The sequence below is a fragment of the Dryas octopetala genome, chromosome 3, assembly GCF_963921425.1.
Source record: "Dryas octopetala chromosome 3, drDryOcto1.1, whole genome shotgun sequence".
NCBI classification, from domain to species: Eukaryota; Viridiplantae; Streptophyta; class Magnoliopsida; order Rosales; family Rosaceae; genus Dryas; species Dryas octopetala.
This window is the reverse complement of record NC_141368.1, coordinates 18,807,837-18,866,402: the sequence shown is the minus strand read 5'-3', so window position 1 is coordinate 18,866,402 and position 58,566 is coordinate 18,807,837. Positions and strand designations below refer to the sequence as shown.

Here is a 58,566-nt window from a genome sequence, read left to right as displayed (position 1 = left end):
ATCGTTGGTTACTGACTGTTTTGGTTTCGATAGTTGTTAGTCGACTTTGGTTGGTTATCGTTGCTCAGGGTTGTGAGATGGTGGTGGCTGTCACAAGTCGCTACCATTCCTCCAAAGCCAAAATCAGCTCCACCAGCTTCAACTTTGGTCGTGTCTCCACCGAAGCTAGCTATGACAACTCCATCTTCGGCAGCTCCAGTCAGCTCTCCGGCCATTAAAAACATGTGCACTGCCCCACAAAAAAACATCTTTGCCCATTAAATACCAAATTGGTATGAGACCAAACAATTAAAAACTAAAAAAGCAAAAGACCCTTTATCAAATACCCCACACAACTTCATCTTTCTCACGAAGAATGCATCAGTTCGGTAGAGAACCGCTCCCGGCGGTTCGGTTTCCTATCACTTTGGTTTTTCGGTTTTTTTCGATTAATCGATTCATTTTCCTAACCCTATATACATATATATGTGTGTGTGTGTGTGTGTGTACTCCATAATTTTGTTTCCACATTATTTCATCTCTTACGGTTGTGCATTTCTTTTACAATTTGTTGTAGTATTAATTTCCTTCTTCACAAATTGTCTATTTTTCGCATGAAAAATGAGCAAAAATAGACCACATTTTTTCGCAGAATAAGAGGTAGTCCTATGTCATGCTTAATTATGTTCAAATTTCTAGAATCTGATCATTGGTGTGGATTAATTGACATTGAAAAATATTTTGGGTTCAAGCACTCAAAAAGTATGTTGAGCTCACCGGTGACAACACGGGCGAACACACATTCGAGGCTCTCAAGTCCAAGTGGCACCAAGTAAAGAAGCTAGCAAGTCACATATTATCATGCTTGTCTTAAATAAGTCGACAACCGTAGGCAAAGTAGGGTCTCCAAAGCCGACTGAGTAAGATTATTAATGTTTTAATATTATTAATTTTTTAGTATTACCATTATAATTTATAATGTTGTAGAGTTTTATTATTATCAATTTATAACTTTATCATTTGTAACATTTCTTATTGTTTTAATATTATCAATTAATATTTATTTGGTTTTAACATTTGTAGGTCCGAGATGCAATGATGTTTTTCAAAGAAAAAGAGAAATTGTTATTTAAGTTGAATCATGGTTATGAGGTTTTAAAAAATTTTCTTTTTGTGGATGTCATCGATTCGCAACTTATCGGACTCACAGACCTCGAGTTTTAGACACAACAATCACAACCAATGAGGACATTGAGCTTGATTGCAACGCTAATCCAGTTGAAGCTTCTCCTTCCCAAAATACATTCAAAAGGCCTATTGAAAAAAAAAATAAAAAAATCCAAACAAACACACAAGAAGATGACCCAAGATGACATCACCAAACAACGCTCGAATGATGCGTTAGAGACAATGTCCCAACAAGCGGCGAGGTTGGTGGAAATACGTGAAGAGTGTACAATAGGATTGCAAACTCTGAAAACATGAAAAAAATACAAATGGATCTCTCACCTAGATGAATTATCAAAGCCAATTTTTATAATAAAAAAAACGTGAGATTGCGGCCCAATACCCTTCGAGATCATCCTGACCAAACACATCGGGTTTGAACTCAAACGCCTATTATCCTAGGATGTTCGCAAGACATCCGTAGAAATGATTATGTTTATTTTAATATTAGATTAGCTTTAACGATAAAATTTATTTTATATTTGTGATTTGTGTTGTAATTCATTGATTATGTATATGTGTTTTATTTTATTGTACTCTTTAATTAATTAAAAGTAACTATTAATTATATACAAATATTATATTAAGAAAACTATTATATATACAAACCATGAAAAATATTATATGCAAATGTTGTATACAAACTATTATATGTAAATATTAATATTAATATCATAAACAAACACATAATTAATGCATACAAACCATAACATGAAAGCACATGGTTGAAAGTACATAGCTAACGTTTTGGTTTTTTGGCCTTACTTCCAAGTCCCTTGCCAGTGAATGCCATTTGCATCAATTCTTCTAGCTAGTTTTTTGGATAGCAAAGATTTCATACAATGAATTCATTTAACTTATCATGCATAGAATCTTATAGGTGTACAACTTATCATGCAATATTCCCAACGGGTAATGTATGCTTACTTTGTCCAATGGAAACAATGCTAGCTTGTTTTATTCAATGGAAACAAGACTAGCCAAACCTTATTTGCTCATTATATAAACGAACTCTTCATCACACTCTTCGTTCATCACCATACTTTCTTCATTACCATTATCCTTTCAACACCTTATCTTCACCAGCAACCCCCCGAGAATGAATCCTAACATTGTTCGAGATTAGGATAAAGATGAGTCACTTATAATAAATTTTGTTGCAGTGTATGCCAACCATGAGATACAAAGTGAGACGAATGCCCAGCCCCGTTGCGTTTCGGTTCTAGGTCGATAGTACATTTATCGCCGAGGTCCACAGGGCACTGAGGATCTTTAGTTGGATTACTTTCGCCCTAATCCAACCTACACGCGTGACATGTTTTGAAGGCGCTATAGAATGTACCCATCATTGTTTAATCGCATATAAGACGGAGTGAGTTCGTACGATGATTTCTTTGTTCAAAGGCGCAATGCCACCAGGCACAACGGGTTATCTAAGGAGCAAAAGGCGAGTGCAACCATGAATCAACTCACTTATGGCGTACCCTCTAATTATCTGGATGATAAATTCAGGATGGGCACATCCACTGCATTAATGTGCTTGAGGAAATTCTGTGAAGCTATCATGGCCGTCTTTAGAGGATGCTACCTTTATGAACTAATTGCTATTAATTATGAAAGGCTACTATGAAAAGGGAAAAAGCATGGCTTTCCAGGTATGATAAAGAGTAATTGATTACATGTATTGGGTTTGGAAGAACTGTCCGACTGGTATGCATGAACGCTTTAGGGGCTATTACCCTAAACCCACTATCATTTTGGAGGTTGTGACTTCGTATGACCTATGGCTATGTCATGCTTTTCTTGGTATGCCCAGGGTCAACAATGACCTGAACGTGTTTGATGCTTCTCCTGTCTTTAAGAAATTGTACGTAGGGCGAGCCTCGAGTGTTAACTTCCTCATCATTGGGAAACAATATGAGATGGTGTACTATCTGGCATATGGAATCTATCCAAAGTGGGCAACCTTTGTTCAAGGCTTTAAGCAACCGGCTAACCACAAGCATATATTTTCGACAATGCAAGCAGGTTATCGAAAAGATTTTGAACGCGCATTTGGGGTTTTTGCAAGCCTGTTTTGCTATAGTTGCACAACATGTCTGATGGTGGAACCCACACGTTATGAGAACCATCATAAAGGTATGCATCATCATGCACAATATAATCATTGAAAACAAGCATGAGTCTAATTCGGATGAGGATGTGGAAGAAGATGCATTTACAGTTGTCCGCCATGTTGTCCAACTTTATGATAGAATGCCAACGTCAAGAGAGTAGGAGCCCAGTATCCCGTCTCTACCAGAAGTCAATCATAATAAAACAATAAGTAGTGCATACATGAGACGTTACAAGAATGTGAGAGATGATGAAAGACATTTCATGCGATGAAAGACATTTCATGCTTTGAAATGATATTGTTGAGCATCTGTGGGATCGAAAAGGGACTGGAAGTTGTAGATTTGCGCACTGTGTTTGGCTCAATGTGCTGTATTATTTTTCATTATATGTTGCAATACTATGTTTTTAATTATATGTTATACCATGTACGGTTTTTAAATTTTAGTTGTAATGAGCCATTTTTTATTATATTAATATGATTTTGTTTAATAAGGTTATTTTATACTTTATAATATAAAATAGAGAAATTTAATTTGGGTATTAATTTAAATTATTAAAAAAATATTCAATGTTGGACTCATTTGAAAGATCTCATTGAAATCATTTCAATGATAAAATTTTTAAATAAATGAATTTATAAATTTTAATTTGTAAGATAATATATGAAAATGTTAAAAAACATATAACTATTGACTTGAATCATTACACTAAAAGAGTTTCATGTCAAGTCAATAATTGACAAAATTGGAAAATGGGGGTCAATAAGCTTGTATTGAATTACCAATTGACACCCACCATTGCACATGCTCTTAATGTCTAGTTACTTCACAGTCTTTTTTTTTTTTTTTTGTTGTTATTTTGGTTGTTGAACGAATGGGCTTGTAGGTGGAATGGGCTTCTAGTAGATGGTTTAGGCTTTCTACAAAGGCTAAACTATCAATTTGGGCTTTATAATTAAAAACAATTGGGAAATTAAACTAAATGACTCACCCTTACCTTATAATTATTTTTATAACCCATTTTTAAAAACTTACATTCATAACCCTTTTTTAACTTGAAAAATCTAAAATATCCTTTATATAAATACACACAAATTTGCAAATTAACCTCATTTGATTGACTTACAGGCCCTGTTTGGGATTGCAGTGGAAAACCCAAAAGCTACTGTGGATAACAATTCTCAATCACCTACAGCAGTTTTGGTGTTTGGTAAAAAAATTAAAAACTTTTTTTTCCCACAATTCTTAACTCCCCACGACAAAAACAGAAAGTAAGTTTTTAGGTGCTTTTGAAAGCTGCAGTGAATCACAGTAACAATAAATATTTTATTTTACCCATAATATCCTCATTGATTTCTATATTTTTAATTTTTTAATTTTAAATTAAAAAATATGTTCATTGTAAGTTATATTTTATATTGTGATAATTAATTATGATATTTTATTTGCATGATTAAAATTATAATATACCTAAAAAAATAATAGACATACTTATTTAATAAGGTTGTTCTTAGAAAAATTAATGCTAATAAAAATTTGTAGCCAAAAATTTTAAAAACAAGTAAAACACATTTTATTTTTACCAAACAAATAAGTGAAAGACACTTTTAGCATCATGTCTATTTTAGTAATTATACATAGTCACAACACTTTTACATTAATATTTACCAAACACTTTGATACTATTTTTTGCACTCACAACACTTTTGAAAATATACTTTACCAAACACTCGGCTGCTTTACTTTACAGCTGACTTTACTTCACAGCTATTTTTTCACACAGCAATACCAAACTGGCCCTTACTCTCTCTCCCTCTATTTCAATCCAACAAACTCATTCAACAAACCCAGCTGCAGCAAAGCAAAGCTCAATGGCGCAAAGAAGAGGGAGAGTGGCGTAAGAGGAGAGGGAGGAAGTGAGGGAGCAAAGGAGCAGAATGAGGCAGCAGCTCCGACGAGCTCGTAGCCATGTGGAATTTCCATAAACTTCATAAGAAAAATTGTACCAAAAATGAGAAACAAAACAGTATGATATACAAAAGTTATATAATATAAAAATAAAACCAAATCTCGAAGAAGCAATCAATTAATGAATGAATCAATTGACTCAAAAGAGGAGTTGTTTTTTTTTTCGACCATATAATCGACGTCGACCAGAATAAATTGTGGATCATAGGGTTGATGTTGATTTTATCAACCATAAGGATTTTTTCTTAAACAATGGTGAAAAATATTTATTTAAAAAAAATAAGAGCTTTATTTTGGAAAAAAAAAAGTTATAATTTTTTTTTGCAAATAAAAAATATGAAAAGGACTAAATTCTAATTCATAAAAATAATTTTGGTGTGAAGGTAAGTCATTTAGTTGAATTTCCCAAAACAATTAACTTTCATGACAATTGAAGTTCATGAATTAATAAATAAAAAATTAGTTAGGGTGTTTTTGAAAAACAAAACTTAGTTAGGGTGTTTTTGTCCGGTAAAATGTTAAATACACACGTGAGTTTCAATGACAAAAAAGTTTTAATTCCTTTGGTCGAAAACGAACAACAGCCGAACAGGGGCGGAGGAGACTGGAGAGGGACGAAGAAGAAAGTAGAGCGACAAAGAAAGAAAGAGAGAGAGACAGAGAGAGAGCACGCGCACCTGTTCTGAGATCTGAACCCTAGGATCTACGGTAAGCCTTGCTATTTCTCCTTCCTCCGGATTTTTGATTGCTGGAGTTTTCACTTTTGTGAAATTCCTTTTTTCTTTTAAATAAAACAAATTTCCCAATCAATTATTCAACCCCTGTTTTCAATTTTGTGAAATTTCTAAAAGGTGGTTTCGAATGGAATGGAGTCGTCTCCATTCTTTGTTGAGATTCAAAGCTTTGTTTTTGTGGTCAATTACGATTACGTGATTGTTTTCATTAATATGATTTCAAGTTTTTCGTTTTTATTGTTCAAGTCCGTGTTTTCTTATTTTGAAGTTTTGGTTTTTAGGGTTTTGAGTTGGTTCATTGAGAGTTTAGTTTTGCTTTTAGGTGATTTAGATTTTCAATTAGGATTTCGATGAAGCCTGTGTAAATGGGTCAGTTATTTTCGTTATGGAACATTTTGATTATTCAAGATTTAGTTGTTCATTGTATACATATATAAGCTGATGATGTCTTCTGTCAAAGGGTGTTGTGTGTTGAGAGAATTGGGACTTTGTGGAAACGATTTTGGTTATTCCGGTTTGTGACTTGTGAAAGGGAGGCCAACAGGGTCAAAGTCACGGGAATTGTCGGTTCTTGGTTCATCATGGGCATAACTGTGTGTGTCTGTTTGTGCATTATATTACAGGAAAAGGGTATTCAATTGTGAACGATACCGTCACCAAGAGCTTTGTCGGGTTTTGCTTGCTTGCAAGAAAGAAATGGATCCCGGTCGCTATGGTCTTCAGCAAGGATGGGATAATAACAGCGTAATTGTGGTTTCCTCCTTAATAAATCACCTATATGGGATGAATCATGATAAATACAAGAATTTATTAGGGCCCAATCTGAGTGTCCATTTTTTTGGGAGAAAAATGAGAGAAAGCCGTGGGGCAATGAGGATATGGACTGACTGGATTTGCCTAACCTCATATCATCATTGATCTGTTGCTGACATTACCTTATTCTCTTGAATCCACAGGCTCTGGAGGGGTATGGCGCTGTCCATGAGCCAAACTATCGGTGAGTGTTACTGACTGTTGCTTTACATCATCACTACGGTAAATTAGAGCTCATGGGTAAAATTGGCCATTGAAATTTGTATGTATTGCATTAAGATTTTCTTTTTAGTTATACCGCTATGTATTTTATACATGATTGTATAATGATATCTATCATTGATACAGTCTGAATGTTTTCTTTTATTTTCTGATATATCTTTTTTATTTGTGTGCATTGTATTATATTTTATCTTTTCCTTTCGTCCCATTATTATTTTTTTTTGGCAGGGTCAGTGGTTCATTTGATGAGAGGAGGTTTATAGATGAAAGATACTCAAGGGACAACGTCTATCCAAGAAATGCTTTTCACCGTGATGTTTTGGATAGGGATAACTATCCACCACCACCTCATGCTGTTGGTATATGGCCTCAATCAAGAAGGAGAAGTTATGAGGAAGAATTTCCCATTGATAGGGAACCTAGGCGACATGAGAAACAATACATTGATTCATATCATGAGATGGATAATTTTCGTGATCAAGAGATTGATACATTTCAGGAACTTGATAAATTTAGGGATGGCTATCGCAGTGTTGACAGCTATCGTGATCCTGGATTCGACAGGACTGCAAGGCTTGGTGGACGTGACCGTGATGATTATGCATATGATGATTATGACTATAGGTCCCACAGTCGTGAAAGGGATTATGACTATGGTCGGCACAGTTATGATTCTGATTATGACAGAGGTAGTAGAAGAGATGGCAATTGGAGGCGGCGTGAATCTCGTGACCGGGAGCGTGACAAGAAATGTTTGAGCAGGGAAAGAGAACCTAGTCCGCATAGAAGGCATGAGAATTCTCGGTCTCGGTCCCGGTCTCGTGGGCATGATGATCGCCCTCGATCAAGGTCCCCTAGAGGTCGAAGCCATGGCCGAAGTCATCGAGAGGACAGCTATGATGATGGACGGCACGAGAGGACTGATAGGCGAAGGGACCGTGATGAGAAACGCCAGCGAGAGCATTACTCTGTGGTTTGTTTTGATGCCCATATTTTATTTTCAACTAAATTGCCTCTTAGTTTTGTTGTATTGCGGATTACTTCATTCAGTATGATGTTATTTTTGTAGGCCCCATCTGCAACTATTGTTGTTAAGGGTCTTTCACAGAAGACAACTGAGGAAGATCTCTACCAGATCCTTGTAATGCGTCATTTGATGTTTTCGTATGATTACTGCCATTTTTCTTCCATCTATTTTCTGGATAACATTTCAATTTGTATATCTATCAGGCTGAATGGGGACCCCTTCGTCATGTCCGTGTGATCAAAGAACGTAACTCTGGCATTTCCCGTGGATTTGCTTTTATTGATTTTCCTTCTGTGGTATCTATCATTCTTTACCAGTAAATGTTTTGCATTTGATTTGAATGAATAATTCACTGTGGAGGTTATGTTTATGGTTTAGGGAGCAGCACGTGCTATGATGGACAAGATTGGGGATGATGGACTTGTGGTGGATGGCAGGAAACTTTTTTTTGAGTATAGGTATTTTTCCCACAACCATAATTTTTATGTTGTTGATCCACTTTACAAATACTTAAATAGTATTATTATTCTGATTGTATGTTCTGTGTTAATACCTCTGCCTTTTGCACATTGAGAATTAACATGGAGCAGAAGTGGTCAAAACCTGATGAAGTCTTAATATAACCATCACCGACAATATTTACCATTTATCTGCCACTGCTATATGTGTGTGTGTAGAGAGCCGTTCACCTGCAGACATTTGTACCTGAATGAACACACACACGCAAACAAAACCTTTCAAGTGTGGGTGTGTGTGTGTATAGAGGACTGTTCACCTGCAGTCTACACCTGAACAACACACGCACACCAAAACTGTACAAGTGCTGACATCCACACCTGAAATGGCCTATATATTTTTGCTGCAAGTTTACTTATTTCCATTTTGAACTGTGTTTTTTTGTTGCAGTAGTAAGCCAACTGGGGGTGCAGGTGGATCTTTTGGTCAGGAGAATGCCATGAAATCAGGACATATTAGCCATAAAAGCATCACAATGCCATCTGATTGGATGTGCATTAGTTGTGGATATGTTAATTTTGCACGGCGGACATCTTGCTTTCAGGTATGCATTTCATTTTCTCTTGATTTATTTTTATTGAATTGTTGTTCTATTCCAACTCTCCATGGTGTAATAGTAAATCTATGCTTGCACTCTGTATTAATGATGGCAGCAAGTGCTAAATTCATACCAATGACAATCCTTATTTTAGCAATTTTGGGAAGAACACTTGTATTATGTGCCTGGAAATATTCCCTAATTTTAAATGCCCTAAGGTGGTTTTGTTGAAGACCTTATGTGCATGCCCACTGCTTCTTGGACTGCTTTTATGATATCTATTTATTTTAATACTTGTCTTTACCTGGTAGCTCCTTGGAGTTACTGTGATTTGCAGTTCTGCTATCCATGGATACAGTGTAATTTGAGAATGGAATCTATATTGGTCCAGACAAATTTACTTTTACAATATAGCTGAAAAAGAAAAATTTCAACTTGCAGAACTGTGTAATGTATGAATTTGTTTATTGTTTTAGAGAATAATTCATATAAGTTAGTGGATCTCTCTTTTTCTCTGTCATTGCAGTGTAATGAGGCACGAACTGAGGATGCTCCCGCGGCAGATATTTCTTTATCCAATCAAATGACTTCAGGAAAGAAAGGATCGGAAGCTGGTTGGTCCATCTTGTTTCTTTTAGCTGTCATAGCTGAGTATTATTCATTATGCACATCACTGAGTATATATGTAATTAGGTCCTACTCATGTTTTGGTTGTTCGTGGACTGGATGAAAATGCTGATGAGGAAATGCTGCGTTATGAGTTTTCCAAACATGCTCCAATTAAGGTGAAAAAGTCAAACAAATGTGTGGATTCCTTTTATTTACTTATTAACTTTTCATCTTAGAGAAGTTAAAGTATTATTATTCCTTTGTAGCGTGTGCATGGGATTTTATTGATATTATTTTGCAGGACCTTCGTCTTGTTAGAGACAAATTTACTCATGTTTCAAGGGGATTTGCATTTGTACATTTCCATTCGGTATGTCCATTTTTCGTTAAGTGATTGAGCTTGTCAAATATTGTAATTTTTTTGCCTTCTCCCATCCTTTCTGGTATTCATATTCCAAGTGTGGTTTTGATGTTCTGGTACAAGAATTTAGACACTGAAGTTAACTGATTGGGGTGATCGGGGAAATGCTGTACTTTCTATATTTCTAGGATTATTGTATCGCTGCTATTATATATGCTCTCTCTCATCAGGGAAAGTGATTTATTTGCTGGTTGTGTGAGTAAATGTTTTGTGGCTAGGTCCATGTTTGTATCTTGCCAAGCCATAAAAAGAAAAGACAAAAAAGAAATTATGTGATGACTGGGAAAATTTTTGTTAAGGGATGTCTAGTTTGATGACTCACTTTGATTGAGTCTCCTAATGCTGAACTATAACAGAACAATAGTTAAAATGAAACTACTATAAATCTTATGCCATATGCACTTGTCTAACCTGATAGATGAAAATGAATTTCTAGACATTTTATTATTACGTATACAAATAAGGGCATAAACAAAACCCTTCTAATCCAAACTGTTATTGTACATATTCAGATGGGTGCTATGACATGGCTTGAATCTAAATAACTGTATCCCTCCTCAGGCTTTGAATTTGTTTGCCAGTCTTCGCCCTTAACCTTAGCTGAGGTCAAAGTGGGGTAAGTTAGAGTTGCAAGTCTCATGAAGAATAAAAAAACAAAAAAAAGCAAGAATTTTTAAGACCTTAAGTACCTTTGAAAACATTTTTCATGAGTTATTTCTCCTTCTCCTGCCAAATATATAGTTTCCCCATTAGCTCTATATAAAAAGTGCCATTCTGTAAGCTTCTTATGCTCAAAAGCTGCGTGGGCACATGTATTGCATGCCATTTATGCTAATGTTGATGAACTCTGTCATGTTTGGTTAAAAATGGGGAAGATGGACTCTTTGTTGCAATTTTGTGGTCTGTAATGTCCTGGAAGTAGACAATAATAACTTCCTTATGGGATGCTGTAGTTGTAAAAGCTTATTTTTTATTTTTATTATTAATTTCTTAAATATGCTTTGGTTGTATGTCTTTTGTGTTGAAGTGGCTCTGGCTTCATAAGTATAGTGTCGGAACTCTTTCACTCCTGTGGAACTTGTTTGTAAAATACTTAAAAAGCTTATTATTTATTTTATTAAATTTTTTTATGCTTTGGTTGTACGTCTTTTGTGTTAAAGTGGCTCTTGCTTCATGAGTAGAGTGTCGAAACTCTGTCATCCCTAAGGAACTTGTTTGTTTTTCCATCTGTCTTCCATTGTGGGAAGAAACAAAGATACTCAGTGTACTTTGTGTAGAAAATTTATTTTTTGAAGCTACAACCCTATGATTTTCAGGTGGAAGATGCTACAAAAGCTCTTGAAGCAACAAATGGAACAACACTTGAGAGAAATGGGCAGATTTTGAGAGTAGCATATGCAAAGAGCATTCTTGGTCCAGGATCAGGAATGTCGGGATCTTCACAGTCAAGCAGCCTGGCAGCGGCTGCAATTGAGGCAGCAACATTTGCTCAACAGGTTTTTTCCTTAACCAATTTTCTCTACTTTCTTTTCGGGGTAAATATGATTTTGGTCCCTGTGTTATGACTCAAAACAGATTGATCCTCGTGGTTTAAAAATCATCAATTCCTTCCTTGTGTTTACTTCCATCAACAATCTTAGGACATTTGAAGAAATTCATTAGGAGTTCTGCCAAAGAATGCACATTTATCTGTTAGGACATTTGACGGTCTTCATAACGGATTTCTTCAAATGTCCTATGATTGTTGATGGAAATAAACACAAGGAAGAAATTGATAATAATTGTTAAACCACAAGGACCAAATCTGTTTTCGGGTCAAACACAAGGACCAAAATCGTACCTAACCCTTCTTTTCGGCATCTATTTTGGTTTATTCAAGTAAGACTTCTTTTCTAATCTCACCTGTTATACACTATGCTTGTGAATAATGAATATCATATTGTTTGAACACAAGATGAGCATAATTTTTTAAGAATAATGGAAAGCTGATTTTTCTTAGCCTGACTATGGGACTGAAAAATGTTTTGGTGCACAACATGTGGACTACTATAGACATATCATCATGAAACAAATCTTTTGTTGCTTTTCCCTAATTTTCAGATGCGAGTAATTAATACTCAAATACAACAATATTTACATATGTTTGCATTTGTGTTGGCCAGCCGTACGGCTGCCACTGTATTAGTTGCTTTATCAGCATCTATGGAAAAATAGTGGTACTTCATGCTTTTCTGATTGTAGAATGGCCTCTTAGGTCAGGCTCTACTTGTTTGACAATGCGCAAAAACTAGTTCTTACTTTGTTGAATAATCACTTACAAAAAAAAAAATTGTTGAATAGTTGGTTGACAATTAGAGTACAACTAGCACAAGGAATACATTTTAAGGGCCAAATTATTAGAAAACATTAAGCCCAACACAGTTTCTGTACTCTTTTCAAAGGCTAGTGGAGCTGGAATTGGATATGCACTAGTGAGGAATTTACTGTTCCTGAACTCAAGTCTACTTTTTGTACTTTAGTATGATGCTGTTGGATGGGCACCAAAGGAATATAATCCAGATGACAAACATTCCACTGGAGGGAAGGAACAATGTGGCAGGGAGATGGCAGTACAGAAAGATGGATTGGCTCCACAATCTGGTTTTGTGTGGAATGAGGAATCTGGTTATTACTATGATGCTGCTTCTGGGTTCTACTATGATGGAAATACAGGTTCTTTTTATTCTTATTTTTTTTCCCCTTGTTTGATTGCATTGTGGTAAACTGTTTGAAAAGTACCAATTCTATACGCTCAAAGACGGTTAATGAACAAACGTTTTTTTTTTTTGAAAAGAAAGATACTTTTTATTGATCAAAACTCAAAGCAATACACGCAATGGACAAGATGTCCATTATTTAAGAGAAAAGATCAAAATGAAAAACATAGAAGCTTAGGCCTCATAAAGCAAAATCCATCTATCTAAGTGCTGCCCTCCAATCTAAATGTTAATGAACAAACAATTAGCTGTAAATTATTCTTTTAAATCTTATTTGTGCATAAATTTTTTCATTATATTTCTAATGTTTATGGTGTACTTAAAGCCTTTTCTTTTTCTCCTAATAATGCTAATGCTTATAAAAAAATTCAGGGATTAGAACCTATAACAGTAATCTACAATTAGTAATTGAAAGTAACAGTTGAAATTTTATGTATTTTTTCAATATTTCTGTATTAATTTCCAACCACCGTTGTCCAATGTCAGATGAAAGACTTTCAATTCCCCTCACCTCTCTCTCTCTCTCTCTCTCTAAGAAATGAACTTTATTAATATGAACAAAAACTGTACAAAATAGTGGATAAGAAATCCACCGCACTTAACAAACTGCAACCCTACATATCAAAAGCATCAAATTACAAAAGAACTTAAGAAACAGCCCCCTCCCAAATCTAATAATAATGCAGAAAATCCTAAAATCTGAGGAAATTGAAGCCCGTAATGATGCCCAGAAGTGTACCCTTCCCCACGAATGGTCCAGCTCCTCCCCCTCTCGCTCCCCCCTCAAATTTTTTTTTTTTTGTTTCCTCTCCATCCGTAATACACAGAAGACAGCCATCACAGCACATCTTTCCAGCATCAAGCCGCTCTTCCTCCCCCCAAAAAACTTTGGGCTTTCACATAATAATGCCACACAATCAGTTGGAATGACCCAACACAACTTGGACTCCAGAAACAACCATAGCCAAAGAGATAAAGCTATTGGACAGTGCAAAAACAAGTGATCCACACTTTCCGCTCCTTACACATCGCACACCCTTGAGGGGAAAGACACACAGCAGGCCTTCTCTTCTGAACCATGTCACTAGTATTAATCTCCCCAGAAGCAATTATCCAAGCTAACACTAGTAGCATAGCTACGTTAGCCTACCATATTGACAAAGAGGGAATGAAGGAGGAGAGGGGTTGTCCATCAAATATCTCGAATATGATTTGCAAGAGAACTCCCCTAGTCATTCTAGCATCCACCTTCTCCTGTCTGGTCTAGAAGAAACCAGCACTACACACTGTCTCCCTCCCTCTCTTTCTCATACACACACAATTGCTCTTCTAAATCCATTTTTAATTGAATCTACTGTAAATTTTTAATGTAGGTCTTTATTATGATGGTAACAATGGGATTTGGTATTCATATGACCACCATACTCAGCAATACATCCCTTGCACTGATCAGAATGATAACAAACCATCTGCTAACCAATCTGAGCTTTCCAAGGCATCAGATGGTTCAGCTAATAGAAAAGTAGTAATCTCTGCACCAGCTATAACGTCCACATCATCTGAGAAGGCTGCATCATTACCAGATGCGGTCCAGGCTGCTGCAACAGCAGCAATAGCTGCAGAGAAAAAAGAGAAGGAAAAGTCAAAAGAGATAAAACTGGCTTCAAAGAGCAGTATTTTGGCTAACAAGAAGAAAATGAGTAATGTATTGACGATGTGGAAGCAGAGGAGTCATGAAGGACAAGCAACCCGTGTAGCTCTGGATGACAACCAGCCAAGTGTATCAGTTGATGATAGACCAGTTTCTTCTGGGCAATCTACAAAGAGCAAGTTAAAAACTGATGTGACAACTACAAAGGAGAATACTACATCGGGTTCAGGGGTTACTGCCACTGTTTCTGCTGGAGAGATTGTTGGTTTGGAGTCTCCAGTCATGCCAAGGCCTGTGAGCAACAGTATAGGGGGGACACTGAGGGGAGTTATAAGGGGATCTGGAAGAGGTGTGGTGAAATCAGATACCTCGTTTTCAGGATCATCTGGTGGAGTTTCCACACCTTCAACTTCTGCTGCATGCATAGCAGGTTCATCTGTAGCAACAAATGCAGATATCCCTACAATTTTGACACCCTTCAGAACAGATGCATCTGCATTGGGTTCTTACACGCCACCTGTGGCTGCTGGGAGTGGGAAGAGAAGATTTTCTGAAATGCCAGTAGCTCCTGCTTCTACTCATAAAGAACCTCATACTGCATACAGGGATCGTGCAGCTGAGAGAAGGAGCTTGTATGGTTCATCATCTTCTTTTGGAGATGATTCATCTGACCTTGGTTTTGGGGAGCCAAGTAAGCTTTCTTGAGAATCTGTTTTTGAATGGCATGACCCTTGTTTCTTTGTTACAAGGTCAAATGTCCCTAAATCTAGTATTAGTTTTTAGTAACCTTTGTTGACATATTGTTTATGATTGGCATGCCCCTTATTTCTGTCTTACTAGCTCAACTTATAAATGTGCCTCAATCTAGTATTACTTTTAAATACCATTGTATTAGGACCATCACTCATGCTACGTTTCAAAAAGGTCTTCATAATTGATTTGGACATGTCAGTTGAATTTAGTTCTTCAATATCCAAATATTGTTATCCAAGTTGGATGAGTTTTTCTTATTTCTCAATATTTGAATTGAGTTGTAAGAAATCCTGTGTTTACTATTTTTTTCACTGCCAAGATCGAGATTTTGCATCAAGGAAGGGTTCTTTTGATTCAATGCCATTTCCCCCTGGCGTTGGTGGAGGACGTGGGGTCGGAGATGCCAACATTGACAGTTATGAGGTGATAACAGTGGACAAAGCAATTGATGAGAGCAACGTGGGCAACAAGATGCTTCGCAGCATGGGCTGGCAGGAAGGCTTGGTATCATCCTTTTGCACTCAATAGTTCCAGCTTTAGTTTTTCTTTTCTTTTTCTTACCTTTTGACTGAAAGAAAGAAAATGCCAATTTCCCCCAATCCAAGGTGGAATTCGGTTCTTGGCCTCTTATACGATAATAAGAAATTTTTACCAATTGAACCAGCTAGCATCCTCAAATTTATTTATTTATTTTTTTTTTCTCAAATGTTTTCAAGAATTACCCATTATTGTTCAACTCTGATGAAATGATTTTTTAAAAACACCTTATCTTTTCTATTGGCTAAAAGATGAATTTGACTGTTATATTATTATAAATAAAGTAGACATGGCATCGATTGGAAAAACGAAAAGAACATAGCACATGGTGCTAGCAATCTCAAGCCCCTACTGATCTAGCTGATGGTTTTTCTAATTTTCTTTTTATTTGAAGTATTGAACCTTTTTTTTGAGTTACATCGGTAAATGATTTGACCCTGTATAAGAAATGGTCTTTGTGTTTTATTTTTAATCCCATCCCCGTCCCCAACCCTGTTGTATGCCCTCGGCTAGTTGGTGCTTGTGTCACCGGTTTCTAACTATATATTTTGGGTATTGTGTTTTTTCTTGTGTGCTATTGATTTGATCACAGGGGTTAGGAAGAGATGGAAGTGGAATGGTAGAACCAGTACAGGCTCAGGCCGTGGAAAGGAGAGCAGGACTTGGGAGTCAGCAGAAGAAGTTGGATCCTACTCTCGAGGTGCAGGCTGGAGATAGTTACAAAACTCTCATTCACAAGAAGGCCCTGGCCAGGTTCCGGGAGATGTCTTAAGTGAGACTGATAAAGGGAACCTTTATTCTTTTCTTTTCTTTTTTTCTTCCAAGGGGATAGAGCTGATGATACTTAAGGAAGAAAGCTACAAGTAGTTGTAGAGCAGAGTGGCCATGTTATAGTGATGTATTATTGTTCATGCTTCGCTCTCTCAAGGTCTCTTGGGTCTTCTCATGTAAAGACTAGCTTTCCGGCACTCTTTAATTTTTTTGTATTATTTAAGGATAAGCTATGCTTTTTTTTTTTTTTCCTTAAAGTTTACACCAAAATTCACTTTTAGTTCACGAAATGCTGGGAGAGACTTTTACCAACCAATGAAACACTCAGCCCACCCTCTCTCAAAATACTTTGAATACTTTGAATTGCAATTTTACAAAATACTTGGAAAGTATATTTAAAAAAAAAAAAAAACTGTTCCATTGAATCTAAAGCTAGCTTGTTGGGTGATGCTGCAATGCATATACATTTATCCAGCGTGGGATTATTATCTCAGATCTTCCCCCTCATAGTATGCAACGCCTCCATTGTGGCGAGAAAAACTACGGTCCTATATGTTTTATGTTTTGTGTTTGTCTCCTATATGTTTTATGTGTTTGTCTTGTGCATCAAGTTAGAGAGAGGTAGACCTAATAAATTTATAGGACCATCCATTGAAGTTTTTCTCCATTGTGGCTGACCGATGCCTACCACTCCATCCTCCTTTGAGGGACCTACTATCTACTATCTACTATCCACATTAACAACATCGTTTGTGTGATTAATAATGAACTAGGATTGCTCCAGTACCAATTGTGATGGACTAGGTATTTGCTACTCAACCAAAAAGATCAGCTTGTTGAGTGATGCTACCATGTCACTTTATAGTCGTATCCCAAATATCTTATCAGAGTGAGATTCTTGTTCGTGACACTTGGTAAGCTGGCAACCCAGTTCTAGTTTGTGACACTCGGTTAGTTGGCAACCCTATTCTTGTTCGCGACACTAGGTAAGTTGGCAACCCTAGATCTAAGAGGTAGAACCAATAAAGATTTCTTTTTCTATTCATTCATGGAGTTGAATACCTCGTTCAAAAAATTGTTTTAACCCAATCCATAGGAATCAATATTTTTTTTTTCTTTTCAAATTTTTGAATTCTGTGATAGTAAGGAGTAGGGAGGTGGGGTTAGTAGGTTGGTGGCTGACGATATGTTGTTAAAAAAAACGTAACAAAACGTTATGTCATAATTTTATGTATAGTGCAGCCTCACATCATTTTTGTAACAATATGTACAGTGTAAGTGATTCCTTTAAGATGATTGATACACCACATAATGATTATGCAATGTCAACTTTCACAAGCGAAGAGTTGAAATCAGACTTTCTGATGAAAAACAAAAAAATCAAAAGCATTAGTTAAAGCTACAAATAATGTGCAGTTGTTGCGGTAGCCCAATTGAAGGGGGGTAGAATTTGGCCCAAATCCAAGTTCAGTCCCCCCTCCTCCGATACGATAAAAAAAAAAAAGGTACAAATGATGTAGTTACCGGTAAACCTGTACATGAAACAAAAGTCTCCTTTCACTTCCTTCCAAGCCCCCCAAGTAGTACTTCTTTTCCCGCTAATTGACTGCAAGTTGAATAAGCTATGACCCTCTTTAAATCGTTCTATAATATTCTAGTGGTTGCCGCAAGGAATCGAGGAGTCAAGGATTTGCTGGGAATTCCGGATCGAAGAAGAGGTAGATCAAAATATGGTGCAAGGTGAAACGTTTAAGGTCCACAATAGGCAACATAAACGAACAAGTTTATATATATTTGTTTTCGCTGCCAATATTTGGGTCTTTTGGATAGAAGATATCCTTGACCGGTGATTGAAGCCAATGCCCAATTCATTTATACAAATGCAAAGATCAAATCTTAAAATGCCGTCGTTAGCGCTACCAGTGCATCTATTCCTCTGCCGCTACCCTTAATAATGCCTTCTGTCAGTATGAGTGAGCATAAAATTCATATTATGGGTCTCAGAAATAGGTTTGAGATTTTCCATCCAAATTTTATTTGACCGGTTAAAAGCTCAACCCACCAACCAATATCCCTAAAGTAACCTTAACCCTAACACTATTTTTTCCTTACTGGTTGGGACAACCATGACCGTTGCCGATAACCATCATTGCTGGTCTAAACAAAGATCAGTCACCGCTAGAATGGAGCACATCGAGCACTGGCTTCTTCCAAGCGGAAGGTCAGCAAACGTTGTCCTTTTGCAATCGACCTCTAGGATCAATGAATAACCTTCCAATGTGTAACCCAGGCCTGAGGCATACAACGGAAAATAAAACTGAAATGTCACACGTTAAAAGATATTGGTTATATGATCATACAGATACTGAATATTAAATATACAATTATCTCCATTTAATTACATATTTCACGAAAGGCTGCTTACACAGAGGATATAGTAGCCAACTCATTTCCGGAAGTGAATATTCACAACTGGTGGCTGCAAGGACAAAGTATGCTGAATGGAGAGAGCAAGGGGCAAAAATGGATGAAAAAGGAATGAAGATATCTTTTTTGTCTGACTGTCTGTGCTACCAGCTTCTGGACCTATTGAAAAAGCCAGAGCATTATTTATCTGCTTGATTCTTATTTTTCTTTTTCTTTTTTATAGGAAATATGAGTACAATCAAAAGTGGACCAGCAGTCCACAAAAGAAACTACTCTCAACCTACAAAAACAAGGACACAAGCTGACAAGCAATACAACCTACAACCACAAGATAATCAAAAACAGAATCACCAAAACTTACAAACTAAACAAAGGTTCACAAAATTCGCAAAAAATTATTCAATACAAAACTTCACTCTAGAGTTAAAACCTAACATCAAACCGACAAAACAGGAGCTGAGCGATCGAAACAAATTGCATTGCCGATTGCTCGGTGCAATGTGGACACGCTGCGGATTCCCATTCTAGAGACAGACTGTATATGTGTACGTATAAATGTATTTATATACATAGACATATTAAGTAATGTTCTCTTATCTAACATGTTACCTTGTTAAACTGGCAATCTACCACCTTAAAATGGTTTAGATTAACAATTTGGCAACAAAACATGTCAAGCTGTCTAGTAAGAGAACATTTCCACACATGCACACGTGTACACACATAAATATATATATATATATAAAAATAATTGTTCAATTTTTAGATCCCCTCAAGAATTCCCTACAAAAATTAGTCAATTTGAAAATCGTTTAGTCATTTAATTATCATCATGATCATTCCAATGTATAGGAAACACTATGTTCGTCTATCAATTTGATCAAATATTTGGTGACTAAATGATTTTTTATTTGACTTTTATTTGTTTTTTGTAAGAATGATCCTTAAAAGACAGTTGGCATCATGTGACCACATTGCATTTTGGGCCTCACATGTTTTCCTTAAGTTAAATCCTCAACTTAGCTCCTCATAAGATCACCGCAATGTGTGTGTGTGTGCAAGTAAATACCACTATGGTCAAAGGATTGATACCTGGTTTGATCTTAAATTTGAGGGTATATGGTTGCCTTCTTAAAATGAACTTGATGGGATGGTCTGTTGACTGTCTATGCCGATCAGTTGCAGAAATTAACTACACATTTAAAATTGTGAAACCTTAGCAGAGGAGATTGAATTGACAAAACTAATTGGCCCATAATGGTAATTAATCAAATACCACAAAACATTCAGGAGATAAAAACACACAAGGATGAGTATGGGTGTGTTTACCTGTCTACGTTTCATCTTTATTTCTTTCTTCAAAATTTTCATTTTCTTTTACTTTCTTCTTAAATTGTTTTAATTGTGTACGTTACATGTCAACTTATATATAACAATTAAGAAAAAATAAATTCTTTTACTTTTTGATTGGCTTGATTTAAATCTTTGACAATGTTTAACCGAAGCCAACCAGAAACTCAAGCAAGTTGAACTTCAAGATAGTTTGCTGAGTCACAACTCACACCAATTATAAACTTTGGGAATAGAAACAGCTTTACTCGCAGATGGATCCACAAACATCTAACTACATCAAGGTAGAAGACAAAGCTCGATGCCATTTAAGTCTTGCCTAAATAAAGCCACAAGGCAACACTCCTCAGATGCCATTGTGATGCAAGGCAAGATATAGGGAAAGCCACAACAACAAGAGTATTGCTGTTAAACTTTTGTAGTTTTCTTTCATTCTCAAATTTAGTTTAGGCTGTTCTTTTTGTAATAGTTTTCCAAAGTTTTAGAAATTATATTAGGTCTATTTGTTCAACTTATTGACTAGGTAGGTTTTCTTTTGCTAAAGATATCCGGAGCATACATGTGCACTGACAAAGACTATATTCCTAAAATTAAATTCCAGAGATTTGCTTTTGTAAGTTCAATGATTTGCACTTCCACTATATTAATTAGGAAAAAAGGCACTGAATGAAATGGGGAAAGATTGTAGTTTCTGAATCAAACCTTTTCATCAAACCGAAAAAGAGATTGGTCAAAGTAGGGAGACGGGCTTTGTGACTGACAACTAAAAGGCAAAGAGGCTAGCATCTTCTTCACAAACTGCGGGATCATCAGCTGATTATATGTGAGGTTTGGGCACATAGCTAAATACACAATGCAACTGTAATATCCATAAATAAATATTGTTATCATGCCTTAATGATAGAAAAATAATTGTTAGCCATTGCTGTATAAGATATGCATGTAACTATTTCTGATAGTGAAACTTTACCTGCGAAGAACTACTTGCTTTATTTTTAACACATCTTAGTTGCTCCCAAGCATGCATGTTATTCGAGTGAGATGATAAGAATTTCATATACAATGAGTTTCTCGATGTTGCATGGAAGTGGTCACAGAATTGCTCAAACAAGAGATAAAGCTCATCTGCCGAATTCTACAAGTAAAAATGTCAAATAACACGTCCTACTTTAACATACACAATAAAAAGGAAAAGAAAAGAAAAAGAAAACAGTTGTCATAAAGTTACCTGATAAAAAGCTACAATTTCAGTTGTCTCCATGTTATATACCGCAAAAAAGGCTGGGTGGAGATCCGCATTGCGTGATACCTGCTTCAAACGTATACAATAATGATAAATATTGTCAAGTATTCTGACAGCACAAAGCTCATCAAGCAAAAGAAAGCAAACTGTCAGAAACCCACAATTTGAAACTGATAAAGTTTGTTGGTTTAGCACTATTCCTAAAAGCTTAAACTTTTAGGATGTGCCAAAATTTAATTGATATTACTCATGTAAGATTTTATAATCTCAACACTTAATAATTATATCCATGAGTGATTCCTATGACCCCCAAAATTGGGCCACATGAATCAAATGTTAAATTCTTATGTTCAACTGTTAAAGGCATCTTGAGGACATATGTGCAGTGGGCACATGTTAAAGACTACAGATGAAGAATCTTGGAGCAAGATTCATATGAGTGAAACCAAAAATCCACCACTATATATAAAAAATACTCAATGAACTCAATAAGTAATTGACACTGTAATTACCCACCTCAGAATCATCTCATACATATGGTCAAGGTGTGGTCAAATTCAGATGTCAACTCTGATGAACTAATGGTACAACTACAATGGGGCGACTCATTCCAGAAACTGGGTTCAATACTCCAGAGTAATTGATTCCCTTCTTTCAGGGACAACATTGCAGAGGCAGGATGAAATTGTGTGATCAAAGAATGTCCAAACATTTAATTAATATTTCTTATCCCTACTATGATATGAATGCAATGCTAGAAAGAAGATCTCACCACTCCATCTACACTACCAAACTTTATTAGCAAGTGGTGCCGGTCCAAGAATTGTACCTGTCCAAGATTTGCGTATAAACTTGTTACATGTCATATTTGATGCGCATTATCAAATTTTCCTGTTATATAGAGCAGTGAAGAATATGCAAGTGATTTCAGAATTCTCAAAGCATGGAAAATAACACAAAATATATGCATTAGAATAAAAATCAGACTTTAGGCCCTACCTTCCAGATAATCAAATCAGCATAGTCTTGGAAATGGAAATAGAACTTCTTCTTCAGGCATTGGACTCTCTGGAGTAAAAAGTCATATAAATTAGCTAATTGAATCAAAATAAATGTTCCAATTGAAGCACAATATTAGATAATTCAAATATAAGAGCTTCCCCCACCAGAATTCAAAGAAGAAGAGGTTTCGTGTGCAATTTAAATTAAATCCTGCCTTGTACCCCAGATAACAGATAAGAAGGTATTAGGATCTGAGGCCTCAGGCCTTTACAAGAAAATATTAAGACCACAACATTTATTCATTTTTTTTAAAGAAAGAAAGTTTTATAAACAAGCAATGGACAAGAAATCCATTTCTATAGTACACATCAAACTGAAACAGATCAGCCTCAAACCTCAAAAATAAATAAATAAATAAATAAAGCCTTTCCAGTCTAATTAAATGGCATACAAATTCATACCCCTAAAAACACTAGAAACAGAGGCCCAAAGAGATGACCATAAAGATATTCTATCCCCCAACTCTTCCACATCCACCTCTCTATAATCTTCGTTCTTCTGTTTCTCGAGCAGTGAAGAATATCAGGCATTTAAAAAGTCCCACGTCAGGAATTCTAAGCCTTGCATCTCCAGTCATTGCCAATTAGTTTGAGTTAAACGCTTAATATTTAATATGTATCAGCAAATGCAATTCATTCACGTGCCAGGCCCAAGTTGGCCACACGTGTCTATGACGTCACCCAATATAATTGATCGACGCATTTGGCTCAACTCAGCCACGTGTGAGGGGGGCCCTATTGATAATGTAAAAATCTCGTGTCGCGTATTCTAATTTATGCATCTCAATACGTAAAATCTTGAGCATCTCCACTCATAGTTAATTGGTTTTGGCTGGATGCTCCAACTTTAACATGATATCGTAGCAGACAATTCTAGGTCTTTCATATCAGTATATAAAATATTGAATTTGGACCTCTAAATTATTGCCAATTGGTTTTGAATTGGAACCTACTCAAACTTTAATAGTTAAACATTATAGTACAAAAACAGTACGTTCGTAGACCTTAGACAACATAATAAATACTTACATTTGTATTTTAATGATTTTAAGTCTGTCATATAAACCAGATCTTTTAAGAAATTGCCGCTGTTGTCTACATATCATTGTTACCCTAAATTTTACACGATGGTGGTACGTTAAGGTTTGTGTACAGGTTCAGGAATGCGATATGCTTATGTGCCTGGTAATGTGATATGCTTATGTTCCTAGTAATGTGATATGCTTCAGAACCTGGTAATGAGATATGCTCCAGTTCCAGGTAATGTGCTATGCTCCAGTGCCTGGCAATGTGATATGCTCCAACTTTAATAGTTACTCATTATATTACTATTTAGATAGTGGCTCTCATCAGAACAATTATCATTCAGGCAATTTGTGCACAATCTGGAAGTAAATCTGTATACGCATGCCTAAGTGCATAAATACTTCCATCCAAGCACATTAAAAATTACAAGTCTTTCTACCTAGAATTGAGTTTTCTATGCCAAAAAAGGAGGGTATGTATATACCAAATTCTATTTATTTTAATTACATACATTAAACGTACCATATCCACATAGCCTAGGAATTTATTATGGTGAAGAAACCACCATATGCTATGAAAATGAAATTTTTTTTCAAAATTACTGGTAAACAAACATAAATGGGAACCATGACTACTGAAAACTTGGTCTAAAACATATTCTAAGGTGATGGGTTGCAGCAGTAAGGAAAGCATATATTACAATTGGCTATAAATGAGTCTATGCTCACTTAGGTTTAAGGCCTCTAAGCTGGAACCAAACAATTTGAATAGCAATTCCCATCAGGTGCTACATCAGAACCAGAATGATTGCACATGCTACCCAGGGACTACAAACTAGTAAAATAACGAGAACTATAGAGCTTCTGCCAGCTTAAAGCTCTAGGCAACTCTCCGTCAATGAAATGAGATGACATAAATGTGACCATACCAATTGCATTGATGGTAAAACTGTCACCTTGAATTTATTAATAGATCAAAACATACAAGTAATATGAAAAAAGCATTTTAAAAACCTCATTAATAGAGCAAACTGGATAATAAAAAAAAAAAAAAGCAGTCAAGAAGAGAGAAGAATGTGAAATAGAAAAGAAAGCAAGCTAAAATAAAATTTCTTATCAAACATGGAAAAACCTCTATACAAAATACTCAGAAAGAGTAAAGCTATGCATGATTCACAGAAATTTGGATGCCTAAACCATTCCTACAGCGAGATAAAGCACATAAATATACAGAAAACCATAGAGTGATAGAGATAACCAACCAATGCCTGATCTGTTTCTTCATTCCATATTCCTCTAAATATGAAAGAAAGCAACCGTTGTTTGATGCCACTAAGAAAACAATAGTCTGAAGAAGGCTGGCTCTGATGTAAACCATTCTCAACAGGATTCTCAGGCAGCTGATGCAGTTGACCATTTTCATGAATGCTAATACCCTGGCATCAATAGATGATTCGTCAATCGAGTGCTCCACATATCAAACATGCTAAAAAGTTTCACCAAACTTTGTCAATGAGATAATAAAATAGAGGAAAAATTTGCATAAGTTACTATGCTGTGTGGATAGATAAATGATTGTGTGGCATATTTTGCAAGAATCCATTTTCAATAATGATATAAAGAAAAACTATTAAATGAAAAAAATACTGCCATCGCCATCATACAATTGCTTCCTTCACCAGCACATCATATTATCACCACCTCACCACCAGTGTCATATAACCAGTCTTCAGGAGTAGGCATAGCATGGTTAGAGAAGAATTCTCCTTTGTGGAAGCCCAAGACTAAACCTCTTACTCCTAAGAAGACTTTCAGTCCAGAACAGTTGTCCATGGTAGTTAATCAGGTCATTATTTGTAGTGATTATTTTCATAATTTTCATAATTGCTAGTTCATGTTGTGGGTCTTGGTCCGGTAATGCATGCCCCAAGAAATCGCTCTAAAACAGGGTATGGCTCTGTACGTGTTTTCCTTCCCAAGCCCTGCATTTGTTGGAGCCTCATGTACTTACCGATCGTAGTGGTAGGCATGTGTTCTAATTAATACTATGTGAACCTAACCTCATGCATCTATTGTCCTCCCATAAATCATTTCAGTAATACCCTTTCTCCAACCTCCACATAGTAAGTAATGAATAAAAAATTGTAGTCCATATAGCAAAAGATAACACAGGTTTCTTCATAAACAAGAACTGGGAGTTTCTCTAGATTTATCCTATTAGACAAGATATTAACAAATCCCATAAAGTCTCACTAAGGGCTTGAAAATAAAAGCCGCTAACCTGAGTGTTTGAATTGAGAAAAAGCTCATCATCTTCACAACAAAATGTCCCGATTCCTCGTACATCAACAAGGTTCCCGGAGTCCCTGATTTGCAGAATGTGTATTGTTTGATAGCGAAGAGACACAATTGCCAATAAATCATCATACAAGAAGACACCCATATTATGGGCCAGGTTAATGAAATCATTGTGAAACAACTTCTGATCCAGTACAACTCCATCTTCCAATCTAATAATCAGAAATCATACAAAATAATCAAAATCATAACAAAAGCATTGATTAACCTTCCAAAAACAACCAAGAATGTTTACTTCCATAAATTCTCTGTAAAAATAATAAAACCTAAACGAGAAGAAAAGCACACCTCAAGAGGTGAAAAGTTATCTTTTCTATTGATGGGACTCCCTGAACAGCCCCTCCAACAGGCAGTGCATCATGAATTTGTGCAGTGGAAGTAGCAAACAGTCCAAATTGGTTACTCTCCATGTAAAGAAAAAAGTCCTTGCATATGAGCTCATTGCTAGAAGCAAGTGATACACAGTAGAGTTCGCTAAAGAAGCTCTCAAACCTCCTTGCTTTTGGGGGAAGATCATCAGTATTGCAATCTTTTTTGCATGAATATGAAAGCCACTTTGGTCTATAAACAATCAGATCCTGATGATTTCTGCTGAAACATACGAGGTATTGACCATCATCTGTGAATTTACGGTATATATAGTCTGGGCACTCAACTTCATATATGGTACAATTAGGGACTAAATTCTCGTAAAATCGCCTAGAATAGTGAACCTGCAAGCATTGCAGTAGTACTCAGGATTCTGTAGTGTATGCACAGCAGATTGCCATGAGGCACTGAACTATCAGCCATAAATTTTTTTTGACCATATCGCTTTGGTTTCCTATTCATTTCTAAATATTATATATTTTAGATATACATGTGATATGAGTAAGAGATAGAAAAAAAAAATGAAAAAGGCCAAAAGTGAGTGAGAAAAATGGGTAAAAGCGAAGCAGCAAACATACTAAACGGACCCCATAAAAACAAAACAAGCAACCAAAAGCACAAGATAAGTAAATATAAGTCTGAAGCAAAGAGGAAGAAGGTACACTAGTGCCGGGAGCAGGAGTGGAAATTTGGCGGTCGAAAATCCTGGTAACAACATTGTGGCTTCTAAACATTACTACTACTACTACTACTACTGATGACTGATTGACTGATGCAGCAGAAAGAAGCTCAATCTCAATCGAAATTCCACCTGCAAACGAAAAACGAATTCAAATATCATTTCAACTATGATTCGAATTCTGAAAACCCACAATGGAAGCTTAATTGATTAGCGAGGAATAGAAGACAAAAACTCGACGAAGATGATCTCAAGTGTGAAGCAAGCATTTACAGTGAACTGTGGAGGCGGTGCGCGATGAGGATTCAGAAGACTGAAGAGAGACTCGGGAGACCCAATTCCATATTTCGTATGTTTCGGTTTTGGCGTCGTCACTACTTTTTGCACCGCATGTTTTCTTTTCTTTTCCTTTCCGGGAAAGAAATATATATTAATAATTGGGGCGGATACGTACTACTATATTTTTTACACAAGTTTGTAGTGAAACTCATTTTATATAGAATTATCTTTTACACAACTTTTTAGTGAAACTCATTTCATATAAAATTTTAACGATATGAACCATCTAATTTTTAGATTTTTATTAAAAAATTATATTTGTAAAAATTAGGTGAATCAGAAACCATTTACCTACAAAGATTAAATAGTCAACAATGCTTATTTTGTTCATTATTTAATCTTTGTAAGTAAATAGTTTCAAATTTACCTAATTTTTTATAAGGATAATCTTTAATAGAAACCTAAAAAATAGACCGTTCAGATCATTGAAATCCTATATCGACCCATTGAAAACTTATGTCAAAACTTGTGTCAAAAATATGGCGTTATAGATCCTTCTTCTTAATAATTTAGGGAGGAAATTACAAATTTGGTCCATTTATTTTATACCTAGTTCAATTTTGGTCAACGATATTTTTTAAGTTCAATTTTGGTCCACTTATTTTATATCTAGTTCAATTTTGGTCCACGATTTTTTTTAAGTTATGATTTTAAATCATTTTTGTTGTGTTTTCTTCGATTATAATTGAAGTATAAGTTATATTTCATCATTTCTTAGTCATAGGAACCAATTTGGAGTATTAAAATAAAAGAGAATTGAAATTTAGTGAAGTTTGAAAAATCTGAAAAAAAAAAAAAATTTAGGAAAAATTGGTAGTTTTGGGTACTCTACTTTGGGGTCAATTATCTTGAGTTTTAGAACTTCAATTTGAATGATCTTTATATGGTTGTAAAGAGGAGACGCATAGCTTTAAAACAAGTATATGTTTGTTGAACTTTTCTGAGATTTGATAGGGTAAAAGGCGGGACAAATTTGAGATAACAAATATAGACCTTTATTGAACAAGTGGAACAATTAATGGACTAAAACTGAACTTAAAAAAGATCGTGGACCAAAATTAAACTAGCTATAAAATAAGTAGACCAAATCTGTAATTATCTCATAATTTGGGTGTTTCTCTCTTGCGGAAGCTCTTGTACAGATTTGATGCGAAAAAGTCCAAATCTAATAACTAGCAGCAGAACAGTTGTAACACCCCAAATTTTTATAATTTTGAGTTAAGGGTGTTACTAGATGAATTAAATTAGTTTAGTATTAATATATCATTTACTTTTGGGATTTAAAGTGTGGATTAATTCCACAAACAAAGTATTATGAAAAAAAGTTTATTTACATTTGTCCAATTAGTTCTAAAATGCAAGTATGATAGATTTTGTTCAAAGTTTTAATCACTTGAACAACATAAAAAAAATTGCTTTCAAAATACAAATGCATAGCTACACATGCATGGTATTTGATACCTATCTACTTATGCAAGGAATAAAGGTTCTATGTGACTTAGAAAGCTTTATTTACTTAGCTATAATTTTCAGATTTCATATATGTTCCTATTTGATTTCCTATATGCTTAAGCTAATGCATGACAATAGGAATACCAAAGAGTTGAGGATTTTGACCTTCGGAAACCCTAGAGGTGACCGGCCTTAGTAACTATGGTAAGAACCCTAGGTTACTTGAATAAGAGATAAAGAAGATACACATAGGATGATGATCATGACTTAGAGAAGATTGAGTGTATTTTCGGATTAATGAAAATAAAGAGAAAAATCTAATGATGGCATTCAATTAAAAGGGTATTAGCATAAAGGAAGGCCTTAGATTGGTTGATTGGTTGTTAAGTTTAGTCCAATAGGTAATTATGTACTCTAAATAGGCCTTAAGAGATTGGTCAGCCAACCAAAGCCCTCTTGAGAAACTAAAACCTTGACAAAGCCTTTTATAAAATCTTTCCCACGCAAACCAAGAAGAAACTGAAAAGGTAACTCTTCACTTTCCCTCCAACGACTACAACTCCTTCCTAATAAACCAACCTCCATTTAGACAAACTCCTTTTACATTTATTCTGAGTTAACGAGAGAGAGAGAGAGAGAGAGAGAGAGAGAGAGAGAGAGAGAGAGAGGTTTGAAGGCATTCAAAAGAAAACAAGGATTCAGGAGAAAAAAGAAGGTGCAGTCTACTGCCTTCGAAAGAACTTGGTAAGTAATCTCAAGGAAACTTATCCTCTGAGTTCTTATGCATTAGTTCTAGGATTAGAATAATGGTTGATTGGATAAGTTTGTCTGCATTCCAAGAAAATTCAAAGAATTTCATGTTTTAATTCTTGTTTGGCACATTTTTGATACACTAACTTTGCTATCTTATTTTCGAATTCTGTATCATTCTAGGAGGAATTTGGTCATACTGTTTTAGAGTACAAAACTAGACATTCATATCTTTCTTTTGAGTCAAGAATCACTTGAATCCAACCTGATATGGATTTATAATGATATTTGCAAGTTACACCAAAATCTGTAGTTTTCTACATAATTCTCAATGAAAAAGTGTTAGGTTTTTATGCATGAATTTTAATACACTTGAAACTTGATTCTGAAAATTGTTACAGTTGTTAATATGCATGATTTCAAACATTTTCCAATTGGTTTCATTCAATTTGGTTCAGCATACACAAAAATGGAAATTTTGACCATATGAACAGTGTTCTGCAGAAAACGTGTGAGTTTTAGCTCTTCGAGAAACTTATTTTCACAACTCTAATTGCTTTAAAAAAAATTTATGCATGAGTGTTAACATGTCTACTAATTTCTTGTGAAAAATTTGTTCAAATGATTTTTGTAGAAATTTATAAAAATCACAAAGCAAACACTACCCTTTTTGACCATTTTGAAAACTGATTTGAAGCAAAATTAAGATATTATGTTTTGGTGACTTTTGGCCTATATTCTTAGTTGAGCAAGTCAAAATACATCCCTAAGGATGCCCTGGGGGCAGAAGGGAGTCTAATTACTTATAAATAAAAATTTGAGTTGTCAAACCTCAATATTTGAACTTAAAGGTTAGATTTCTAGATCTGCAACATACCTCTTTTGTTCTTATGACTTTTGTTTTGATTTTAAGCTTTAAGATATGACTTATTACATGACTTGAAACTTGTGTGAAGTCAGTAGGTGGTTATTAATGGATTTGGGATATCGAATACAACTTAATTTAGTCAATAAGCCATAAAACCCTAGGAAACCTTAAGTTTGACTTTGTGAAGACAAGTTCTGATTTTACCATGTTTTGAACTAGGATTTCAACATGCTTGGGAGTGCAGAAAAGGCAAGAATCTCGATCCAGGTAGGGGGAGCTAGTCCACTTAAACTTTATGTTTTAGATATATTTATATGTATATGTATATGTGCATGTGATTGGTTTTGGTGTTGCATACTTAGTATTGAATCAGTTTGGATGGTTTAATTTAATTGATGTCCTTCTTGCAATAAGATACCAAGTTAGCACACATAAGAAATTGGATGGTTCTAGTTTTAATATATTTCCTTTAAACACTTAGTAAGGGCTACTTACTTTGTTTAAGAAAAATCAACATGTTAAAACATGTCGATGATTTCAACTTGCTTTAAAATTGAATGAAATGTATTGGTTTTAGACTTGACTGATAACCTAATTATACTTAAGTTAAACCAACAGAATTTTGCATAATTGGAAACTACCTAAAGGATAGTTTGGAATCATCTGTAATCTGGTTCCCTTGTTCTAGTCTTGCATGACCTTGGATAAACAAATTAATTGGATCAAAGGCTAGGAACTAAACTAATAAAGAAAGGGTTAGATGATCCATTATGTCTCAATTCAAGAGTAAAATGAAACAAGTCTGCTTGTTTAAGTATATGCTTACAATGTGATTTTCCTACTTGCACTATTGGAAATATGAAGCATGTTTATTTAATTTGTACAATGAGTACTTAAACATGCATAAATGTAACTGTCATTACATGATTGATATGCATATTACACATCTAGTTTGATTGGGGCAGAATCTCCTTCTATGGAAACTGCCTATGCATTACATTTGGCATTCATAGTTATTGAATAAAAAATATATATATATACACTAATGTGTTTTGAGTGTTTGGACTTCCTAATTAGAGATGAAGGGTTACATATTTCTTTATCCTTGAGTTCGATTCCCTAAAAGTATGCATACGATTTGATCTAGAATTAGTTATGTGTTTTAAAAATATGCTAGATAGGAAGGGATAGATTTATTTGTTTCCATTAGAGGACATTTCACTATCTAGACCTACCTTTAAGTATGATATGAGGATAGGGGTAATGAAATTACAAATTACGGACAAGTCCACTTTTTTTTTTTTTTAATGATCTTGGCAGGTGAGCTTTGTCAATGAGAAAAGGTACGCATTGCATGCATGATTATTTATTTTAACATGCATTTGCATCAATGAATTCATTTACGATTGATTATGAAGTACGTGTAATAATACACAATTCAATGCCATGTTAACCAGAGATATAAAGGTCATTACTTAATCATAACATGTGCTCATTATGTGAGGATGAATTCAGTTAAGAATTAAACTTGATTGTGCTACAATACTAGTCGATTGGCATCTGCCTAGACACATAAAAATTTCCTAGTGAATTATTGTGTATTGCCTATAGTTGAGCCCCTTTGGCTAAGAATATCTGGTTTTATATAAACTTACTTTCCTATTAGAAAATTGCTTTAAATTGTGTGCAATTTTTTAGACTAATTAAGTGTGTGATCAGCTGTTTTGGTGATGTTCACTCCTATATAGTGTGAATGCAAGAACACTTGGGAAAGCATAATCGTAAGCATGGTAGAGCTCTCGGATAGTGATGAAGGAAAGAGTGACAGGTAGGACAAGTCTCCCAACATTAGCATCTTAACACCCCTAACTTCTGAGTACTCAAGTGATGAGGAAGAGGACCCCATTATGGATGAGTGTGTAACATTCCCTATACTAATTCCCTTTTTTATTTTCTTTCTTTAGTTTGAGAAATATGTTGATTTAGATGGTAAGGATTAGAATGACTCATTAAATCTTCTACTGATTTTAGTTTATATTAATTTGGTTTTGGGACAACTGAGAGGTCTCCTTTTATAACCTCATTATGAATTTTCATTTTTTAAAAAGTTGTCTTGTTTAAATTATTTCCAAGCAAACACCAAAAGCTCATTATGAATTCGGTCTGCCTTCTACTTAAAAGTGTATTTCAATTACCAAACACCAAAACTTCACCACTTACATGAAGCTTCCCTTCTTGTTTTACTCTTACTATACATTATTATGTTCTAAAAAGAGAAAAAATTTCCCACTCTTGGACTGATTGCTCTTATTTAAATGTTTTACATTGTTCTTTGACTTTAGTATATTCTCCTTAGGGTTTTAGTAAGTCTATCTCAAGGTTAAAGGCCAATGTGGCACTGCCACATGCTCAAAGTGATAGACCCCACTTAGGGGTGTGACACCTTATCAGTTGGGGCAAACCGACCATAGCTTCATGTGTGACATTCACAGACCTAGAGATACTTATTTGCAAGTAGTTAAACATACATTCAATACAGTTTGTCGTAAGTTAAAATGTGTTTCTATATTTTTTGTCTAACTTTAACATATTACAAGAGTCCAACATGGACTAGTAATACATATCCTAGAACATCCTAGCTATTTACGATAATAATCACAAATAATTTTTCAGATAATTAATAGGAAGTAAAACAAGGGAATGACTCTTAGGGTGCGTTTTGTAACATGATATGAACATAAAAAGCAGCTTTTTACCACAATTATTTAGTGTTTGGTAAATATTAATAAAGCTGATTTTTATCAAAATTGAAGGTGAGCCATAGTATATATTCAAAGCAGGTGCCCCTTTGATTTTAAAAGTAGCTGTGAATTGAAGTGAACCGATCGATACTTTCAATGAAACTTTTGCATTTCCTATTGTACCCTCACTTTTTTTAGGAAAATACATCTCTTACCACTCACACTATCATGATGAAACTTTTACATATCCTATTATACCCTCCTATGTGACATGCTCTCATTAGTATTTAGGAAGTACATATATATTAGGCCCTATTGATAGAAGAGATGGGGCTCCCTTGTGAATAAGGAAGTAAATTGGTGATATATAAGTTAAAACTCACTTATTTTAGGAAAAAGACATCTCTTATCCCTCACACTATCATGACATAGGCAATCTCTTCTCCCCCATTCTCTAGCTCACAATTAGAAAATTGAAAGCTTCGATCTCCATTTTCTTGTTGTCGTTGCGGTCCGATCAGAGACGACTCCTTTTTCTTTTTGTTGTGGTTAGACCTTATACTCCATTTTTAGGTTAGTGCTCTATTTTTTTTTTCTCTCTCTCTATCTTATTATGGGTTGAAAGATTCAAAAAGAATGAGTGCTGCTAAAAAGTTGGCAATGTTTTTGCACACTCTAGGACATGGTGTAGAAAATAGGTTAATTCAAAAATGCTTTCAACATTCTAGTAAGACCGTGAGTAGATATTTTAGTATCTTACCTACTAGTGTATGTCTTACAGTGATAAATATTTTAACCTTTGGTCCTGAGATTAATGGTACCCCAAAAGAAATATTGAGATATTCAAAATATATGCCTTATTTAAAGGCCATTTATAAGGTACTCACTAAATTGGAAGTGGCTGATGAGGATGGTCATAAATTGAGAGTTCTTGTTAGTAGGGCAAACCGAGTATAGCTTTATGTATGACATTCACAGACCTAGAAATACTTATTTGCAATGAAAACAAGTCTCAAATAGTTGAAAATCAATTCAATATAGTTTGTTGTAAGTTAAAATCTGTTCATATATTTTTTGTCTGACTTTAACATATTACAAAGGTCAAAAATAGACTAGTAATACCTATCTTAGCACTTCCTGTTTACGATAATGATCATAAATAATATATAAGAGAAATTAGTAGGAAGTAAAACAAGGCAATAATTCTTAGACACTAAGTTATCAAATGCTTATGTGGCCAAAAAAAGTTATCTAATGCTTATCATAATATAATCTAATCGAAATTGCTAAAGTACAATTATGATATTCCGATTATGTTTTTTTGCTAGTCTTGTAATGCAATTCTCATATTCCTATATTGTAACCTAGTAAATTGATATTTATATTTTCATGCAGATGTTAAAAGATTGATAGGAAGAAAATTAAGTAAATTGCTTATGTACAGTGTGATATGTTGCATTCACAGACATGGAAATACTTATTTGTAATGAGGCTAACTATCAAGTTGAAAATAGGAGCAACATCAAAAATAGTTATTTAATGTACTTAATTTCCCCTTATCATAATGTAATGTAATGGAAATTGCTAAAGTACAATTATGATATACATTCCTATTATGTTTTTTGCTATTCATGTAATGCAATTCCCCTATTCTTATATTTTAACCTAGTAAATTGTTATTTATAATATTTATCAGTGACGCTTCTATACAATTTTGATTGCATTTGCCTGAGATAGCTTCATGTGTGACATTCACAAACCTAGAGATACTTATTTGCCATGAGGCCAAGTCTCAAGTAGTTGAAAATCAATTCAATACAGTTTGTCATAAGTTAAAATATGTTCTTATATCTTTTGTCTAACTTTAACATATTAGAAGAGTCCAACATAGACTAGTAATATATATCGTAGTACTCCATATTTACGATAATGATTATAAATAATTTACAAGATAATTAATAGGAAGTAGAACAAGGCAATGACTCTTAACCACTAAGTTATTATCAAATGCTTATGTGACTAAAAAAAGTAGTTGCTATCAAAATCCGAATCTACTGATGTTAGAGTACCACCTTGGGATGATCAAAATTTTTTCACTGTCACATTTACTTGGGATGAGTTTGAACGTCTAACAGAAAGTTTGGTATTCCGGTATGTGTTGGATTTCTTTGTGGGATGTTGTTCATTAAGCTGGAATGCAAACTTACGAAGTGAAAGAATTTATTTTGGTTGGTCGGGGCTCAAGGATAAGGGGAGTACAGGACATGCTTGAAAATATGTTGCTACGCAAATATCTGAACCCTGATTTTATTTTTTCTTATGGTACAATAATCCAAACATTAGTTTTCAGTGGTTTTCAGACTGTTAATTATTCCATGATTCATTTTATGTCTTTTTAAAATTCTCAATCTAATTTCTTTGTTTTTTGTGGTTGTTCCTTATACTTAGTGTAATGTCCACCATGACAGTGTTTATGGAAGGCTAAATAGGGTTATGGCTAATCCAGAGTGGCTTAATAGATTTCCTAACATTTTCGAAGACAAAATTTGATGACAAAATTTTAGCGTACGTGTCTTAGAAGATTGTTGTTCATCAACAATTTCGAAGGTGGCTAAACCGGAGATGGTCACTCGGTTTTTACCTATAGCTTTGTATAGTGTGGCATACAAGATAATTTCTCAATCTATTGCAAACCGGTTGAAGCTGGCTATATCATTTGTGATTTCTGATACGCAAAATGTTTTTGTACTAAAAAGAAATATAGTAGACAATGTCATTGTAGCGTTCGAGACAATACATCCAATGCGTACGTAGTAGTTGTAGTGTTCGGGGGTGCAAAGGCTGCTCTGAAGCTTAATATGCACAAAGCCTACAACAGTGTGAAATGGTGCTTCATTGATGTGATAATGCTCGATTGGGGTTTGATCCGAGGTTTGTTTAGTTGATTAATTATGAGCTACATTTTTTCAGTATCTTACTTTATAATTCTTAATGGGCACGTATCAGGTTTCAATCACCCTCAACAAGAATTAAGGCAGGGAGATTCACTCTCCCTATATCTTTTTCTTATGTGTACAATTCTCAACTTTGCATCATGCAGAGGCTAATGGTGATTTACATGATATTAAGATAGCGCATGATGCCACATTGGTTTCCCACCTTTTTTTCGCTGATGATAGTATGTTATTTTTCGATGCTACTCATACTGCTTATCAGGTGCTTTCAAGAATATTTCTGCAATATGAAAGAGCATTAGGTTAGTTGATTAACTTGGAAATATTAGCCACTTTTTTTTTCTCTGCTCACACCTGATGTTGTGAAGCATGAGATTAGTGGTTTGTTTCATCTCCCTACTGTTGAGTTTCATGAACGCTACCTTGGTCTACCAACTGTGATAGTGAGGTGGAATAAGAAAGTAATTTTCAAATTTGTTAAGGCCTGGCTTTGTAATCGGCTCCCAGGTTGGAAAAAGAGGCTTTTTTCGCGTGCATGAAAGGTTATATTCATTAAAATAGTGGCGCATGCACTTCCAATTTATATTATGAGTATTTTGAAAATGCCAACTCGATTATGTAAGGATTTGAATGAGATGGTAATTGCTCTGTACTGGTGGAGTGTTTCTAGCTCTTCTCGAGGTATCCATTGGCTTACAAGGTCACAACTTTGTCAACCCAAGAAGGAGGGAGGGCTAGGTTTCAGAGATTTAGAAATTGTCAACCAAGCCCTAGTGGCAAAGCAAGGGTGGCGCTCGCTTCAGAATGAGACTTCTTTGGTCCTTAGAGTTTTAAAAACTCGTTACTTCTCATATTCTTCTTTTCTTGATGCACTAAAGGGAATAAGAGCTTCTTATATGTAGACGTCTTTATTTTGAGGCCATGAGCTACATTAAGCGAGATTAAGGAAGCGTATTAGAGATGGTATTACAACTTATGTGTACGGTGACCCCTAGATTCCTAGACCACCACTTTCCAAGTGTTGTCTAGGTCGGTTATACCTTTGGATTCCTCTATTGCCTCACTGATTTTGGATAATTGCAAGTGGAATGTTCCTTTTATTCACTAGGCTTTTAATTTAAAGGATGCATATGCTATTCTTTTGATCCCATTGTTATCCATGCTTGTGTGGATAATTGGATTTGACACTATGCGACAAAGGGTTACTATAGGGTGCAGAGTGGTTATCAATTAGGATGCTCTATTGCCGCTCAACTTGCTTCGTGTGGATCATGTTCGAACTCCAAGCAGATGAGAGAAAGTTTTGGAGGTGGTTATGGGCATATATTGAGGGTACTAAAAAGAAGACAAAAAAAAAAAAAAAGATTTTTCTTTTGAGGTTGGTTCATAATGCATTGCCTAGCATGGTGCACGACATGTTGTGATAAAGGATGGATGTCCTCGCTACTAGAGGGGTTCTGAAGACGTTGCACATGCTGTAAGGGGCTATCACTTTGCTTGTTGTGTATGGAGGTTGTCTCCATTTTTTTGGGTTTTGAGAATGGGTGGTGATTGTTTGTTTATAGCAGTTTTAGAGCGAGTGGCTTCTCTATTTGCAAATGTTAAGGGCCAGGGCTGCACAGTTTGCCTATATTGCATGGAAAATTTGAAATGAGTGAAATAAATGTGTGCATGGTGAGCCTCTTTCTTCTCCAGTTGTATTTATTGAGAGAGATTTTTCTTTACATACAGGGTTTTCTCAATGCAATGCTCAAGCTAGTCTAGCTAATTCACATGTCCATGGTGCTTGGTGTCCTCTGCTAGAGGGAGTGGTAAAACCGAATGTAGATGGTGCTTTCAAGCCTGCAAATGGAGTGGGGAGTGTTGGAGTTGTCATTCATAACAGCAGGGGAAGTTTTTTTGGCATAAGCCCTTCCTCTTCAAGGAATTTCTTCTCCACAGCATATCGAAATATGTGCAATCATTCGTGGGCTGTTACTTGCAACAAAGGCTTGGTTCCGTTCGATTATGTTGGAAACATATGCACAATCTCATACTTATCGTCTTCAGCAGGTTGATGAAGATTTTGCCTTAGATGGGTACTTTTTGAAAGAAGCTAAAGGTGTTTTTAACTCATTTTCTAGCGCTACATATTTTATTTTTCATACTTTTAATAAGGTAGCACATGAGCTAGCATTATTTGCTTTATTTTGTATTGTGTTAGTTTTTAGGATTCTGAATTGGCTGTTCTTTGTCAAAATTATTGTATTTATTTTTTTAATTATTTACTCACAAGCTCTAGGCTAGAACTAAGGTTAATATCACTTGTGTTGAAGAAATCAAGACTAAAAGTGCAATGCAAAAGGCTCTAAGGTATAATGCATTTCACGAAAAACAGTTTTGTGTCTATTTGACTAGTCACTCACTGATCATAAAGACAATTTTCTTCACACGTGCACTGCACATGTATTTTTAATACTTAAATATTTGATGATATATCACTAAGCCATTTCGTGACTTGGCTTTTAAAGCCCATTTCCTTTTTTTTTTTTTTAACAAGCATATGTACAATACATGAACTGGTTTTTCATTGATCAATCTGTACAAGACATGTGTTTATCTTCTTAGCCAGCCTTCACGCACTCACACACATCCTTTGCACTATTCATTTTCTTCTCTTTTATGAATTTTGTAAAATGAGGAAATTATTGATTTACAACTCGACATTCTTATCTATAGCTGTACTAGGATACCTTTCTAGGACAAAAAGAATATGCCCTCAACTTGTCTCTTGCGGACAGCCATTGATTGACCTCCATGTGGCACGGGCAGACATGTGTGCAAGCATGTATCGTGGGTGTACAGGTATATGGGTATAATGGTCTGGCTTTTCTGTGTGTGTGTTGATGAGCATTTTTCTTGGGCATCCTTGCTGCGTGAGTGCTTGGGTTATTTGGTTGTGTGCTCATCTTTTCAAGTAAGAAAATGGTTTTGAATTTCACAAACTAAAATAATTTTCTTAACTTGTTTTTCACCATCTAAAATTTGAATGTGTTTGTTTGTGTTTTAAAGTTTTCACAAATTTATAAATATTATCATTTAGATTTTAGATATAGGATTCTCCATTAGTCTTTTCATGTTTCTTGCTTGAGAAGGTTGATTTTTAAAGAATCCAAATCTGCATATCATGTTCATACATTGAAGAATCCGCTGTGCTTGGTGTGAATCGGTGCCATGGGTTGATGAGCTTGGAGATTGAGCTACCTTCTTTATGATTGACTGATTACCATGCTTTTGAAAGTTGCACAAAGGGTAAGAAGCTGCCTTAGTTTAGGATTTAGTGATTGAGCTTGTGTTTTGTCTGCTGCTTTTGTATTGAACTCCCTATATAGTGGATTGCCCAGTCAGCTGAAAAAGACTCACAGTTTTTACCCTTTGTGATTTTTCTGGGTGAACATCTTGTGTACCATCATCTCCATTTTGTGTTGTTATGTTCACTGACTCACTCAACTTTTAAACATAAATCTGCATTAAATATATATGCTTGATATTGTTATATGTCATATGAAACTGTCTTGTTAATCACACACCACTGTAGTTGTGGATAACACTGGGATGCCTACTGTGATGGGTTCTCTGAGTGTATAGGTTGTCACTTGATCATTTGGTGTGTTTGATTTGTGTTAGTTACAAAAGTTGTATTTTGATTTACAATCTACAACTTCAGATTTAAGTCTGTTTGATTAGTCCCTGAGTCATCACGTAAATAAAAATTGGGGTCTGATTACTGACTGTGGTTTTAATCAAGTTAATTAGGTAGATAATTCACTTAGTACAAACTTTCATATTGAATTTGTTTAACGGGATGAAAAGGCTCATCCTTGGCTAGAGCCTTTTCTTTTCGTGATGTAAACCCTTAGCTTTTTCAATAAATTGTTTTGGTTATATAAAAAAAACATTTATTTGTTCCAATTAAATACCCAAACAAAAGTTACTTGATTTTATCAAGTGATGGCTTATCAGGCGAGGTAATAATAACATGGCCTATGGTGTCACGCCCCTAATTTTAGACCTAGTAGAATTGGGCATGTGATGGTCATCGTACTCTTTAGGAGGCATAGATATGAGTCAATAAAAGTCCTAATGACCCAACTTTACATCACCTAAAAAGCACAAAACTTAATTACTAAATTGACAAGGAGGGGGAAGAGGAGAAAGAAGAGAGGGTTAGTGGCGGCCAACGTCCGGGAAGGCCATTGGAAAGAGACGAACGGTGCTGCATCGAATAAAGGTGTACAACGGTATTTAAAATGGGATCATTCGTGCTTTTTGCCGTGCTCTGGCCTGCCCATTTAAGAATTGAGTCGGGCCAGGCTAGCCCAATTATCTTAAACCTTAAGCCCCACTTAATTACTAAATTGACAAGGAAATGGATGAGAAGAAAGAAGAGAGGGTTAGTGGCGGCCAGCGTCTGGCTAGGCCATCGGAAAGAAGGGAGGGACTTTGCATCGAATAAAGGTGTACAACGGGTTATAAAATGAGGCCATTCGTGCTTTGTGTCGTGCTCTAGCCAACCCATTTAAGAATAGAGTCGGGCCGAGCTGACCCAATTATCTTAAACCTTAAACCCAACTCGACTCATAACGGGTCGGGCCAAGCCGGTCCAATTATTTATTTTAAAAGTTTTAAGTTTTCATAATTATTTAATAAATCTTATTAATTAATTTTCTTAAGTTGTTCAACATTGTCTTAATAATATTAGAGAAAAATTAATATTTCACTTATAAAGATTAGTTGTACAATTGGAATATTCTCATATAAAGAAACAAATTTTATAAGATAATAATTTTATAAAATAACATTAATGATGAAATTTTTTTAAAAACTAGCAATTAATTATGAATAACTTTGGAATAGAATATATAATGTTATATTTAGTTTTTGAGAAATCCTTGAATTTAAATAAATATTTTTATTTATGGAGACAAACATTAGTTTTTAAAATGTTAAAAAACAATTGAGAAAAACTTTGGGTCAGCTTGACCCACTTTTAATGACGGGCCCGGCTAGCTGGGGCGAAACCAAACACATAAGTAGCTAGGGCTATAGCCTAGCCAAGAATTCTACAAAAAAAAAAAGTGATTATATATATATATATTATATAGAAGCCCAATAGCTATATATAGAAGTTAAGTCAATTAATGACTTATATAATACCTTTTACTTTTAAAAATCAAACTCATTAAAATTTAAAATAAAGGATCTGAAAAGTCAAAAAGAAATTTTTTTTTTTTGTTATTAACCCTTTTTTTGGTCAATTAAGTTATTAACCTAACATAGCTATGTCTAACATTAGGTATTCTAAATAGCTTTCAAACTTCAGAAGCTTTCACGGCATATAAAAAAAATTGCTCCCCCTTTATTCTTTCATCATCAATCTCCAAATTATCATCAATTCTTCTCGATCAATCTCATGCCTAAGTAAGTATAATTTTGAGTTATTTTTTAATATTTAATTTAATTTTGATTTATTAATTTGAATTAAAAATTTAATTTATAGTTTAGAGTTTAAGATTAGGGTTTAATCTTATTCCGTATGAATATAATGAGAAAGCACAAATTATTAATATTTTTTTGTTGCATTTTATTTAGGAGATTTTCATATATAATGTTTTACATGTTTGCTTTGTTGAGCTTGCTTTTTCCTACTGCTGAAAGCCATTAGCTAGGTTAATAACTTAGTATGTTAATATTGTTTCTTTCAATTAGAATTTGTTGGTATGATTGGTGAAATTTATACGAAATTTGTGTGTTTGCTACCATATTTTTTTTTCAAGCATATGCTTACAAATTTTCATAGTTTAATTAATGTTTGTATAAATATGCATTTTGAGGGGTAAGGTTCAATATGTCTCCCTAACTAGGTGTATCTTTTTTTAATATTAATAAAATTCCCTCGTACTGTCAAGTTTTTTTTTTTTTTTACTATGAAAAAAATTGTCAAGAGATTTAGCCCAACCGAGTTTTAAATCTTGGTTCTGCCACTACCGACCAGGCCGATTTTAAATGGGCCGGTTCATTGTACACCTCTAATTCGAATAGATTTGGGGCTTGGTTTTTCATTTTAATATTTTTCCCAATTATTTAAATGTCCTATCATATAAATTGGACGGAAATACCGTCTCTTGAATTAACATAAAATTGGACAGAATGTGATGCTGGTTCATTACTACAAAGACAATTTTGGATGACAAGTAGTAAAATTTTTTTATTGGGCAGTAAAATTGTACATGACTTATAATTTAGGTAGTACTAGTGCAAAAAAACCTTTTCAAAAACTATTGGCCCTAGAATCAAATAGGAGCTTTCACAAGTCACTTTCTTTGGTCTGTGTATTCCTCGATCAGCAAGAAATGGTCTCTTATCACCGTACCTTATCTGTTTATACAATCAATGATAATAATGAACCTTTCTCCAAGTAGTCGACTCATTCATAAGACATGTCCATCATGCTTATTAACGTGGCCTAATTCATTTAAAACATCAAATTTAAGTTCTTCAACCAATTAAGATTGCATTTCCATTGATTTCATTAGCCGAAAAGTTTGGTATTTTCATTTCCACTAGCAACAATGATTTGATCCAAAATTCTACTCCAATTGAACCTGGACACACAAAAAAATCTTAAGAATGAATCTTTTTGAAAATGATGGCCGGACTAATGAGATCTTCAATGTTAATCAAAATTAAGTGGGTGTTGCTATGAATTTGTCTGTCATTGCCAAGTTAACGATATTCCCAACAGCATGAACGTACTAATCTAATTGATTGGATAGTCATGATTTTTGAATCTTTCAAGTCAAACAGAAATCCAGGATGCTTTGAGACAATGATTTCAAAGGTATTGTTCAGTCGTGTCAGATAAACTTTGGTATCCAATCAACAAACTGTCGATCATAGTGGATGAGATATAATATTTACCCCCTTTGGTGTGACATATTTTTAATAATTAATTATCTTAATTTCAAGGAAAAAAATATTTATTACAGATGTATATATTTTATGTGTTTTTTTCTCTTTCTCTCATCATATAACCTATATTTGATAAGAGAGATAAACACAATAAATATATACACCCATGCAAATTTTGCTCGAATTTGAGGTGTGATCAATTTTAAAGTTATCAAATACAATAAATCTATTTGTACTATTATATATATTTACTATTCACATTCTAGAACACATATCTAATAGACATATTAGTAATGACCAATTTGTAAAAGGATCCTCACTGCAAATAGGATTGTGGTTTGCAATATAGTAAAGTGTGGTAATTGTAGCATTAGTACATTAAATATAGTTTTGAAAATATGAAGTTAGATTTGCAATATGTTGTTGGCTCAATTTTTGATAGCTAGCTTAAGTTTTTGGGATTAGTAGTTGTTTATAATATGGTATTAGAGTTTTGATTTTTAAGAAGACATGAATATAAAACGGTTTTTTTTTTTTTTTTTTGAGTTGGGGGGAGGGAGTTTGAACTTGGGTACATTGTGAGAAATTCTACAGCCCTTCTAACTAGGATACCCAGCAACTGCATATAAAACATGATTCATTCTCTACTTCTTTGTTGATTTTGAAGTATAAGGTAGAGCTATATATATATATATATGTTTATCTCTATGTTTTTTTCTTTTTTAATTTATATGAAACTGCATGTGAATGAGAAAGTGTTAATTTGATATATATATATATATATATATATATATTAATCGGTCACAACTTTAAGCTTTTTTTTTGTATTTATTGACAAGTTTGTCTTACTTGAAAACCTCGTAGGCTCGATGGTTGATCATGAAAGACAGCTTGAAGGCAGAATATTATATACATGTTAAAAAAAAAAAAAAAAAAAAGATAGACTGGTGAAGAAATTGAGCAAGCTAGGACTGCTAGCAATATATCAAATATTCAGGTACAGATTTTACAAGAACTATTTTGAGCAAAGAAGTCACTTTCACTTTCAGAGCTTCGCTTGGCAGGTGGCATGAATGGTCGGCGAGAACCATATTTCTAGCTTTGTCTATTATTTTTATCTGTTTATAGTATCAAGGAATATGAACCTTTATCTAAACGATGGCCTGGTTCATAAGTGTGTTGATATGTCTTTAGGCTAAAATTATACTTTAATTTAATCCATGCAGTAAATGATAGGGTAAAAATGGAGATATATTACTGACAACAAAAAACGGGTAAAAATGAACTTTTAACTGGGTTAATCGGATTTAGGCCCCTCCAACTCAATTTTTATTGCTGATAACTCATTGACTTTTTAATGGATAGAGTAGGCTCAGATTCAAAGTACCAGCCACTTAAGATTAAATTACACCTAAAAGTTCTAAATATTTGTTCAAAAAAACAAAAAAAGTTCTACCATATGTACAAAGTCTGCCATTTTTTTTTTTTAAGAATGAATCATTTTTCTTAATTACTGATAGAATAATGTTAGGAATGTCAAATTAATATCTCAAATTTGAATTCCAAATAATTTTAATTTAAGACCAGGATTTCCTACCCATTTGTTTACCCATTTCACATCAACTCTCCTACCTCTTCCACTTTCTTTCTCTCCCTACTCTTTCTTTGGCCAAGATTAAAGCATAGTAGGAAAATAGGTAGGCAAATAGGTAGAGGATCCTAGTCCCTTAATTTGTGTCCTAAATTAAGGAATTTAGTTCATTCTCATAATAAAAGACAATAATCAATTCTAGTTAATTAATTTAATTCAAAATAGCCCTACAAATTTGGTTTAAAATTAGAGTTCTTATATTTCCACCCACTATCATATTTCTTCACTCACCTTATTTTACACTTACCATTAAATTTTTAAAAAATATAAAAACTCTTCTCACCTCTCATTATTCTTAGAGTCCGTTAATTCTAAGGTACTGACAATCCAAAAACTTAACTAAAACCACCATAATCTATAAATTTAACTTGCAATTAACAACAAAGCCAAATGACACAATCCAGGTCCTTTAATTTTACAATAAACTGACTAAAGCCAAATGACTTTTAAAATTCTAACTAAAGTCCAATAATATTGTAACTATTTTATGTTACATAATATTGGTCCATTAGTTTCTATTTTTTTCACACATACCAGGCGCCGAATGTTCAGCGGCCATTTTTGAGTGTTCGCCAGTGTATTTTTACTTCTTCCTCAAGCTCTGGTTTGTCGGCATTATATTAAGTTTTAACTCTGAGATTTTGGGCTGCAGCCTCCACGAACCCGGCCCATTGTATACCTTAGGAATGTATGAAGTGAACCCATACCCTATACCTTCAAAAAATAGAAAAATAATGACATATTTCTTTGATAAAGCAATAGTCAAAGGACTTTATTTAGAAAAAGAAAAAAACAAAACCATAAGGTTTTTATCCAAATAAAAAATGTTAGAAAGACTAAACTCTAATTTAATCACAAGTTCACAACTACCCTTATCTTCCTTTTTCATATGCAGACCACTTTCCAAAAAAACATTGGATATGCCCACTAATAAAACGGCGAAAAAACACACAAAATAATAGCAAGTTTTTTTGAAACTGTTATACAAATGAATAATTTAAGAATTTTGAGACTTCAAATTCAAACTTGTACATCAAATATGATAATTTGAAATAATTTAAAAAATTATGACAAAGTTATAATATTTGAACTGTAAAAAAGAAAGCCAGTTATGTGAACTACTAATTAACCAATGTCAACTATAAGATTCTGTATCTGGTCATCATTGGTGATAAAATCCAGCCTAGCCTTTTTTTTTTTTTGTTAAATCAAACAGAAAGAACCCAAATGAACATTTAGACAAGCTTAGGTAATAGATTAATAATCTGTAACAATCGCCATTTTATCTTTCTCATGCCAAAGGCACTGCCAAAACAAATAAAAACAAGCAGTTCTAGAATTTAATTATCAAGTCCAACTAATGGACACCCTGAGTTGCATCAACTATTAGAAAAAGCCCTCAGAATGAATAAAAAAATGGCTAGCTAGCCCACAAGAACAGACTTCATAGAATGCCTTGATATCATCATTGACATGTTCTGTTTGAGGCCAGCAAACCAATTACAGTTCATGCATGAAAATCAGGCATAGGTATTTCCGAAAAATAAACAAATTAGGCAAATTAAATACTCTCCTTATATCCATACAACATGAAGAAACTCCCAGGTCCCATTCTTGGATACAGGAATATGCGCTCGAACTAATTCTCAAGATGCCTGGATTCGCCATTATAATTTCTCGTAGGATTCATTTCAGCTTTCAGTTTCTAGTTTCAAGTGAATCAAGGGCCGGAACATCACTGAACCTGAACTGATTTTGAGAGTTGTAGTTTGTCCATCCTTTGCATCATTGTAGTTTTGAGAGTTATATATATATAGTTTTTCCATTCTTTTGAGTAAAATATTTTCTCTCAATTGCTATATTAATCTTCCAATATATAGACCTAGCTTCCTGTTTCAAGGTAATCTGAACCATCAGACAAAGAAATTTGAGTTAGTTTCTTCAGTACCATAGATATAACATAAATACTATTAGGTCAATATAGATATATAGTGTAGTACAATAGAGAAACTTACACTAAAAAACTAAGCTAGCATTAATCTGGAAACCACTGCAACATATACATACATCACTGTGTACGTACTTCATACTGGAAACTATCTTTGCATGCTTTCGCCGTCAGGTTGGGCACTGTATATATCATCATATTAAAAATTCAGTGGGAATTAAAAGTACGTACATCCAGGTATAATCATGACAGCACAAGCTCAGAAGGTAGTGGTGATCCAGGATGCATCCAAAGAAATTATTAGTTCGAGCGCAATCCAATGGGTCCTGCAAGGCTTATCACTTAAGCCTGGAGATGAAATTACACTTCTTGCAGTTCTTCACCAGGTTATTAACCCTAGTACGTTACCTTTCATGGCAGCTGGGAGACTGTGTAAGAATTTATGCTTTTGTTTTCCTAATAAAAGGGAAAAAGAAATTTTCGGAAAGTATGGTAAACATGAGCACTAATATTTAAGATTATGAAATAAAAAAAAAAAATTTATCAGATATATCACAGAGAACGGATTTTGCTAACTTTTCTTTCCCCCAACACCCAATTTCCCACCTTCCTTGTACTCAGTGGGATACAGGACCAAGATGGATTCCAGTTCAATTTTTGGAACGAACCCGAAAGTCATTGAAGAAGAACTCGAGAGGAAAACAAAGGAGTATCGTAACAAAGTCACTACAACAAATATGGCTTAAAGCCACTTTGAATTGAAACTAGATTGAAGTTAGTGACAAATGACATTTTTTTGAGTCACCAATTAATATTTTAGTTGTTTTTAAAAATTTTGGTGGAGTTAATAGTTATCTTAGGATCCACTAATTTGTACAATGGTTAACTAATAAGTGGCTAAACAAAAATGGTAACCAAAATAGAAAATTAGTGGGAGTAGGTAATAGAATGTTCACCAAATTTAGTTAGAATTTGCACCTATACCTTTTATTTTGCCAGGAATTTGCAATTGCACCTATACTTAACCGTAGGAAAAATAGTGGAATTACAAAACTTTTGAAAATCTATTTAGAAAATTATAAATTTATTTCCTAGTATCCTACTGCATATTTTATTAAAATTTTGTGTGAGATGTTATAATTGTAATTTTGCAACCTAGGGTTTTATTATAAAATGTTAAAAACCCATCTACAACAATCACTTTCTCTTTTCCTCCTCAACACAGCCGCACCTCTCTTTCTCACTTCTCTCTTCTCTACCGTGAGTCTTCTCCGGAGACTCCACCTCCGTCCGGCCTCCAATGGTGACGAGACCACCACCAAAACGCTCATCTCCCTCTCATCTTTCCTCCTCTGGTCTTCGTCAACCCGAACACCCAGCCATCGACATGATTTAAAGTCACACATAAACCTCCTTTTTGCCGGCGATTACATTATTCCGGCGATGGAGGTATGTCAAACCACTCTCATCTTCACTTGCTCATCGCTCTGAGTTGATGGGTGCTTTCAGATCATCTTGATGACCACCCTAGGCGGCGGTTCGAAACCCTAACAGCCGCGACTCTCCTCCTCCATTTTTGGCGACATCAATCTGCAAGATCTACTCAATCTAAGCCCAAAAACAAACAGGTTTCTTTGTCTTTTGTTTTTTGTTTTTAAAGTTTGAGTTTCTCTATTTAGTTTTCTTAATTTTCATTTATGATTTTTTATATAAACATTTTGATTTGGTTTAATGTTTGCTGAGCAACTCTTTTGACTTCGATAATGGCATGTTTCTAACTCTGAAATATGATTTTTTGATTCTCTTGCAGATTTATGTATTTGTTATATGCTCATTATCAGAGGTCAACTAATCCATGAGCAGGGTGATTTGAGTTCGAGTAAGCTACTTCCAGTCTTTTGAGATCAGTAGAATATATTAGGAAATGTGTGATGTAATCTAGATAGCTGAGTGATAGCTGACCTATATTCCTGTAATGATCTTTGTTAAATCAGTGTTTGGAACACTTGTGAAATTCCTGCTATGTAAAGATTAAGGTTAAATATATAAATATGTACCTTTCTGTTTATTTTCTTTAATGTAAGATTCAAATGACTTATTGTTATGTTGTCTGACTTTTTGCATAATTCTTGCTGCAATACAAATTTCAGCAAACACCATTTGAAAATAATAGGGTTAAAATGATTTGCAAATAGCACAGAACTGAAAAAATGCAATTCAAATAGCTGCAATTTTAATTTGGTGGGAAAATGCTTTTTGAATCCATTAATTATTTAGTCACCAAAGTACATGGAGGCATTCTTTTAATCCAAGTTGCTCTTCACCAATACAGCAACTATCTGCAAAATGGTGAGCCTCTATTTGCAACTGCCTGCAACATTGGTGGAGGCAGAAATTGTCAGCAGTGTTGGTCTCCAAACTCCACCATTCCAAAAATTTGGTTTGGGTAGCCACATTGCCACCCCTTTCTCTGCAACCAGCAGCCTAAGAGTGACTGCATAGTAGCTATTTACCCTTCAAACCAATTTTTAGTTGCTAATGCATCAATAGATAACATAAACCAATAGTGGATTTAAGAGGAAAATGGTGTAGTGAGTGGAGGTTACAATAATTTGTAAGCAATGTGAAAGCGCGCAGGTCAGATAGGACTTGCAGGCTGTTAGAAATTTAGAGGGTGTTTAGGACACTTGTAGCTAATGACTTATGTAAACTTCTATTAGCTACTTATGCTTGATATGAGAAACTTGAGTGAAAAGTATTAGAGTGGAGTGGAGACCTTAGTTAGAAATAGGACAATTTTATTTAGAAGTAGAGAAGGAATACAAGGCTTTAGTAGATGTCTAAGACAATAGGACTTAGGAGTAGTGGCTTTTAGTATTGCCTCTTACTTACACTTAGATATGGGTACATGCTATATATATAGAGAGTAGATGAACCCTCTTGACTTCTCTAGAACATCTATTAGCCACATGCTACTAGTAGGTTCTAGAGTATACTACACTTTTAATTATGTTATAGTACATTCTTATATAAGCTTAATATTCTAGACTCTTCTTTTATGTGGAATTATGTAGACTTCTCTAGTTAAGATAGTTACTAACACTACAAGAAAAACAAATTTGGGCGACCAAACTTTGGGCGACGAACATATATTCGTCGCCCAAAGACATTTAGGGCGACGAACAAGAAAATTTGTCGCTCAAAGTCATAAAGGTTTGGGCGACGAACATGTTCGTCGCTCAAAGAAGGTTTGGGCGACGAATCACACATTCCTCGCCCAAAGTTACTTTGGGCGACGAACACATTTCGTCGCCTAAACATTAACAACAAACAATTAATTGAGAAATACATTGGGCGAGGAATATACATGTTCGTCGCCCAAAGTAACTTTGGGCGACAAACATGTATATTCCTCGCCCAAACTTACTTTGGGTGACAAAATATTTCGTCGCCCAAACTCATTTTGGGCGAGGAATATACATTTCGTCGCCCAAAGACACTTTGGGTGACGAAATTATGTTCGTCGCCCAAAATGAGTTTGGGCGACGAAATATGTTCGTCGCCCAAAGGATCATCCTGTTTTGTAATAATGGTTTGGGCGAGGAACCTCACAATTCGTCGCCCAAAGTTTGTTTGGGCGACGAAATGTTATATTCCTCGCCCAAGATAACTTTGGGCGACGAAATTTGTAGCTCCTCGCCCAAAGTAAGAATATTTTTTTGTTTACAATTTTATATATGTAATAGCATACTATACGATTGTATTTCCAAAGATCATAACCATTCATTTTTTAATTCCCTACTTAAGGATCATCCATGCAAAAAATTAGCTCAATCGGAGATGTAGAAGTTAGGTAACGGTGGTTGAACTTATGAACGATTGTAAATTTTCTAATACGAATCGAAGTATGAGATGAATTCCGATTTAGCCGATTTTTTGCAGGGATGATCTTCCAGTATAAACGAATAGAATGAACGGTTCCGATCGTTAAAATCACATTGTAGTCTTCACAAATTGTTGAATCACCAAAATTTCTACCCAAAAGTTAATATAATTATACTCTTTAAGTGTATTTGTATGTAGAAGATCACTTTTGTAATGTGTTTTTAACGATCCGAACCGATCATTCCTTAGTGCCTCACTCAAAGATCATCCATGCAAAAAATTAACTCAACTGGAGATGTAGAAGTTAGGTTTAGCATTTAGGATGTATGAACGATCTTGATTCTTATAATAATAATCGAACGGGTAGATGAACTCCGATTGAGCCGATTTTTTGCAGGGTTGATCTTTGAGTATGAACATATATGAAGAATGGCTCTGATTGTGATAATCACGTTGTGGTCTTCACAATTATTGAAGCTACAAGGTTTTAACGAAAGAGTTGATATAATTTTAGTCTTCAAATGCAAAAATCACTGATTTATATGTAGAACCTTATATGTCGATTGTGTTTTTAACGATCTGAACCGTTCATTTATTAGTTTGTCACTCAAAGATCATTCCTCTAAAATATTAGGTCAATTGGAGATCTAGAAGTTTGGTATTGGAGCTCGAACGTATGAACGATCATGGTTCATAAAAAAATTCAACTTTGGGCGACGAAATGTAGCTTTAGGCGACGAACAGTGCGTCGCCCAAAGTCTGAAATTATGGCGGGATAAAACGGTGCCCTAAAGTCAACAACTTTGGGGGACGAAAATAAATTCGTCGCCCAAAGTGACTTTAGGCGACGAATTAACACGTTTGTCGCCCAAAGTGACTTTAGGCGACGAATTCATGTTCGTCGCTTTAAGATACTTTGGGCGACGAACATGAATTCGTCGCCTAAAGTCACTTTGGGCGACGAATTTGTTAATTCCTCGCCTAAAGTCACTTTGGGCGACGAATTCATGTTCGTCGCCCAAAGTCTTTAGATTTATACCCATTTCTTGGTTCACTTCGGTCAGCTCACTCACTCTCACCTCACCTTCGCAGCGCCGCGCAGCCCCTCACCCTCGCAGCGCCTCCTCCTTCCCTCAGCTCTCACTCCCTCCTCCTCCTCCTCCTCCTCCCTCCGCCTCCTCCTCCTCCTCCCTCCTTCCCCGAAACCCAAAACCGCCCCCCCCCCCATCAGCAACCCACCCCCCCTACCGAAACCCACCCCCCCCATCAGCAACCCACCCCCCGCGAAAACCCACCCCCTACCGAAACCCACCCCCCCCATCGGAGACCCACCCGCCCCTCCCCTGAAAATCCACCCTCGCCGAAACCCACCCCCGAAAATACCCACCCCCGCAAATACCCACGCCGAAACCCACCCCCCACCCGAAACCCACCCACCCCCACCGAAACCCATCCCCCCCCCCCCAGCCGAAACCACTCACCCAAAACCCCCCCCCCCAGCAGCCGAAACCACTCACCCAAAACCCCCCCCCTCGAAGCCAGCAGCTCACCCCCCTCCCCCCCACTCGAAGCCGAAAGCAGCTCGCAGCTCACAGGTATTTGTTTTTTGTTTTTTTTTTTTTTTGAATTTATGGTATTTTCTGGTATTTTCTGTTTTTTTTTGGGTATTTTCTGTTTTTTATGGTATTTTCTGTTTTTTATTGGTATTTTCTGTTTTTTATGGTATTTTCTGTTTTTTATGTTTTCTAATATTGTGGATTTTGTACTTGTTGTGGATTTTGCATAAATTGATTGTGAAATTTCTGATTTTAGTGGTAATTAGTTAATGTTGTGGGTTTTTTTAATTTAGTGGTTTGGTTGTGAAATCTGAATTTAGATTGATGTTGGGCCCATATTTGACAATGATTTATTTTTTTGGTGAAGGAAGGATAGTGTTGCATTTGTTGCGAAGGATAATTGCATTTTTGGTGAGGTATGTGTTTAATCTATCTTTTAGTTAAGTTTTTGTATGATTTAGTATTTAATGTTTCATATATAATTGTATTAAATTTTTGAGTGAATTAGTTTGTATGTTAAAATTAATTATAAAATTCATTAATTAATTTGTATGTTTTTATATGCTAAAATTTAATAGTTTGTTTGTATGCTTATATGTATATTGTTAAATTAATTATAATTTAGTTTGTATGTTACATTTAGTTTAGTTTTAATTGCAAAATTTTCGATGACGTAGTCCAGCACTCCTCGAGTACTGGGTGAGGTCATGTGGCACGAAGCGCTTGTGCGAAGTTATCAATCGATAACTTTGTACATTTAACTAGTCGTGCGAAGTTATCAGTGGATAACTTTGTACACTAAATTTCAATCGATACCTTAGACCCGTTCGAGAGTCTATTGGACGCGCGCATGGGCGCTTGGCGTGACTGCGCTCCAATATGATTCTTGAATTGTCCAAATTACCCATGGACAGTTTGGGAGTGCACAATTATGTGTTGTGGTTAGCGGTTCATGTGACGTGGTTTTGATCTGAGAAAATTTCGGCAACATCTCCTTATGTGTTCTTCGAGTGCATACTAGATATTTGTTTTAAATATCTACGTCGTGCACTTGGAGAACCATAGGGAGATGCTGCCGAAATTTTCCCAGATCAAAACCACGTCGTTTGAGCCAACAACCACGACACATATGTGCATTCTCGAATGGGATAGGGCCCTTACCGGAGGCATAAGGAGACGAAGAATGGTGACGCATCGTTTTCTAATTGTCGTGTAATATGGAAACAGGCATCATGGACCGACAGTGGATACGTAATACGAATCGTGTTAGTGATGAATATTTGTATGGGATCGAGTCATTTATCCAAGTTGCACAGGAACATGTCAATGCTCAGAATAATATAAGGTGTCCGTGCCGGAATTGTAACAACTCTTTATGGAAGACAGTGCGTGAAGTCAGAATTCATTTGGTGAGATTTGGGATGTCACACAACTATACGACATGGTATTATCATGGTGAACCGAGAGTTTATGCTTCGACGTCCTCGGAGACCCGAACAATTCTGCAGCCTACTGAATCTGTTGCTGATGATAATGACCAAGTGATGGGCATAATAAACGATGCTTATCCATATGCATCGCTAGATCACGAAGTCAGTCAGCATGATACAGAGAGCGATAATATGGATCAAGATGATGGGTTGCCCGAAGTCCAAAGAGAAGAGTTTGATAAGTACGAGAGATTGTTGAAACAAGCTCAGCGGGAATTGTACTCTGGTTGTGAAGAGTTCTCAGTGCTAACTGCTGTTGTGGAGTTAATGCATTGGAAAGTACTTAATCAACATTCGAATCGAAGTTATGATCAGTTGATGGGGATTTTGAAACGAATGCTTCCAAAGAACAATCATATACCTGAAACCCATTATCTTGCGAATAAGGTGTTGAAAGATCTCGGTTTGGGATATGAAAAGATTCATGCATGCAAGAATGATTGTGTATTGTTTTACAAAGAACACCAAGGGAAGGATAAATGCCCTGTGTGCAATGAACCGAGATATAAGAACAAGTCTGTAGAGAGAAAGAAACAGATTCCGCAAATGGTGTTGCGTTATTTCCCACTTAAGCCAAGGTTGCAACGATTGTACATGTCGACACATACTGCAAGTGACATGAGGTGGCACAAAGATAAGCGGGTTGAGGATGATGTGATGAGACATCCTGCAGACGGAAGCGCATGGAAAGAATTTGACAAGATATATCCGGATTTTGCAGCAGATGCACGAAATGTCAGATTAGGACTTGCTACTGATGGATTTAATCCATTCGGAAATATGAGCACATCTCACAGCACTTGGCCAGTGGTCGTGGTTCCTTATAATTTGCCTCCCTGGAAATGCATGAAAAAAGAATTCACAATTATGACGCTATTAATTCCAGGACCGCAATCCCCTGGCAAGGAGATCGATGTATATTTGCGGCCGTTGATTGATGAGCTGAAAGAATTGTGGCAAAATGGTGTGCCGACATATGATAAGTCCACCGAAACAATGTTTTCCTTGCGTGCGGCAGTCATGTGGACAATAAATGATTTCCCAGCTTATGGGAATTTATCAGGCTGGAGCACCAAGGGTTATATGGCATGTCCTACTTGTAATAAAGATATAACTTCTGCTTGGCATGGTGGTAAAGTATGTTATATGGGCCACCGAAGATGGTTGCCGGGGGATCATAAATGGCGTCACAGTAAGGAGGCCTTTGACGGAAAAAAGGAGATGGGCGTGAAACCTAAAGAATTATCTGGTGATGACATCTTGAGGCAGTTGAATAACTTAGAATTTGGCCGGATTGGTAAACATCCCTCTAACAAAGAACGAAATATGCCAAGGTCACCTGCACATCTAAATTGGACAAACAAGTCGATATTCTTTGAGTTGGAGTATTGGTCCAAGTTGATTTCTTAATTCCTAACTTGTGTATAATATTTTGAAGGCTGAGATGCTCGCCAAGAAGGCGAGTTATTTGGAGGAGGTGGCCAGCCAGTACCCTCCGGACACTCCGTTGGAGACGATCTCAGTCCCCGATCCCGATGCCGGTCTTCGTATTATGACGGAGACACTGGGTGTTAGGCGTGGTAGGGAGATACGCGGAATGGGAGCGGGTCGGGTTCGTGATCTCAGCGCCGGGTCTTCATCTCAGCCATCTGCAGATATAGTCAACCTGACCACTGAAGTGCAGTTGTTGAAGGGTCAGCTAGAAGAATCGAGAGCGGCATATGCGGAGCAGACGAGTAAGGTGCAGCAGATGCAGCAGATGTTTGGCCAGTTGGCCAGGATTGTACCTGGGTTTGTGCTGCCGCCCAACATCGACCAGTGCATGCCAGACTCCTCCACCGGTGTCGATGATGCTACTGACTTAGGGGGCCATTAGTTATTTGTATGTATGTATTAATTAAATTGTTGTATGTATTAATTAAATTGTTTCTACTTTGTATGGATATTTTGGATATATATAAATTTATTAATTTTGTTTTATATAATTTTTGAATAAAGATTTTTTTTAATATTAAATTCATATATATAATTTAAATAAAATTTTTTTTTTAAATAAAATACGTTTGGGCGACGAAATTTGTCCGTCGCCCAAACCCTTTTTGGGCGACGAATAAGTATGTTCGTCGCCCAAACCCTCTTTGGGCGACGAAATTTGTTCGTCGCCCAAAGCACGTTCCAGCGAGGAAATTAGCTATTCCTCTCCCAAATCTTGTTTAGGCGACGGATAATTTCGTCGCCCAAACATGCTTTGGGCGACGAATAAGTGGGTTCGTCGCCCAATCCATCTTTGGGCGACGAAATTATCCGTCGCCTAAACATGCTTTGGGCGACGAATTTTATGTTTTGGGAGACAAAAAAAATTCGTCGCCCCCTGGTGTCTTTGGGCGACGAAATTTATGGATTCGTCGCCCAAACTCTTGGGCGACACATTTTGGGCGAATAATTGCTCGACGAACCAATTTCGTCGCCCAAACGTTTGGGCGACGAATTCCGTTCCTCTCCCAAACCCTTTTTTCTTGTAGTGTAATAGATTTATCTACAATACTCTTTCTTCTTATCAAGCTATCTTCTAGATTTTTAGAATTATGTAGAACTATGTGGAATATTCTAGCTTTAATTGGTATGGGCTTTGTGGAAGTCTCTAGAATTTTGTAGTATTTTCCAATAATGTGCATTAATTTTCAACACTCCTCCTTAATGCACATTTAGGATACTCCAAGCATGCTTCGTAGCATTTCAAATCTTGGTCTTGGAAGTGCCTTGGTGAAGATGTCTGCTATTTGCTCCTCCGTCTTGCAATACTTGAGTTCTATCTCCTTGTTTGCTGAGACTTCACGTAGAAAATGATGCTTGATGGCAATGTGTTTTGTCCTGCTATGAAACACTGGATTTTTTGCCATCGCTATAGCAGTCTTGTTGTCACAAAATATTTTAGTAGCTTCATTTTGTTGTTCTCCCATGTCTTTAAATATTCTTCTCAGCCATATAGCTTGGCAGGCTGAACTTGACGCTGACACATACTTCGCTTCGGCTGATGATTGTGCCACTGTCTCTTGTTTTCTTGAAGGCCATGAGAATATGCCAGACCCAATTGTGAATGCATAGCCTGATGTACTTTTGAAGTCGTCCACTCCAGCCCAGTCGATCGCTATCTGTGAATCCGAATAGCCTTGTATCTGTAGAAGGTCTATACCATATGCCATAGTTAATAGTTCTTTGCAAGTACCTTAGTATTCTTTTTGCTGCTCCATAGTGTATCTGACTTGGAGTTTGCATAAACCTTGAAAGTAGGCTGGTCGCGTACATAATGTCTGGTCGAGTTGTTGTTAGATAAAGTAGGCTTCCAATGAGACTTCTGTACTTTGATGCTTCTGCTTTTCCGGATCCATCGTCATTTCTTAGCTTTTCATTGGTGATAAGCGGTGTAGCCACGGTCTTGCACCCAGACATCTTGACCTTCTTCAAGAGATTTTCAGTATATTTCTTTTGACATATGAAGATTCCATTTTCTTCTTGGATTATCTCAATGCCAAGAAAATAGTGCAATTGACCAAGGTCACTCATCTCAAATGTCTTCATCATATCTTCTTTAAATTCTTGAATTAATTTTTTATTATCTCCTGTATAGATAAGATCATCAACATATAGAAAAACAATAAGAATGGAGTTACCTTGAGTTTTGGTGTAGAGTGTTGGCTCGCTTTTGCTTCTCTTGAATCCAGCATTGATGAAGTATTTGTCGATGCGGCTGTTCCACGCTCTTGGTGCTTGTTTAAGTCCATATAAGGCTTTCTTTAGTCTTAGGACTTTGTCTTCTCCTCCTTCCTCGATGAATCCTTGTGGTTGCTCCACATAGATTTCTTCTTCGAGCTCTCCATTTAGAAATGCTGATTTTACATCCAATTGGTAGAGTTTCCACTTGTTTTGAGCTGCAAGAGCTATAAGTGCTCTTATTGTATCAAGTCTTGCCACTGGCGTTTCTGAAATTTCTCTTTCATGTGTGTCTTCTTCAGGCTGTTGTGTTGGGGTTGTCTCTGGTTCTCCTGACAGGACAACACCTTTCTTCTCTATTTTTCCTTCATCCCAATTCCAGGATGCAGATTCATCAAACTCGACATCTCGGCTGATCACGAGCTTCTTAGTTCTTGGATTGTAGACGCGATAGCCTTTAGATTGGGAACTATATCCCATAAATATGCCAATTTCTGATTTTTCTTCTAGCTTATGTCTTTTTGGAGCTAGAATGTGCACATAACATACACATCCAAAAACTTTGAGATGCTTTGCTGATGGCTTCTGGTTACTTCACGCCTCAATAGGAGTCTTGTCTTGTAGAGCTTTTGTTGGACATCTATTTAGCAAGTATACTGCTGTGTATACTGCTTCTGCCCAAAATATCTTTGGTAGTCCTTTTTCAAATAGCATTGATCTAGCCATCTCCATTATAGTTCTATTTTTCCTTTCCGAGACTCCATTTTGTTCAGGAGCATAGCCCACTGTCAATTGGTGCTCTACTCCTTCATCTTCACAAAACTTGTTGAATTCTTTTGAGGTGTACTCTTTACCTCTATCGCTTCTAAGAGCTTTGATGTATTGGCCACTTTGTTTTTCGACATGAGCCTTGAACTTCTTAAAGACTTTGAAGACTTCTGATCTTTCACGTAGAAAATAAACCCATGTCATTCTAGAATAGTCATCAATGAAAAGAATGAAGTACCTGCTTTGATCGAGAGATGGGGTCCTCATTGGTCCACAGATGTCTGTATGCACGAGTTCCAACAAGGCTTTTGCTCTCCAAGCCTTTCCGGATGGAAATGCTTGTCGATGTTG

At 35.6% G+C, this 58,566-nt stretch overlaps 3 protein-coding genes across 8 annotated transcripts; 2 read left to right on the top strand and 1 right to left on the bottom strand.

The window, feature by feature from the left end:
• The first annotated feature begins 5,859 nt into the window (after positions 1 to 5,859).
• Positions 5,860 to 16,868, top strand: SUA (suppressor of abi3-5). Of its 2 annotated transcripts, none has more exons than XM_086236500.1 (16): positions 5,860 to 5,999; positions 6,649 to 6,769; positions 6,982 to 7,022; positions 7,289 to 8,033; positions 8,130 to 8,201; positions 8,291 to 8,383; positions 8,466 to 8,545; positions 8,997 to 9,147; positions 9,668 to 9,755; positions 9,835 to 9,926; positions 10,052 to 10,120; positions 11,488 to 11,667; positions 12,691 to 12,883; positions 14,301 to 15,269; positions 15,651 to 15,835; positions 16,461 to 16,868. In XM_086236500.1, the coding sequence occupies exons 2-16, from the start codon at positions 6,722 to 6,724 to the stop codon at positions 16,638 to 16,640; spliced, it is 3,186 nt and encodes a 1,061-aa protein (XP_086092626.1). In that variant the 5' UTR covers positions 5,860 to 5,999; positions 6,649 to 6,721; the 3' UTR covers positions 16,641 to 16,868. The 2 variants fall into 2 exon arrangements, with proteins under 2 accessions (XP_086092626.1, XP_086092625.1); XM_086236499.1 differs by having other exon boundaries at positions 8,994 to 9,147.
• Positions 16,869 to 18,406: 1,538 nt separating this feature from the next.
• On the bottom strand, positions 18,407 to 27,542 carry DET1 (light-mediated development protein 1 / deetiolated1 (DET1)). Of its 5 annotated transcripts, none has more exons than XM_086237379.1 (13): positions 27,425 to 27,542; positions 27,135 to 27,283; positions 26,392 to 26,816; positions 26,027 to 26,255; positions 25,008 to 25,181; positions 22,659 to 22,727; positions 22,432 to 22,488; positions 21,645 to 21,725; positions 21,387 to 21,551; positions 21,119 to 21,229; positions 20,159 to 20,258; positions 19,065 to 19,225; positions 18,407 to 18,931 (listed from the first exon to the last, which is right to left on the bottom strand). In XM_086237379.1, exons 2-12 carry the CDS (start codon positions 27,204 to 27,206, stop codon positions 19,086 to 19,088), a joined length of 1,623 nt encoding a protein of 540 aa, XP_086093505.1. In that variant the 5' UTR covers positions 27,207 to 27,283; positions 27,425 to 27,542; the 3' UTR covers positions 18,407 to 18,931; positions 19,065 to 19,085. The 5 variants fall into 5 exon arrangements, with proteins under 5 accessions (XP_086093505.1, XP_086093506.1, XP_086093507.1 ...); XM_086237380.1 differs by having other exon boundaries at positions 21,119 to 21,214; XM_086237381.1 differs by lacking the exon at positions 20,159 to 20,258.
• Positions 27,543 to 53,463: 25,921 nt separating this feature from the next.
• LOC147291571 (uncharacterized) lies at positions 53,464 to 55,612 on the top strand. Its single transcript, XM_086235979.1, has 3 exons — positions 53,464 to 54,139; positions 54,197 to 54,873; positions 55,175 to 55,612. The coding sequence occupies exons 1-3, from the start codon at positions 53,464 to 53,466 to the stop codon at positions 55,610 to 55,612; spliced, it is 1,791 nt and encodes a 596-aa protein (XP_086092105.1).
• The last annotated feature ends 2,954 nt before the right edge of the window (positions 55,613 to 58,566 follow it).

What these genes read in the sequence shown, in the direction of transcription:
- SUA (XM_086236499.1), top strand. Translation starts at nt 6,722, where the DNA reads ATGGATCCCGGTCGCTATGGTCTTCAGCAAGGATGGGATAATAACAGC. An exon ending in AAACTTTTTTTTGAGTATAG is followed by an intron (nt 8,546 to 8,993) that starts GTATTTTTCCCA and finishes TTTTTGTTGCAG; the next exon opens with TAGTAAGCCAACTGGGGGTG. An exon ending in CCTTGGTTTTGGGGAGCCAA is followed by an intron (nt 15,270 to 15,650) that starts GTAAGCTTTCTT and finishes TTCACTGCCAAG; the next exon opens with ATCGAGATTTTGCATCAAGG.
- DET1 (XM_086237379.1), bottom strand. Translation starts at nt 27,206, where the DNA reads ATGTTTAGAAGCCACAATGTTGTTACCAGGATTTTCGACCGCCAAATT. An exon ending in TTCTCAATTCAAACACTCAG is followed by an intron (nt 25,182 to 26,026) that starts GTTAGCGGCTTT and finishes TATTGATGCCAG; the next exon opens with GGTATTAGCATTCATGAAAA. An exon ending in TTTTTCGGTTTGATGAAAAG is followed by an intron (nt 20,259 to 21,118) that starts GTTTGATTCAGA and finishes TTAAATGTGTAG; the next exon opens with TTAATTTCTGCAACTGATCG.
- LOC147291571 (XM_086235979.1), top strand. Translation starts at nt 53,464, where the DNA reads ATGGAAACAGGCATCATGGACCGACAGTGGATACGTAATACGAATCGT. An exon ending in TAAGGTGTTGAAAGATCTCG is followed by an intron (nt 54,140 to 54,196) that starts GTTTGGGATATG and finishes TGTTTTACAAAG; the next exon opens with AACACCAAGGGAAGGATAAA. An exon ending in CTGCTTGGCATGGTGGTAAA is followed by an intron (nt 54,874 to 55,174) that starts GTATGTTATATG and finishes AATATTTTGAAG; the next exon opens with GCTGAGATGCTCGCCAAGAA.